General features: G+C 39.8%; 1 protein-coding gene and 1 long non-coding RNA gene across 2 annotated transcripts; one reads left to right on the forward strand and one right to left on the reverse strand.

Moving 5' to 3' along the window:
* Positions 1-6,614: 6,614 nt before the first annotated feature.
* Positions 6,615-40,091, reverse strand: GDA (guanine deaminase). The gene is made up of 14 exons (XM_027446259.3): positions 39,843-40,091; positions 35,388-35,476; positions 33,516-33,687; positions 29,986-30,073; positions 27,885-27,990; positions 25,051-25,078; positions 23,514-23,621; positions 22,328-22,435; positions 21,330-21,427; positions 20,312-20,379; positions 19,773-19,919; positions 14,993-15,111; positions 14,195-14,222; positions 6,615-13,521 (listed from the first exon to the last, which is right to left on the reverse strand). The coding sequence occupies exons 1-14, from the start codon at positions 39,963-39,965 to the stop codon at positions 13,451-13,453; spliced, it is 1,353 nt and encodes a 450-aa protein (XP_027302060.2). The 5' UTR covers positions 39,966-40,091; the 3' UTR covers positions 6,615-13,450.
* Positions 15,308-27,725, forward strand: LOC119714421 (uncharacterized). Its single transcript, XR_005261628.2, has 3 exons — positions 15,308-15,523; positions 26,652-26,721; positions 27,579-27,725. It is a non-coding gene; the product is annotated as an uncharacterized lncRNA (long non-coding RNA).
* Positions 40,092-71,836: the final 31,745 nt, after the last annotated feature.

Raw genomic sequence — 71,836 nt, forward strand, 5'->3', positions numbered from 1 at the left:
AGCTTCAACTTCACGGAGGTAGACAGCAGCCCATATGTAGCAGGGGACACGTCATCAGTATTTTGGCAGCAAAGGGCACCATAGAGCTCCTGTGAACCTCACAGAGGCAGACAGGGCAGGACCAGAGGCTGGGCAGGTGCCGGGATGGGATGAGGCAGGGAGGGATATGTTGGAGGACATGGGCCCTGGCTGACACACCGCACGGCTCCTCCACACTACTGCACCCAGGAGATGGTCTGGGGACAGACCCCACTGCCTGCAGTCATATTTCCACAGCATTAGTAGCTTGGGTCAAAGTTCACTTGTGGGTTTTTGACAGGGCCTAATTTGGGAGTGAGTTATTTCTGCTGTGGCTCTATAAGGGATTTCCCTGAGCTCTGTGACTAAACAGTCTTTCAAGGGAAAAATAACCCAGAATAAGAGTCTCCGAGGCTGCTGCTAGGAGCGATCTGTGCTTGTGGATATGTGTGGATGAGGAAAGCCAGGGGCAGAAAGTTACAAGTGACTACAACACCCCATCTCCCATTCCTTGGCTGTTACTTGTTTATCTTTCCACCACCTTAAATCACATCTTAATTATTTTTCTTTAGCAGCTTTTGTCTTTGCAGATAAGTATTACCAACCTAGGCATTTAAACCTTACATTTGCACGAAATGCATGGAAAATCATAAAGAGGGTTGGCACCCATCAGAACCACACCTGAGCTTATTGCACAGCATGCCATAGGGCAGCTCAGCCACAAATCATGGCAGTGATCCTGCAGCCACACACGTACAAGCAGTGCTGGTGACAGGCACACTGGGGTCCAGCACCATCGTGGTATTTTGTGCTTTGGCAGGCTGCAGCCTTCAGCATTGCAGCTGGTGTAGCACATGTTCTGTGGGCAATAACCACCAGGGAACTCCCCAGGCTCTAGAGGGTCTGCATTACTGTTGTTGTTGTTATCGCTGTTGTTCTTTAATCTAAATACAGTTTCCCAGGCCTAAATGCCAAGGAACTGAGTGTTCCTTTGGGCAGGTTGTGTCATCTTCTGCAGTGCAGACCTCTATGTTGCAAGAGGACTGTTCAGAGGAGTACTGCAGCTGTCATACACTGAAGGACGTAACATTCTCATTCCTTCTCCCACCCTGGACTTCAGCCATCACCTCAAATACCCACGCAAGTCAAGCTTTTTTTTGTGGAACATTTACACGTTGGGGAAGGAAGTGTGAGATGGCAGTAGCCTTGTGGAGCAATAGCTGTGTGCTCCTTGCAAGCAGTTGCTGCTCTAGGAGGTGCACCGACATTTGGAGGTGTGAAGATGGTCTGCACACCTAGTGACTAGAGGCAGCCCATAACACAGCTGGGGGGTGTTATCGATGGGGAGGCTGGGATGGCTGTGCAGGGAAAAGCAGGGAAAAGGGCTTTGTATTCTCTTGTTCTTGCCCCTCAGTTCCCTTCGTTACTGCGTTTACTCTCGATTTTCTATGTCTTTCTTTGCTCTTTCACTCTTTTTTCTTTTTCTCCCTCCTCCTTCTTCCTCCCTTCCTCCCTTTGTTTCTCCCTCCTTTGTTTCTCCCTCCCTCCTTCCTTCTTCTCCCCGTCCCGCCCTCCCTTCCCCTCTCCCCCCGCTCCCCCGGGCCCAGCCGGGCGCTGCGGGCACGGCGCTGCCTCGCCCCCGTGCGGGCGGCCCCCGACACTGAGGACCTCACAAGGCACGGCACGGCACGGCACGGCCCCGGCCCGCCTCCTTTTTTTGGAGGCTGCAGCCCTTCTCCTTGTTTTGCTTTCAGAGGGGACAGCCTTCTTCCTGTTTACTCGGAAAAAAAAAAAAAAAAAAAAAAATCTGATGAAAAATCCATAATCTGAGTCGAACTGGAATGAACTTCTCATCTGTTTCGCTAGTTTTTTATTCAAGTGCAAAAATGGAAATTATTAACCAGCTCTGCGCCTGGCTCACATGGGAAAACATAGTTTGCAAGCTAAAATGGCATTGAATTAGTACGCGGTGCGGGCCTTCCAAAATAACCAACTTCTTTGCAGCTGAGTTAATATGAAAGTTGATTTTATTTTTCAAACTGTAAAAATTCTTAGACATATATTTATGTTAACACACAAACATGTAATGTATGAAAAACATACTACATTTCTGCCCTTACAGGCTACATCTTGCAAATTTTGTAAAATGGTATGAGACAAGAAATCAATGTCATCTAAACTTTCTGTTCTTAGTTTATGAACCAATTGTGAAGTTTTCCTGAAAGGGGGTATTTCTGCTTCTTTATTTGCTTTCCCTTTATAATCAAGGGATGCTCTGGCTTTCACAGGCTTCTGCCCTGAAGGTGGGGCCACCCCAACCACCCCTCCCTCAGGGCCAGTCTTGAGAAGAGATCAGAGCAGAGGATTGTAACCATTCACCTCTTTAAAGGCTTAGATTTAGCAATCTGTGAATTTCTCTTTCCATAAAGCACCTTCTGTACACAGTTCAGATTCTCCTCTTTTCTCTCAAATGTCTCTTGGAGCACACACACCTTGGTATAAGGATGCTGGAAGGGGCCACAACATGCACAGCCCCTCCATTGGTGTCAGGATCACTCAGCGCCGACTGGCATACACTGCTAGCCAGTGCTGGTCTCCTTTGGCACATCTATTTGCAGTTTCACAAGCTGTACAAACGCCGCAGTGACCATTGCCTTTTCTACACAACTGTGGTCACATCAGATGGGAAAACTGAAGCTCTCAAGCAATGGGTGAACAGATGGGGGTCTGTTTTATATATGTGAGGGACTGCCAGTGGGTCAGCATTGGAAGGACAGAGGTGCATTTATCTTAATAAGCATGAAACTAGTAATGCAACAGGCATTTGAAAAGTGAAGTGGTCCTTTTGCTCTGGGGTCAGGAATCATTTCTGTACTTCAGAAGGAACCCAGCAACAGTTGCGACTCTTTCCACAACAGCAAGAGTTCAAGATATGGTCAAGTTATACTCATAAGAAATTATATGTTCTATTATATATTCTATATAAATGAAAACAAAGGGAAAATGTATGGCAAGGCCTCATGAGATCTGTATGATCTTTTTCATTTGTGAAATGTCTGTCTTCCTTGCTCCTCAGGACCAACAGAGGAGAATCAGTATTTTTTTTAACACATGGAATTTTCACAACTGTGGATGTATATGATGGGCTCTGAAGTAACAGTAAGGGGAGGAGGGGGAAGGAAAAAAAAAAAAAAAGAAAAAAAAAGAAAGAAAAGTACATTTCCTGTGCTTAAAAATTCTTGATACACTCAACTGAGGCAAGAGCGAAGCTCTCACTGGAGGAGCAGAAGATCACAGTTGTAGGATGTGTCATTGGTAGGACACCAAGCTGGACAGTGGCAAGCAGAGCTGGATTTGGAGGGTACTTCCAAAGAATACAAATCTTTTCTTTCATAATCTTTGTATATTTGATGCTAAAAAGTGACCTTGACCCTCTGCAACCTAACGATGTGGTGATGGGGAAAGCCCACCTGACAAGACTGGAAAATGACAGGACCCTTTACAGTGGGCTCACAGGGAAGACAGTGACCTGTAAATCTCTGTCATTGCACTACTGGTATGTGTTTGGTAAAAAGAGACAGAAAAGCAGACTTTTTTTTTCTTTCTAGAAAAAGACATTTCTAGATGTTTCTTAGGGTGAATTTAGTAAAATTGAACAGTCAGAAATGTGATACCTGTAGGATATTTGCACAAGGCTGAATGTGAAAGGAAAACACTGCCTACTCTAAGAACTATTGCTGAAGTAAGAGCAGGGCACAGCTGTGTATTTTTAAGAGAACTAATTTTGTATTTAAACATTTTTGGCATTAGTTAATTTCAAATTCATCGGGACATCTGGTGTAATTAGCATATGAGGTGAAGGGTCTGTGAATCGTATGCCACTGTGCTGTGCTAGGGGATTGCTAAGAACATCCTTGTTTGTGTGTACAAGTGTGAGTAAACCTGGGGAACAGGACTGGCTCTTCAGGGGGTGATGGTACATTCTGGTCTCTGATATTTAGTCCATGGTGATTAAAGCCACTATTCTCATTAAGATTTATTTTCTTTCAGTTTAGGTTAAGATTTAACTCCAATCTTAGAGGTAACCTTCAACCAAATCTCAATAAATCATGTTCTGCCAGTAATTTCTCACTTCATAAGATCATGAAGAACATGATGGTTAGAATAATGTCAAGGAGGAACAAATGTATCTTTTAAGGGAGAAGAAGTCATAAATTGAATTGCACTGATGAACTATAACAAGAGAATTGATTCAAGGGTTAGGCTTTACAACTCAGCAATGGCAAGTATTTATGCCAACTTCAAATTCTGTAACAGAAATGTATTTCATACTCCGCTCCAAGTCATTTAATTTCAGGCTAGCTCTGGTCCAGTCCCATGGGTTGAATGTCCACTGAATGTAGTAGGTGCACTTCTAAGTACATCTTCTATTTCATTACAAAGCAATGCAGTTCAAAACCACTCTGTGAGGCAAAGCAAACACAGAAATGAAGGTGACTGGAAGACTCTCTTTGAATGCTCACTTGTGCTCTGAACTAAAATGCTAACGTAGATGCACACACTAACTTTCAAAGACAGCTTTGCATGTACACAGGTAGACCTGTCTGGAGATTCTCTTTGTAGTAATCCTTTTATAAACAATATGAAAATAAGTCATGAATAATGTCACAGTATTTTTACAGGGTTGCTTATGCAAATACCTGTGCACACATTCTTTTTTTTTTTTTTTTTTTTTACTTCAGAGTCATAAATTAAGTTCCTAAGCAACCGTTACATTTTCACACATAAAGGCATTTTTCCAAAGATATGGTAATGTATAAAGTTGAAGTATATTTAGCCAAAACCGGAATGCACAGATGATCACATGTAAGGACAATCCATATACCGATCAGAAGTATTACCAAGCAGAACTTGAAGTGAAACAGCAGCAGTAAGTCTAACAGTAAAAATTTTGCAAAGTTCAATCTTTATAATCCCCCTTTGTCCCACAGCTATTTCTGTCCCTTCTCTTCAAAATTAAAAGCTCAGGGAACAGTTTAGTCGGCACTATAGCTAATATAACAAGTGTTAACACTGCCTGCAGTGGAACAGATATTCTTTACGAAGTACCAGAGAAGTTGTGCCTATGGCAGCTATGGGCCTTCACCAGCGCTGCAATTTGTTTTAACTGGGGGTTGGGATTAGACCATTTTATTACTTCCATGTTCTAATAGACGGAGTATCTATTATATTTTGAACGGTACCTTTAGGACAAAATAGGAAAGAAAGAGGCACTGCTCACATTCCATCTGGATTTCATGGCATTTCTGAACATATTTTTAGGTTAATTCCTAAAGGGCATTTTTAATCAGAATTAATGCAAGAATTAAACTCACAAACTTGTTACTTTGGAAAGAAGACAGCTAATTACAGGATATAAGCATAGGGCAAGCAACTTTCCTTTGCATTTTAACTATGTTCTTAACTCATGAACTATAAACCTATTAAGCTTAGTTATAAATGATTCAGCACCTCATCCCAAATGAAGAGTCTTTGTGTTCTTCCTAGTAGCCATGGGAAGAGACTGGTGAAAATTACACTGGTAATCTGCTCATGACTATTCAATGGCTTTTTTTTTTTTTAAACTTGCAAATTCTGCGTTCACATGTGTACACCACATCTGCACAAATTAATTGTAGTGAAACAGGTAATTGTACCTGAGATTTACTGACAACATACCCAAAGGCTCCTACATTTTCAAACTGGCTTACATACCCGCTGTGCTCACGTCTGGGGCTTATACTGCTTTAAATAAAATCTCAGATAAAAACTTAATATAGTACTCTAGCAAAATGTCATGAAGGCATTTCTCACTGCTATTTTCCAAACTAGAATATTAAGCAATAGAATTCCAATGCTGAAAGCTTCAATAGGCCCTTCTATTAAAAACAGTAGAACAAAGAAGTTTTATTTTGTCTTTCCTCTGTAGTTTGCATGACTTGTGCTAAATTGGTTGATGAAAATACAAAATGACTTTATTTCTTGTGCACATAATTTTGCATTAGTTGGTAACAACTTGCACATAATTCTCAAAACTGTAGCACACAATTCCTCAGCGTTTAATTAGTCGTTCTCCTATGGGAGTTTTTGTTTTAAGGAAATCTGTTTTTGGTGTGATTCAGAGCTGCTTAGATTGGGGACATTTATATGTCTATGCTTTGAAAAGAAAGAAAGTGAAGAAAAACACATTAAAGGAGATGTGACTCTGTGTGCTTGCTGCCAAACACAAGAAAAAAGTATTTCAGGGTAGTCTACTTCCACACAAAATAATAAAAATGCTACTGAGGCACTTGCTTTGATTTATCAAGCCAGCAAATCTGGTAATAAAGCTACATCAAATGCTCTAAGAATTTAGAGTCTGGAAAAAGATCCCTTAAAATAATGTCATACATATGAAGCAGTTTACAACCCCCTACAGTGGGTGCGTCTGCGTTTCCCAGTATTGAGCTTCACTGACACTTTGCCATGTATTATGGTCTTCACTGTAAATCTTCATTAGTCTGCTTGCCACCTTCCTCCTCTCTCCTCCAAAGTCAAACACAGAAACAGATGGGGGCTGGTGTAAACACAAGGCCACTTTATTTTGTTTCAACAGTACATAAGTTCCCATTTAGCATGATCAAAACCAAGCAGAACAGAGGAAATCACATATAGCATTTTTTTCCAAATACATTGTTCTTCCTTGAAGCTACACATAAGCACAACAGGGAAGAGGCATTCAACAACATAACTCCTGGTTGGTATTTCTCATGAAAATGTGTGACAGAGCCTACACACAATAGGTGACAAGCTGACAAAACCAAGGACCAGAATCAGAAAAGCTCACTGCATTGAAATGCCCCTTCTCCCTTGGGGAAAGAAGGCTCATATAGAAGCAAGGGTGACAGTCTGCTATCTTCAACAGCTAATGAATACATGTAATCACTTTTTAAAACCTTCATCAGCAAAAGCTTTTAAGGGAGCACACAAACCATCCCCAAAGCCATGTCAGATACGACACAGAGATCAAAATCTTCAGTTGTAACCAACACTGGTCCCTTCTACTGAAGGCTTAGCTCCAGGGAGTTTTTCTATGTAAAGGAGCCTAGGAGCTAGCCACCAGAAGGCTAAGCAAAGCTTCTTGTGGCTCAAACACAGACCAAGGTAAAATGCTCTTATGTTTATGTCAGCTGCTCACATTTCACATCCTGGTCTTGGCAGTGTTTGCTACCTGCTGACTCAAGTCATGAAGCCAAAACACTGAGTCTAAGAGTTGTGAAAACATAATAATACTTTCCTGATGGGAGAGATCTTTTGAGTTTAAGTTTTAGGTGGGTTGGCATAAGATTGACTTTCAAGCCTTATCCTTCTCCCAGTTGTACTCATTCATACCACTTATTTTCAAATTAAAATGAAGTCTGTGAGAAACCATGAACTAAACACACAAGTCTGAGTCCTGGTCAGGGAGAAAGTATGACTTCAGGCATGCCTATTGCATTCACTTCTGCACAAATAGCTGCTGCTTGCAGAAGCCACAGGGGATCTCATTGGTTGAAGCACACGCTGATTTAGGACATTTTCCAAGAAAAAATTTCCATTGAAATTTCCAGGAAATTGCCCTCCAAAAGCACTGCTCAGCTTTTTGAGGAAAACTAACAGTTTTATTAACTTTACATAGAAGATTGTTGCTGATGTCCTTTTGGCTTCCCAAGAATGTTTTTTGCTGCTGTTGTTTCATTTAAGAGAGCCATGCAGATGTCATTTGCTTGCTTCTCTTTTGAGAGAAGCACAATTTGTTACACATACAGTAGCAGGGCTTAAAACAACAACAACAACAACAAACTTCAGGGCAAAGTTCCCGGTAGCTTTAAGTTCCCTATTAGGTATGTGCAGTATAAAATGTGCTGTGCTCTCTGCAGTGTTCTGGACTTGAAAACAAGCTGATTTTTAAAACAGCTCATTTTCTGGGAGTCTAGCCACACCAGATACTTTTCTTCTTGTGCTGGAGTCTGTTATCATTGCACCATGAGATGCACGATGTGTGGTGCATGCATGAGCAGAGGTTCTTCCCTGAGTTCAGACTGCTTCAGTATCTGACCTGGCCAATGCCAAATGTTTCATAGGAGACATGAAGATAAAGCATAACTTGTATTAGGTTTCTACTGGAGTTATTACAGGTAATTTTGTATAAAATCTTGAAGTAGATTTTGAGAGGTTGAAAAGTGTTATAATTAGCTGTGATAATTTGGGCTCTTCTTTTAAGCACATAAATAACTGTTTTACTTTGGAAATCTGTTCTACTCTTGGGCTTCAATGACTTTCTGAAGGAATGAAGTCTATGATTTAACAGAATATACCCTGAAAAAAATCTCTTATTTTCTGAGCATTTCCTACCTAAAACTTCACTGATACGTCATCGTGATTTTCTGACTTCCCCTAATCCAGCTTCTTTCTACTTTGCATTATATTTCATTCTATTACCAGCCTTTTGAAATCTTTTCAGATTTTTTTTCAGTCTTTTCTCAAATTCCCCATGTCCCTTGTTTTATTTTTTTTCTTTTTTTTTTCTTTTTTTTTCTTTCTTTTTTTCCTGATATTCCTTCTACTTGTGCACCATCTCTTTAGAGATGTGTTGACCACTACTATACACAGGACAGCATGTAATATATTACCATTTATTCACACAAGCCCAGTGTTATTTTAGAAGCTGTCCACTCTGTCATCTGTTAAGAATTGTTTATAGGAAAACATAACTTTTTTTTTTTTTTTTTTGCAAACTCTTTCTCTGAGCAATATTGTTAATATAACTTCAAATTAAAATTGAGATATTCTGTGAAAGAAGTTAGGCTTCTTCTTTTTCAAAGCATGTATATCCTTGTTAAATATACAATCAAAGTTATATTCTTTGCTCAGCAGACTAGCAGGTATTTAGCAAGAATCATTAAATTTTGCTAATCTGCACTGCACAATCATGGTTAGAATAAAAAATCTATTTCTCTGTAAATATATATATTTTTAATTAAAACATTACTATTTGTGTCAGCTTTTATAAAACCATTATACTTTTTTTCATTCATGACTGTATAATCAGGCACAGACTTTTAAACAGGGTCACTTTAACATTTCTTTTTGACAGAAATTCCAGTTACAATAATGAAAATCTCAGTACAATGAACATATATTTTTTTTCCTATAAAGCTTTCTGATTGCACAAAACCACACAATAAATATAAACATTAAGCCAAGCCAACATTTGAAAGTGAATAACTCCACTTGCCACACATGAATAATTCAAATAATGCTGCATAATGCATAAGCAATACTTACTTGCATTTCATTAATAATCAAAAACTAAAGTGACACAATGAGATCAACATATAAAAGTAATTCATATATACTCCATTTATAATAAATAGCTGGTCATCTGAACATAGAACACATTAAACACATTGTCCCAACAAGCAAGCTTTCCACAAACTACCCTTAATTTTAATTTGTCTGAAAAGTTTGTTGATGCTAAACACAAATAAATGTTAAAAATAAAGATCCCATCCACAATCTGAAAAGACAACTAATGAGGACTGACATCTGGAAACAGTTGCATGTACATTTTTCCAGAGGCTTTATCTTAAGTCAGTAGCATGATGTCAATTTATGCTGACTGAAAATTATCTTTTATTCTACTTAGTCATCTCCCCTTAGTGTGTGGCTGGCTTATTTCTACTTTTTTTTTTTTTATTATTATTATTATTTTATATTTTTTGAAAGAGGAGGGAGGAGAAAGGAAGTTGCTTTCATTTGTTGTCTGTGGCAATAAGTATGGAGGGGGAATGGTGTTATGTCCTTGCATCTATCAGCATTTTTGGTTTGAGATAGTAGCGTTGTTTTGAAGTGAATTTTCCAGTCAGCCTCACTGACTGAATATTGGTTCAGTTTGTAGGGCAGTTTTGGTATACCACAAAGGATTATGTTTCTCTTGGAAGAATCTGCACTGGAGGCTCAGTTGCATGCCAAATACACTCCAAACTCTAATAGAGACTTCAAGCATCTGCACCAATTATTTGGCTTGCTTCAGACCATGTAAGCAGTGGGGACATTCATCCAAGGAATCAGACTATATGTAGGCACTGACTGCATACGGTGTAGAGGTATGAGTATCAGCAGTAACCACTTTCATCTACTGATATTCTCCTACTGCACCAAGCATCTTGGCTATCTGCACACAGCCACAGAGTCCCAAGGACTCCACAGAGGGGTCCTCAGTTACTTTCCCAAAATTGCTTCAAAGAAGTCTGGCTAACACATCCTCTGACTCTCCTAAAACATTAAGTTTTCATTGTGTAAGCCTGAAAAGCACTGAAAGAGCTTTTAGGTCTACCTCAAAGGGTCCTACTTCATTTTTTTTTCTTTTTTTCTGGCATGAGAGTGTTGCTTCACTCAATTCTATTTAAGATGCCTCTATTGAAACTACCTTCCAATTTGTTCTTTACGTGGCTATATTAATTTCTCCACTGGCTCCCTCTCACACCAAATTCTGGCTTCTTTTCTTTACCACTAAGCACCTCACATGTGACACTGTTCATCTTGGCCCATGCTCCTCCCCGTCACAGGGAGCGTATGGGGCTGCAGGAAGAGCTCCTTCTTCAGCTGAGATTCTTGAAAAGATGATTCTCCAGTTCCAAGTCTGGACTGTGTCTGGCTACCAGACATCAGTAAAGCTATAATCAAAAAGCTGAGTTCCTGCCTTGTGCCTGAATTTTAACAAGAGTGAAACTGCTCATTACACATCCCATATCCAAATCCAAAGCTCACTGGCAGTACTTTTCCTAGGGAGTCCCTTTGTAAATGGGCCAGCAGGAGCTAGTGTTGAACTTGTTAGATTTTTTTTCTGTATTCCCAATTTGCAAATAAGCAACCTCTCCTCCCCCTGCCAAATCTTTCAAGAAGAAATACTGAATCCTATTCTTAACAACCCCACAGAATAGCAAGGAAGCAATAAAGTCAGGCATGGTTTGGACTACCACTAAATAAAAGTGTTGATATAATTCATAGCTCTGGAAGCAAAGAACTACAGCACAAACATATATAGTACACAAAGCTGCGTAATCTTTCTCTGTCCCAAAATACATTCCTATAGGAAAGCCAAAGCTGTAAACTATGCAACTCCCTAAAAATAGTTTCAGACAGTAACTGGAGAATTAAAACATATGTCTCACAGATCTTTGGTTTTGGAATGTGAAATTTGGTCAATTAATTCATGTCAAAATTCATGAGGAAAAATGCTCCCTGAATCAGGAAACCAAGTTAAAGAATTGCAGATTGTATTTGCCAAGGAAGTGTGCTACTATGTATGTAATTGGGACACATGACGAACAATCTTTTTAAGCAGACGCCTTGATGGAATGTGAAAACTTTAATCTTTAAATCTTAAATCCTAAAGCCTTAGGAATGATTAAACATAATGGAAAAAAAAGAGTGTACTTTAGCAAACATACAGCACAGACCAGTGCAGTGTGAAGATACCTGAGCTAACTCTATATGAGCAAGCAGTGCAGCAGCTTTAGGGTGGCATATGCAAGCCAAAATACCATGCTGTTCAGTAGGGCTACTCTGCGTCAAGGAAAAAAAAAAAAAGATACACACACACACACCACACTGAAAATGACTTTACGTATTTTCAATGCCTAAGCTAGCTTGTATAGTTCCACTTGATGCTAAACTGTCTCATCTAGGTATAGCCTTAAATGTATGTAAGCTCTGAAAATGTTTGTTAAAATCAGAGCAAGTTGTTAGCGATACTAGGCCAAATGTTCCCTCGTACATAGACCCAGAGTGAGACTTTCATGCAGTTACCTTATTTCAGGAGCACAAGGAGGTCTTGCACCCTTGTATCATCAGACAGTGAGATAAAAGTATGAAACTAAGCTCATTGAAATCGAACGAGTTTGAAGCAATCCCCAAAACCATACTCAACACATACATACAGTAATTCAGTGCAATATTGTCTCCACTGGCACTGAAATTAAAGTTTACATTCTTTGCATTAAAAAAAATAACAACAAACAAACAAAAACAACATAATAAAGGAACAAGAAACTCCCTTCTCAAACTAATCCTATCGGGAAAACAAAACAAAACAAAACCTGCAATAATAAGCAGGGAAATACACTTTTTAAAGAAAGGAAATTACATGGACTAATAAAATAAAAAGTGCACTTTTTTTTTTTCTTTTTTTTTTTAGCTGGCATTGTACAGGGCTGGAATTTTTGTTCCAGTGTTGAAAGACACAAAGGAACACATTGAAATTGAGTTGCTTCTTTCCAGAGAGGAATTAACATCTCAAGTCAAAGGTAGTAACAATGAGAGATAGACCATTTCTTGCAGCTTTTGCTTTAAACATACTCACTTCTACTACAGAAAGCAGAAGGGATATTTTATAACTCATAGTCTGAATAATCAGGAGCAAATGAATTTAATAAGGTTCTGCAAGAGGCTGAACTAGAGGAAGCACGCCCTCTAGTCCAGAAAAAAAGTATTTTCAACTGAGAAGCGCACAGACACCTCAGTGCCTGCTTCTGGTTTTATGCGTGTTTCATTCAGCGGTCACTCAACTGAAGGAGATTCAATAAGAGAATGGGTGGAAGATTAGGCAGACTGCTTCTAAACATCAGAGTGAAATTTGAGGAAATGTAGTTTCAGCTCACAGCATCACAGAATGGTGCAGCCCTTCTGCTCTTGTTCTGTTCGACCAATTCTGTATTTTTTACTTGGTTCTTCCACCAGTTCTCTTCTGCCTGACTGTTAATCAGAAATCTGAGCTTGTTGATAATAAGGACCCTTAATTGATTATAAGTACATACTTCTTAATTAATTTCAATTAAAAAATACTTAAAATTAAATTTTGAAAACTAATCACATACATAAACAAAAATGAAAAATGTTCTGAATGCCCTCAAATGACACTAAATTCTCTATGCTTGGTGATAATACAAAGGAAATTACACTTGTTTCTGATATTCATTATTTGCAGAAATTGTTAACCAGCACTGGCATTTTTTTCAATTTAAACATCTTATAGACAGTGAGAATTTGTTTGCTCTCCTTAATACTTCTTACATTATTATTAAAAGGAACACCAGTTGTCCTATTCAAGTAAGATATTTAGCAAATCCCTTGTTGATGCACATATACTATTTTTACAGATAAATTTAAATGCCTGTTTCATCTTAGAACTGTGACAATTTTGGTAACATAATTCTTGAAAGATCTAACAAATTTTCTCACATTTGAAAGTTTTAAAACATTAAACATAAATGAAATGTCATTCCTGATGATCAGGCACTGTGTTTATCCAATCTTTTTTCAAATCATAGGCAGAGAGGTCAGCAGAATATTGTGCAAAAGAAAAATGGATTTATACTGAACTTGAAAAAGGAACCACTTGCTTTCCAGCCACGTACACTTCAGAAATATTCCGATCATCACCTGAAATAACATAGTCAAAAGAGAGAATTGCACATAACTCTATGCACTGATTTTATTAATTAAAATGATGCAATCCACAAAAACTTGTATTCTTATATATCATTTGTATTCTTATGTATCATTTCAAGAGAAATAGTCAGATGCCATAAACACCACAAACATCAATGGGCATTAAACTACTCATGCTTCTTTGAAAAAAAAAACACATAGCGTTCAGCTGCTGCAGTGGTGTCATGTATTTTCTATGTATTTAGCAGATTTAAAATCTGCAAATACACACCAGTACAGAAATAGCTGTTGCATACTATCTGAACTAACTCAGGTACCAGGCAGCAGTACCACTCAGGTACCACAACAGCAACTGGTCTGCAGAAATCAGATTTTGTTCTGAACTGGTGATAGGCTTTGCATAAAAAAAATCAGTATTACTTTTCTGTGAAATATGATTTAGCTTATGCTATAGATAAAGACAGATGAGGCTATGAATCTGGCAATTAAACTTATGCACCTGTTCATGCTAAACTGACTACTTTTTGTTCTTTTGTCCCCCCCCCAAAAAAAAACAAAACTATTTAATTCTTATTTAGCAGTTATAAATGAATGCAAAACAACCTCCACATTGATTTAGAAGATCTGTGACATATACAACAACACGAGAGCTTTATGCACATACCTAGATAAAGGAACTTCTCAAGATTGTCCTGTAAAAAATGGGAGAAAAGCAAATTCAGAAAGCAGTATCTGCAAACCCAGATGATAATTATTAAAAACTGATGAAAACAACTGATGAAAAGAGTTTTTCTATATATTCCTATATACTGCCTGCAGAGAGTAAAATTAAAACTTAATATACATGTTTTGTCATAATTAATTTTCAGTAGGGAGGATGTATGTCTCCGGAAGAAAATACTGCACAAATTTGACAGTATAAACAAGTATATGGCTAAAACAGTGCTTTCCTCTTTTTAGAGCTCTCTTATTTTTGGAAAAACAAGGCAAAATTGTAAACATTTTTATAGTCCCAGGAATTTAGCTTCAGTTTTCACTAGTGAAGCCAAGGTAATTCAGCTTTCACTTAGGAACGGATTGCCATTATTGAGTTTGAACTCCAAAAGTTAACTAAAAGTAATTATTCTTCCTTGGCTGCGGTGCTGTGGTACTGCAATTAGCTAACTGTAATTATCAGCTAGAGCTACTGCATTTAAATGCTACATGCTTTATTTTTTTCTGTGTTTTTTTTTTTTTTTTTTTTTTTTTTTTTTCATGGTGATATATATGCCCGTCATTGAGATAGTGAGATTCTGATAAAATCCCTGTACCTCTTGGTTTGAGATACATACAGCAGTAGGGCACTATACCCAAGTTACTGTTACAGGAAAGACCCTGAAGAGACTTACATTCTGCCTGTATCACAGACCTTCCCCACATTATTTCCAGTAATTTTCTGGATCATTAGTCCTGTTCAGATTACCTCAAAAGTATCGGCAGAGAACAAGTCAAAAGGGCTGTCTGAAGCCTTGGTGTTGATGAGCAGTGCATCAAATTCTTTGCCAACCTCAAAGTTTCCAATCACATCATCTAGTCCTAGAGCTGAAAGAGAAAATAAGCTCACAAACAGATCCTCCATGCAAGACTCTTTCCATTATACGGAAGCATCTAGCAACCTATTTGTGATGTTCATGAAAAAAAAAATATTTAGACGACTGCAAAGAAAAACATAAAAGTAAATAGAATGTGTAGGTTAGCATCTGAGTTTTTAAGCAACTCTTCATAAAAAGCATGTGTATTTTGGTGAATTTTTGAAGGGCATCTGTTAAGCATAAAGGAAATCTATGAAAGAATTTGAACCCCTCTTAATGTTTGTTCTTTGAATATACTCTTTTGATTTTATGTCATTGCAGATCTGATGTGTAGACCACCAACTGTTTAAAGGGGAATAATAATTGCTTACGTTGCAAAAACTGTATTCCAACAGGGGCGTCAAGAGGAAGTCAAAGAAATTGTAAGTTAGATAATAATATTCATGTTGCAAAGGCAGTGTAAGATTAAATTGTTTATGTTTATAAAACACTTAAGCAATGTTGACAGGTTGTATGGACATATTACAATGGTAATATATAATTTGATAATAAAAGGTTTGTTGAGAGCTCAACGAAGGGTAATTAGTAATAATAAAGAACAATATGGTAGGAAAAAAAGTCATAGCCAGATATGCAGGTCCTATACCCAGCTGTAAGACTTGTCTTATGCTCTGTTATACAGCTTTATTATTTCATGCTTCATTGCAGCCTCTGTTTTTTGGGTACACAAGCACTGAAAAACTACAATTTTATCTTAAGTGAAAGGGTTTATTGAATACCTAAGTAGAGGCCTTTGAGGTTGCTTGAAAATAATTTAGGATAACTTGAAGTTTTTAAATTATCTGCATATTATATCATAACATCATAGAATGGCTTGGGTAGGAAGGGACCTTGAAGATCATCGAGTTCCAACTCCCCTGCCATGGGCAGAGATACCTCCCACCAGACCAGGTTGCTCAAAGACCCATCCAGCCTGCCCTTGAACACCTCCAGGGAAGGGGCATCAACAGCTTCTCTGGTCAGCCTGTTCCCATGCTTCTCCACCCTCACAGTGAAGAATTTCCTCCTAACATCTGATATAAATCTCCCGTTGTTTAGTTTAACACTATTTCTCCTTGTCCTATCATTTATCTGCCTGAGTAAAAAGTTGCCCTCCTTTTTTATAAGCCCCCTTTATAAACTGAGAGGCTGTGATGAGGTCTCCCTGGTGCCTCCTCTTCTGTTGGCTGAACATCCCCAGCTCTCTCAGCATTTCTTCACAGGGCTCCAGCCTTCTGATCACTTTCATGGTCCCTCCTCTGGACCCACTCTAACAGCCCCACAACCTTCTTGCGGTGGGGGCCCAGACCTGGATGCAGCACTCCAGGTGGGGCCTCACAAGGGCAGAGCAGAGGGGCACAATCACCTCCCTCCACCTGCTGCCCACCCCTCTGCTGATGCACCCCAGGACGCAGTTGGACTTCTGGGCTGCAAGCAGACACTGCTGGCTCTTGTCAAGTTTTTTGTGCAACAGAACCCCCAGGTCCTTCTCTGCCGGATTGCTCTCTGTGAGTTCTTCTCCCAGCCTGTGCACATGTCTGGGACTGCCCTGACCCAGGTGCAGCACCTTCCACTTGGCCTTGTTAAACCTCATGCAGTTCATGTGGGCCCACTTCTCCAGCTTGTCCAGGGCCCATTGGATTGCATCCTGTATTGGGTTTACATGGCAAGGTTTTGGTAGCAGGGGACTGCAGGGGTGGCCTCTGTGAGAAGAATCCAGAAGCTGCCCCATGTTAGATAAGGAATAGTCCCAGCCAGCTCCAAAAGGACCCACTGCTGGCCAGAGCCAATCAAGGGAACGATGTTGGTTGTGTCTCTGGGAGAGCAGATTGAAGAAAAGGGGAAAAAAACCTGCTGAACAACAGCAGCTGGGAAAGTGAAGGGTGAAAAGCAGCCATGTAGACCCCCAGGTGACTGCAGCAGGAGGGCAGGAGGTGCTGCAGGCAGGCAGCAGCAGTTCCCCTGCGGGCTGTGCAGGGAGAGGCCCCTGGTGGAGCAGGCTGTCCCCCTGCAGCCCATGGGTCCCCCATGGAGCAGATCTCCACGCTGCAGCCCCCCCATGGGTGGAGGAGCCCCCGTGGAGCAGGTGGATGTGGCCTGGAGGAGGCTGCGGCCCATGGAGAGCCCCCGCAGGAGCAGGGGACCTGGGGGGAGCTGCCACCCACCTGTGGGGGACCCGTGCTAGAGCAGTTTGCTCCTGGGGGATGGATGGACCCCGTGGTACAGAGCCGTGTGGGAGCAGTGCTTGAAGAGCTGCTGCCTGTGGGCAGCCCCCGCAGGCTCAGCTCAGGAAGGATGGCATCCATGGGAGGGACCCCACAGGGAGCAGGGGCAGAGAGGGACCCTGAGGGCACAGCAGAGATGAAGCATCAGGGACTGACCACAGCCCCATTCCCCTGCACTGCTTTGTGGGAGGAGGTGTAGAAGGTGGATGAGGGAAAGGTGCTTTTATTATTTTGTTTTGTTTTGTTTTAGTTTAGTTTAGTTTCTCACTGCTCTATTTTGTTAGTAATAGGTAATAAATTTTTATTAATCTCCCTATGCTGAGTCTTTTTTTGCCCATGACAGTAACTGTTGAGCAATCTCCCTGTCCTTATCTCAACCCCTGAGCCCTTTCATTCTATTTTCTCCCCCCTTCCCTTTGAGGAAGGTAAGTGAAAGAGTGGTTGTGGTTAGCTCAGCTGCCCAGGTGTGTAAAAGCACCACACACCCCTTCCTTCTGTTGTATCAATTGCACAACTCAGCTCAGTGTCATCTGCAAACTTGCTGAGGGTGCGCTTGATTCCACTGGGGTGCGCTTGATTCCACTGTCTATATCATTGATAAAAGATATTAAACAGCACAGGTCCCAGGATGGACCCCCGAGGAAGACCACTCATCACCAGTATCCATTTGGACATAGAGGCATTGGCCACAACTCTGGGTGCAGCCATCCAGTCAATTCCTTATCTAATGAATGGTGTACACTTATATATATAGCAATAATCTATAATATGTATGTATAATATAATACATAATATACATACATATTATACATACAGTACATTAAAAATGTTGAAACTCCTCAAAATGGTGAAATGTTTTGGCTGTCTACCAATTTCAACTACAATTTTGTCATATTCTTTTAGGTTTGTGAACAGAATGCAGTTTTTAAAATAAACACAAGAGGGTGATAAGTGTTTAGGGTCCCAGCAAAGTATGACAAGAAAAAAAATCTCTTAAATTTGCCCAAACTACTTGTCTGGAGTACTGGAAGGCTGAACGAGTAAATTATATTCTTTCTACCCTTACAAATGATAGAACTTGTTGAAATCAATACATAAACAATCTTACTATATTATTGTAAGCTTAAGAACCCAGATAAAACAAGCTCAAGAGTAGCTGGGAGGGGAAACCATATACAAGTCCGGGATTTTATTTTTCCATTCTGTATATGAACTAACTTACTCTCAACCAAGATGAGTACAGTATATATTCTGGGAAAACAAACAAACAAACAAACAAACAAACAAAAAACTCTCTTTTTTGTCCTCTGACCATTTTCTTTCTTACCTACTTCCCTACATTACATTACATTCCCTACATTACATTTCTTTCCCTACATTACATTTCTTACCTACATTACACCCTACAGTCCTTGTCCACAGTCCAGACAGTGGACAAGGCATTTTCACTACATCTTTCAAGCTTCCACTAATATAGAGCTTAGGGATATGGTTTAGTGGGGACTGTTAGTGTTAGGTCAGAGGTTGGACTCGATGATCTTGAGGTCTCTTCCAACCTAGAAATTCTGTGATTCTGTGTAATAGTTTCCAATTAATTGGTATTTTTTCACAACAACAAAAATGTTACATTGAAAGACTTGGGACCAGTTCTTTATGAGGAGGAGGGTGCTTTTCTTTTGACTAAAACTCTAACAAATTTTTGGGAGCAAATATGTGGATTTGCTCTCTGTGAAATGATACAAGTTATGCTAAAACTTTACTAATTGTATAAGTCCATATGTGCATACTAATTGTGGCAAAACATTTCAGTGAGACAGAATAACATATATACTATATGACTATATTCTGCAGATGCAATTTTGTCATAAATAACTCTGATACATATCGTGCTTAAACTTTGTGCTGTACTCTCACCATGGGGAAATTTGCATAATGTTTTGATTTGCTAAAAAGACAGTCAAAAGCTGCCTCATTGAGATCTCAACAAGAAGAAACAAAATTAGAAACTGATGACAAACAGGATGCGTGATTTTACAGTAATTGCACAGCTTTTTCTTACATTTTGGTTGCTGAGAAAACAAAGTCTTTCCAATTGGTGTGACAAATTTACAAGCACCAATGATTAAGAAGTCTGAGGATCTTTTCAAATAAAATGTACAGCCCTGAAAAATCATTAGGATGCCTTTATTAAACTCTCAATACTAGTACAAATGCTTTTCTATAGTGAGAGTGGTATTGTTATGAGGGAGCGAAAGAAATCTGTGCCAAGCAAATATAATTTTAGACTTCACTCTGGAATCAGAAAATCTTTAAGTTCAGCCATCCTTTATAGACAAGAAGACATTATATCAAAAAAAAAAAAAAAGCAAAAGTTATCTCTATATATTATAAAGAAATTTCTTCTTACCTTGGCTTCCTCCTAAAGTTGCAAGTCGAAAAACTTCTTTAAGAGTAAGTCCTCTTTCATTTACTTTATTAATTTGAAGGGTGGTAGATGCCATCATTGCTTTCCTGATAGCATCAAGCATAGAAGCTGAATATCCCCCAGCAACATCTAGAAGGGATAAGAGTCTTAGAAACAAACTTTGGGAATATTTCTGGATTAAATTATTATGAGCTTGATTAAAGTGTTACAAAGTGCAAGAGGTAGTAAACATGAAAAGGTTTACTGCTAAGCATTGTCTTTGAATGGGTGATTCCTGACATGAGTTCTACAAGGTCAGGTAAATAAAATACAATGCAGAACAGAAACTTAATCTGGAAAAGTTGTTGTTGAGGCAGTTTACTGTTAAGACAGGAACAAAACTGCTCAAACATCTTTTGACCACCTCTACATATTAAGCCACAAATTGGTGGCATGATGGCTTTCCAATACAAACATGAGGGTATGTTTTTGTATCTTCCAGCAATTTCTAAAATAGACTCTTTTCTAAGAAAGCTACCAACCTGTGCCGAGGCCAAGCTTCACATTGTGTTTGAGAACCTTTTGTACATTTAAGATGCCACTGCTCAACCTGGATTGGAAAAAGAGATGTCTTCTGTATTATACACAAAGGAAAGTTATTTCTGCAGTTCAGTAAGAGGACTTCGGGCAGTTTCAGGACAAGGGTTCTTAGACTGCATGTAATAGATCATGTTTATTAAACAGGGATGAACCATTTACATTCATAAATCTGGATGATGGGTCTTAATCACTAAAATACTTTTCCTAATGGAAACTTTTAGTTTTCTAATAAAACAGTTTCAGAGTTATCTTTTGAAAATAAGCTCTTAGTACGTTTGTGAAAAAAATCCAAATATGATGTAAAGTGTACTCCCAGGATATGGTAGATCATTTCACAAGCTCCAGTAAGCCATTGCAAACAAGCTACTGATTATGTTATAGGCAAAATGCCCGTAGCAGTCATTTTTAGTACCCCAATAGGATACTGTATAGTATATAATTTCTGAGAATATAAATATATTTCAGCCTTTCCCATTTCCCAATAATATATATGTATTCTGGGTGAGAAGGAATTTGCCATTGATAGGACAGTCATGAGAAACTAAGTTTAAAAAAAGAAATACTCCTAGTGATTATACTCAAAAATAACGTCCGTCCAGAGCATACCACACAGAAGTGGAACATGAACAGCCATGCTTGATCCAGTATGTCACTTCTGGTGAAACGGAATATGATATATGCAGCCTTCCTTCTGTAGGCTGGACTAGTGAGGCTCTGGAACAGGTTGCCCAGAGAGGCTGTGGATGCCCCATTCCTGGAGGTATTCAGGACCAGGTTGGATGAAGCTGTAGGCAACCTGATCTAGTGGGTGGCATCCCTGCCTATGGCAAGGGGGTTGGAAGTAAATGATCTCTAAAGTCCCTTAAAACCTGAGACATTTTATGATTCTATAGTATCTTCATACTATGTGAAAAACAGCTCTTTCCAGTTGAACACCATTAACTTATTTTATTTACTTACGAAAAATTAGAACTGGGGCAATGTGCTACTGCAGATCCACGAAGATTAAAAAGTTCCAGCTCTTCGTCAGAAAGATAACAGGCATGAGCCATCACTGTCTAAAGAAAAACGAAACCAACAATTTTAGAAAAAATAGCATTTTCTTCAGTATCTGTAAGTTTTTTGTTGCACTGCTTTTAACAGCCAAAATGGCACCTGTTACTGTCAAGGGTAAAGGCATGCCATTCTTGAATGAAGCTTTTGAAATCAAGAAGGGAGGAACTCTCATTAACTTCAATAAGCCTGAAATCCCTCTGCTTGTTTTCATTTACTTATATAAAAAGATGGGGTATCTTGTGGTGGTTGTGTTTGTCACTTATGAACTAGCTGCAAGAAACAAAAGAAAGAACTGCCTATCTCGCATAGTACTGTAGTAACTTTATGATGTGTATTTCATAGATATCATAGAGATTAAGCATTGGGGTCAAGAGTGTAACAGATACAATGGAAGATGTATGTACTTAGTGTGTTTCTCATTGTCTCTCTAAAGTTTTGCACTAGATTGCATCTAGAATATTCTTCAATTAAACCTGGTTCATTTGCTGTAAATCCGTAGAAAAAAAAAAATGTACTGGAAAAAGCAGTGTGCAAGAACACTGTAATATGAGGACAACTGGCTACTGCCCCAGAATTACCAGCTCCTACATCACCAGCTTTATCTAGCCTCCTTCCAATCCTACTGTTCCCAGCCCTGTTTAGACTCTTAAAAACAGGCTCAGGGAGTATTAACACCTTTATTGTTCATCTCCCCTAAAATGTCTACATAAAGTATAAGCTTGTCTAAAGTTTCAGTCCCTTCACCAACACCTGTGCAACAAAGAACATAGAAACAGTTTACTCTCTCCCAGATGCCACTGACTTTGACAAAACAGTACAAACTTTTCAGGTAACTACAATTAACCAGAATATTCGATACATGAATAAATCTAAGCTATGCTGTGAAGTTGATATGCAGCTACCTTGCTGGTAAGCAGCTTGTTTTTATCATACAGTTCAGTGTAACTCTGATAAGAAGGAAACATATTCTCCACAAGTTTGAGTTCTTCTTCAGTCTCACTTATGTGACTCTGCAATGAGAAAATAAATAGTGATGAATTCTTTAAATAGCATTATAGCATTTCAAACTTCTGAGCAACCTGCTGCAAGCACATAATGATAGAAAATAGTCTTTCTAAAGCATATAGCTAGATCTTGTCCTTGGGTTTCTGTTTTCATTGGAGAGATCCCCTGTGATCCAAAACAATACCTCAATTTCTTCCTTTAAACTTGATCTGAGGAGATATACCTGGATAGTCTGTCCCTGTAGCATGATGACTTAACAACCAAATTGGTATTTAGCAAATGTTAAATAAATAAAATGATAGATATGACCATGATGTAAAAGAAAGATAGAAGCCTACCACAGAGTGGACCCTGGGATCGGGGTAACATACAGGGTAACTGCTCCATGTATCTTCAGACAGACTGATCAATTTCTGGTCTCAGACACAAACCTGGTTCCTCTTGTGTGAAGGCTGAAGCATGTACTATCTGTATTTTCAAATGCTCACCTTGTAATGACAAACAGTCCTAATGTAGTGTAGCTTTAAAACCACATATACTAGGACTGTTTAACCAAAAAAGAAAAATCTCAAAGGTTCAACACACCTATAAGCTTCAAAATACGCCTTCTTTAAATGCAGAAACCTTATTGTAGAGGAAATTCTACAACAACATTAACAATGTTAAATAAGATAGAAATATGAGTAATTGAGACAGAAAGATGAGCAATTCTCTTCTCTTCTGAAATCTGCCCTGTACAGAAACAGCAGATGGCTGAGAGGCAGACATAACAACCTTGGACAAGGGACAGCAACCTTTAGCAACCCAAGGGTTGCTCTAACTTACAATACTTGATGTCAGTTTCCTAGTAACCATGCACTGGGGCTTGATGAATTGTGCATCCTTCAAGCTATGAGCTTTCTCATTTGCTGTGGAGGTCATAGTACTATTGCAGAGTACCTCTAATAATTTAAGAGGAATTTAAAAGATGGGTTCCAAGTTAAGAATGTGGTTTAAGTGCTTTGTGTAAATTGTGAAAATGGCTTGATCTTCATGCTTTCTATCCAAAATATTTAAGTTGTAAACAGAGCTCTCAGAATTTACCTGCACGTGTAGGTCATGAGCTTGTGCTAAATCACCAAGTGAACGCAGCAAATCTTCTGTGCAGGAAGGGCCAAAGCGGGGGGTTACTATAGGTTGTACCCTTGGATACTGAAAATATTAGAAAGACATGTTTGTGATTCCACATATGTATCAGTAACCATAATTAAGACAATCATTTACACAATTAGATTTTAGCTCTATTGCTTATTCTTTTCTTCAGACTTGCCAATGTGAATAAAGCTCACAGTCATTTTCTTATTTTTATCAGAAACTTCCTCAAAGTAAGAGAATCCTGAAACTTCATCACAGAAGTTCCTCTGAAAACTGGTTTAATGAAACTCAGTGAAGTTCATTTCATTAGAACTCCTTCCTCAAGTCTCTGAGATTTTATCAGACTTCAGCAGATGCACTGGATGCTTCTTCACATTTGCTCACAGTCAAGTATGAATTATAAGAGATAAACCAGACCTTCTTTTGATTTGTACTTCTGTGAGCATCAAAGAGGTAGTGATGTAAAGATGCAGAGATATGTAAAGCCAAAACCTTTTTCATCTTTGATCTTCTCTGCTCGTGATGGAGCAGAGCAAACTGTCCCTATACTCTGCTGTCCATATACTCTACTGTCCCTACACTCAACAGACAGGAAGGCTATTGGTAACACCAGATATGCTGTTCAGTAGGAAGCTGTGGATACCTGGACTAGGGCTACAGGTGTTTACTTTGCACAATGTAATTTGCACATTTGCACATATAGACAATGGCTTTACAACTCTGCCTTCAGATCCAGGGAATACCTACCGTTCATTGTGCACATGGAACCACTAGAAGAAAGTGTGTGATATCTTGTCTTGCAGTTTCTTATATCATCTCCCAGACACAAGTAGCTCAGGACTTCTGAAGATTAGTATACTTACTCTACCAATACATATGATTTAGGCATTAAACTCTAGGCATCTACTCTTGCATGTTTTGAGCTATAAACGTTAACAAATTAAGCTATCAAAATGAAAGGGCTGACAAGAAAAATTATATCCCTGCTTTTAATATTGGAGTGTCAACCTGTACCTACAGAATTTCTTTAGAAATACACTGGAAGATATGTGGTGACCCAAAACACTGACATGGTAATGGATTAGTAACTGTGCTGTAAAGACACCAATCTGTGTTGGTGAAAACTTCTTTTATTTGTCTATTTATATACCATAGAGTGATGGACTGACTTCCATCTGCCTTTAATAGAAAATTTTCCTCTGCAGGAAGCTGAACACTTTTAAGTGAATAAAGAATGTTCACAGAACATTACTCTGCTGTGTTCAGACCACACAAATCTGAATTTGTGCTGCTAGAAGTCAATTTCACAGCAACACAACTAGAAGAACACTTTGCAGACTGATGATTTCTGTCTGCTGTACAGAAAGATCTATATTTATTGACTTGTCACTAAGTCAGTAGAATTTGTCAATGAGATTAACTATTTCATGTATTCACATAACATCTTCTGTATACAGAAGTGAACAGAAAGGAGAAGTCTACTTACTTGCCTTTCCGTTAGCTCTCTAACAAACCTGAAAAAGCATAGGGAAAAATCTGTTATAAATTTGTCACCTGTGATCTGTGCTATAAATTATGAAAATAGAGAAAATATTTACTTAAATGTTCTGTTAAGCATTTCAGGCATCTATCAACTTTTTACAGGAAGTTGTGCCAGATTCTCAGATGAAATAAGAAGATGCAACACAATCAGGCCAGGACAGTTACAAAAAAATATGCTAGTTGGGAATTTGACCTTGAATATGCAGAATCTTTTTCATTTTCAATAATTAACTTTAGACACATGGTAATTACTTTGTGTTCTCACCGGAAACCAAATAAATATAAACATTAAATTAATTTTAAACATAATTACATCCTACTGTTGCAACTTTAGAAGAAAAAAAAAACACACACACACACAAAAAAACACTCTTATATGCCCATGAATTTAAACCACAACATTAAACATATTATGATTTTAAAATCCCATTTGTACATTGCTTACAGTAGTTACAGATGTCCTCATGCACTTAAAGGACCCTTAATTTTCTAGATATATTTATATTAATGTTAGTGTATAAACTATCGACTTTACAGAAAACACACTGTAGATTTACCTCATAGAAGGTAAATCTACATAAGCTACCTCACAGAACTCTTTGAAAAGCTCCCAGCAGCCAATATGGACAGTCATTACTGTTCATGGAGCAATATGGAGCAAATAAAGCTCCCTCTGACTTTGAAGAGAAGAAATACCTTAAACACATGTATGCATAATGTATACATAGAATTTCAAAAAGCCTTTACATTATATTCTGATCAGGGTCTCTGAAATTTTATGTCATAGTTTACAGTGCAAAAACTCCATAGTTTTAGTCACAATAAACATTGGATCAAATCTGTCAAATATCTTTAGGTGGAAAAGAAAATAAATGCTGGAGACTAGATTCACAACACTGTGGCTAGTGCCATATCACTGGTTGAAAGTGAGAGATGTAAGCTAAATTTCTGCAATGAACAAAGGACTTTTAACACACCATTGCTAAACTTTGCAAGGTGAATTAGGTTTTTGTCTGTCCACCTCTCCTCCTACTGATTCACCAGATATAATAAATAAATATACACCAGATCAGAAATTGTAATGCAAATACCATTCTCAAGAGATAATATAAAACCTCAGGATGGCTGTTTTCATTTTTTCACGTGAATTACAGAGAATCAGCATGGTTTTAAAGCCTAAAGAACTAGCTTTAAATAAACTGTGCTTTGTTGATTTATAACTTCTCTATAAGGAAATAAGCTCAGGTTCAAACAACCAACTTCTTCAGAACAGGTCTGAACATAGGTGTTCCACTTCCAGATGACTGCTAGTGGCATATAACATATTCTGCTTTTCATTTCATGAAATTTTTATTCAATCCTGTTCACATGAGAAGGGCAGATTGAAACAAAACACTTTGAACTGAATCTTGTCTCTGTGCCTACAGTACAAACATTTCTGTAGGTTAACTGCAAAGATTTGAAATCAGTGTAATAAATTTTTGACAGTGTGACAGATCACATTTCTCTCTCTCTCTCTTTTTTTTTTTTTTTTAAATAAAAAAGTCACCCTCTTAAAGGGAGAGCTTCTTCATCCTCTGAAATTGTACCGGTGAGGAGATTCAGGCCTGATGAGGTGAGTACTCCTGATCTATGCTGACAAGCACAGATCTCTTCTCTAGACAGCTGTCGAGTACCTGTGGCACACTCTCATCCAAAGCTGAAGAACATTTGTTATTAATATAATTGCACAAGAAGGGAGTAGAGGCACAAGATGGGAAATGAAGGAAAGCTATTTAGATCATTTTGAAGCTTTAAAAAATGGCAGAACTGGAAGTGCTACCACACTCAGGCCCATTCAATGGGATTCACTGTATTACGAAAACCAGGGATTTAGGTGAACAAAAGCAAATGTTAGTACAGTGCAGGTGACTAATACTATATGTTTCAAAATGTCTCTAAATACAAACACTATTTGAAACCCATGACTATTTCTAACTTTTAAGAGCATTGTTCTAGCATGACTTGCAAAAATAAGATGGCAATTTCACTCAAGTGATGTAAGAGGTTTACAATACTGTTAGGTATTTACTCTTTCAGCATGATATTTGAAACATTTACACATTTGTATAAATAACCTCGTGAGCAAAGTCCTACATCTACCTAAGCATCTTCAGAAGGTGGACACAGAAGACAGGGGAAGCCTGAGACAGCTGGCTCCCATGCTTCAGCCCTGGATTCCCCTCCAACGTACAACAAATCCACCATGCACATTATCTTCACTTGATTATCCTTCATTCACTCATTTGCAAGTTAGAGTAGTTTCATTGGTGTTATACTGGAGAAGAAGAGAACCAGAGCACATTTAGAAGTGGGTATATGAAAGCCAAGTCCTACCACTGGAGTAAAGCTTTATCCTAAATGGGGAAAGGAGATAGCTCAGAAGTTAATGGGGGCAAAGGAACTGATTCTCTACCTCTCCACCCCTGTCAGGTCACGTAACCTCTACCCAGAGAGCTGTGAAGGGAAAAGAAGAGGTAGAAGCCAGACCATAACACACAGGTCTTCTCCAAAATGTGATGCTGCAGCTTCTCACTTCCTTAGGCAAAGCCACAGAGAAAATGAACATGCTGTGCAGCAGCTGGGTAAGCATGTATTGCCAGAACTGTAGAAAATAATACTGTAAGAAAAATAGGATAGTTCCTACACCTGTAAATCCTTGATCATGGCTTCACCCTCACTTTCAAGACTATTAAAGTCTTATTTCTAAAGGTTGTACCAATAAATTAATAGTCTTACCTTTCTGTCTCTTGAACAGAATCAGCTGTAGTCTCTTTGTAGTGTGGTACAGTGTCATTTATATCCATACAGACTTTGCCAACAAATGCTCGTTGTCCAAATTTATCTGTTGAGATAAATAAAGAAAATAAAGAAAATAAAACTCAAAATCACTTGTTCTTTACAAAAACTGCTAGCAAAACCTGAATTTAAAAGAAAATAGTAAATTTCACATCCTCCAGTTTTATTTAAGATGAACAGAATTTATGTTGTTTTCTTGTCTTTAAGTTGGGGCCATACTTGTGATCTTTAAAGCCAAAAAGGAAAGAGAAAAACTGCATTTAAGTAAGAGTTACAGAATATCACAGAATATCACAGAATTTCTAGGTTGGAAGAGACCTCAAGATCATCGAGTCCAACCTCTAACCTAACACTAACAGTCCCCACTAAACCATATCCCTAAGCTCTACATCTAAACGTCTTTTGAAGACTTCCAGGGATGGTGACTCCACCACCTCCCTGGGCAGCCTGTTCCAATGCCTCACAACCCTTTCAGTAAAGAAGTTCTTCCTAACATCTAACCTAAAACTCCCCTGGTGCAACTTTAGCCCATTCCCCCTCGTCCTGTCACCAGGCACGTGGGAGAACAGGCCAACCCCCACCTCTCTACAGCTTCCTTTAAGGTATCTGTAGAGAGCAATAAGGTCACCCCTGAGCCTCCTCTTCTCCAGGCTGAACAAGCCCAGCTCCTTCAGCCGCTCCTCGTAGGACTTGTTCTCCAGGCCCCTCACCAGCTTCGTCGCCCTTCTTTGGACCCGCTCAAGCACCTCGATGTCCTTCTTGTAGCGAGGGGCCCAGAACTGAACACAGTACTCGAGGTGCGGCCTCACCAGAGCCGAGTACAGGGGGACGATCACCTCCCTAGCCCTGCTGGTCACACTGTTTCTGATACAAGCCAGGATGCCGTTGGCCTTCTTGGCCACCTGAGCACACTGCTGGCTCATATTCAGCCGACTGTCCACCATCACTCCCAGGTCCTCCTCTTCCAGAGTTCTCCTCTTCCACATTAGTACCCAACTTTGTGTTATAATTGAGGACTGAATTACCAGTAGTTTAACCACAACCAGAATTCATAATGGTAGTGAATGAAGATGAGCACTGTGAAGCAGAGGATGAGAAACGTCCCCCAGCAGGGAGAAACGCATCAAAGTACAGTAGCTGCAGTAGGTGGTCACTCTGAGCTAAGAAAATGCATGAAGATGTTAGCAAACCGTGTTTCCTTAAGAGAAGGTAATGAGAGAAGTCCTAAAATGACTCCCATTTGCAGCTAGAGCTACTTCTGGCCTACTTATTGAGATTTATCAATGCTGTGACTCAGAACTTAGGTGTAACACGACAGAAATACATGTAACATTAAATTCTAAGCTTGTAACTGTTTTCCTAAATCTTTTTGCCCATTGTTTAACATCTGAGATGTTGAGTACACCACTTTCAAAGTTCTAGGGTTTCCTTAAAAATCAGAAAGACTATGAAATTTTTGGTGGAAGCTGATTCTTATTGTCTCACTCTCCTATGGGAGCTGAGCTTTGAGAATTCTTGCAAGAAGCACAAAACTTGAAAAGAAATGACAGGGATTTGCAACAGTGAGCAGAAAGAAGGGATAAGATCCTGATGCAACTCCCATTGTTCTGGTTTCAAAGGGGGTGTGGAAATTTTTGATGTTGATTCTAAACTGAAACATCAGAGTATCAGGAAGTTAAAGCACTGACTGCACCTCTTGCCATTCAGCCCTTTAATCCTCAAACAGCAAAAGGCTAGAAATAGCAGAGGACTGCCCTGTAGAAAAACTCCAGCAGACCTCGCTCAAGCTCAGACAGCAGCTGATTTGGGAATGAAGTCCAGCAGAGGCAGAGGAAGCAAACAACAGTAGAGGAGAGGTTGTTAAGCAAAGGGTAACTAGGCAGGATTTGGGGGATGTGGTATGACAGAGAAAATGAATAAAAAAAAGTAAAATTAACAAAATTGAAAGACAGATCCTTAGCTACTCTAAAACTCCCAAGCTCTGTTTCCTTCAACTAACAGTCTGCATAACATCCTTGAGAACTCACTCGTACCATCTTACCTATAATTTCAGCCAGAAGAAGAGACGTATCTGTGTGAATTGAAGCAAAGTAGCAAGCTGTAGTGGTGCCATTCTTTAGAGTTCGTCTCTATAAAAAGAAATCAGTTTTAACAGTTTGGAAAAATATAGTCTAGCTGCCAAAATGCAGAATAGGCTGTCTGATTTCAAGCTGCAAGAACATTTGGTTATTGTGAAATTCCATGGGAGTTACAGTGAAGTTGGAAGGTAAAATACAGATTTTTAATTTCATAATAGCTTTTTAAAGTCTGAATGTTAATAAACACAAAAATTCCTCTTCCAAAGCTATACAGGTTTTTAACAATGGTTTAATAAACCCATAGAAACCAGTCTGTATTTCCTTCACTCAAAGTAGAAATAAAATTCTGATTTATGTCTAACTTGATTTTTACTTAGAAATACAAACAACCAGTTATATATGTTATTTCCTAGTTTGGAAAAGCTCTCCAGTTTTCACAGTGAAGCACTGTAAGTAACTGCAAAGCAATACCTTTGGGAGAAAGTAGTGGTTTTTATTTGGCTATCTGATGTGGCTGGGGAAAATAACCAGGCTTTCAGGTACACAAATTCTTCATTATCCCTGAGGCCAAAGTAACAAACTCCAGAATAGAAGGAAGCTGAGAACCACTGCTCAGAGTGTAGTTTAATTATTTATCTAATTATATAGTTTGAAAGGAATGGGTGCATTGCTATCTGTTCATATTACTTTTGGAGGACATACCAGTAGATGAAGAGTCATGTAAAGTTACATTAAGTCATCAAATCATTTATACTTTCACTCGATCTTGAGACTAACGCATACTATATTGATGTCCTATCTACCAGAAGGGCTTAAAATGGATTCTGGCTAGAATGTAATGTGAGAATATATATTTTTTTAACAGGCGAGAAGGTGAGACATACAATGCAACTTTTAAGAATGGCTACAGCAAGCTATTTAACAAACATGAAGTTAAGCTCTGTCTTTTTCATAAAATATTCAAATTAAAATCTTAATTAAACTCAAAATATGTCTACGGGTGTGCCTAAAATGAGTCACAAAAATAATGTCACTGCTGAGACAAACTACCTTCGTCTTTTTTTTTTTAGTTTTTAAGACCCCCAAATATGTGGGGTTTTTTATTCCTTTTTTTTTTTTTGTTATTCCTAAATATTAAATATTCCTAAATATTATTTTTTTATTCCTAGAATTGTTGTTTAATGAAATCCAAAAACTTTTTTTTTTTCCAAAAACATCCGCATGAAAAATCAGCTTTTCTAAAATTTGAGGGACCAGAGGTGGTTCAAGATACAAAATGGCAAATTTCACTTAATTCATTTGTTTTAGCAACTACAGAAAGTATTTATTGGAAACAGAATATTGGCTTGAAACATTTCACTATGTTTTAAGTACAAGTCCAAAAATATAGATACATATCTGCTTCCTACGGGTTTAGTCCCATTTCTAACAGTGGAAGGTTATTATAAGCCCCAAAGCATGATAAGTGCTCTTTAAAAAAAAAAAAAAAAAAGTGACTATCCTTAAATTGTTAAAAGCTAGTACATTTTTCAAACCCATTCTTTGTTTAGTTGCTGTTAACTCGTTTTTGGCCTTAACTCATGCAAAAGAACACTACATATTGCACAAAAGATTACTTCTGCTTATCATTTTTAAATTTAGCACCCATTTCCTTGTTTCTACATCACCAATTAGTATAAATTTTGGTCTATTTCACCTAGGCCAGTTGTTTTTTATATACTTTTATTTTACTCCTTATTTGTCACTTTTATAAGATAAACAAACCAACTATTTTTAGTCTCCCTTTCTATTTTCCCATGTCTTTGATTTTCCTGCTGTTCCATCTCCACTGCACTCTGCACTCCTCTTGCCCCTCTGAGCTCTGCAAGAGATATTCAATATAAAGCTGTGGCACTGATTTATAGAAAAAAAAAAAATAAAAAATCTTTACTCATTCAAATGCCTTTCCCTGAATCACCGCTGAAGATTCAGAGAGGCTTTTACTGAGCTAAGGCAATTACGTCCAAGTTACTTGCAAAGCAGTACATTCATTTTGTCTTCCAACTCGATTAAGACTGTAGTGAAACTGAGAAGGTGGCTCTCAGAACACCTATATTCCTCAAGCCACTTTATACTTTCCAGTTTGGACAGGAAACTATTGGTTCCATAAGAAAGACTGTTTTAGCAACAAGAAAACAACAAATAGCAATGCAGAAAATATTAGTTATTTAGATGGCTGGATTCTGTTCTGACACATCTGTCCACGAAGCATTGCAGAGCTACTGGTATTCTGCAGCATTATGGGTGAAAACATCTTTCTGATCTCGTCCTGTTTTATATCTACAGGGAGAGATGAACCATTGTGTTGAAACTTCTCCAAATAACTGAGTTCTCACTGGCAATTTTTTTCCAGGTAATGTTATTAAACATGCTGCAAAGTGAGCGCTTGTTCTGGGCTAATCTCACCACATCTGAACCAATGGAGACAGTATGTTGAAATGAGGTGAGATCACCTGTAAATTATACGTAGCTGAAGGCGTGTGCCTGTGACTACGTTTTATGACCAAGCTGCTCCTACTGCTGTGATTGTGCTAGATGGCAGAAGGCTGTTTTTTTGTTTTTTTTTTTAAGATTTGTGTTGCAAGGACAGTATTTATTACGGGTTCATTACATTATTATTTTGACAACACGTTGTCACAGTATTAGACAAACGCAGAACAGTTTATAATGGTCATTAAGACTTAAGAAAGACCAAAGGTCTTAAGAAAATACTTCAGTGTATGTATTAAGAGGTACATTTCAGTTATAGCACAGAATCTACTCTGCAACGTGACCTTGCTGTTTATTGTTCAAGTGGAATTTGACCTCAAAACCTTTATATTGCTCAAAATCAGACTGGCTCAAATACAGCCTCTCTCTTTAACTCACAATACCATCAACAGACTTCTATCAGCAATGAAAGGTATTCCTGCTACAGGGTCCTCAGCAACAGAATCTTCTCACTCAATTGCTCCAAAACACCTCAGATTTTTTGTTGGTGAGAAATGTCTCCTACTTCACAAAATCATTGCAGAAAATACATTCGTAATACAGACGTTTTGTGCAGAAAAGGAAATAACCTCTGAAATGTTTTCTGTTTGTTTGTTTTTGTTTTGTTTTTTATCATGTTTGATCATTTCTGAATTAAGGTTGTCAGCACCTACCGGCAATCCTACCTCTGAAAGTACTCTTAAATGCTTGTCAGTGTACTCAGATATGAGAAAAGATGATTAATGAGATGGTTCTTAATCAATCACATGATTAAATTAACTGTCTTACCAGCAACAACAGAACAAGAATGGAAGTAGCAGGCAATGATCTTGGCTATCAACTAGAACAGTGGATGTGTTGTCAGTTTTATCTGGTTTTAATGACATTAAGACACATTCTCCTATTTCTGCTGACCTGAAAATTTATGTATATTTTACAAATGGTAATGTTGTCAAGCAGGTAAATGAAATTTGGAAAAACTTACAACAACTCTTGTGTACACTTCTTCTGCAAAATCACTGTCTTTGAATTTGGCTTCCGTTGGGAATGTGTAAGTAGTTAACCACTGCAAAAGAGGTAGATCTACTCTTGTTCCAGCAAATGAATACTGAGGAGCATGAATATGTGTGTCAACCAATCCTGGCATGAAGAATTCACTAGGGAAAGAAAAGAAAACAGCAATAGTCCAAAACATCCAAAACTTTTTCCAAGAAAAGTAGTTTTTAATTAAGCAGTATGTTTGAGCAAAAGCCATCAGAGTAAATGACAAGTACAGATCAACCTTACTATTTCGGCACCAGCATATCCATTCCTACTACACCCCTACCCATACTCCTTTACTATATGAATAACTTGTCTAACTTTTATACAGATTTATATAGGTACCTGCAAGGAAAAAATCTGTGGCTAGAAACTTATGTAAGTGCACGATGAATCCAATTGTCTGTAATGTTTACCCAGACTGAATACCAGTAAGTAAAGCTGAACTGATTTCACAATAATTAAAGTTATTTCACAGAAGAATCCACCTGAGCAAGAGAAGATTCACTCTAGATCCCTAGCATAGATATATTTGTAATGACTGTAGATGTGAGATGTTCACAGCTACAAAACTAGAACTTTCTGCATCCCAGTTTTCTACTACCATATAAATGTATCTGTATATATTACTCATTCAGTGAATTTCAAGGTTTAATGAAAGAACAGCGTGTCTATGAGTGCATATACAGATGCTGGACAGAAAAGGAAAAAAAAGAGCTCTGTTCAGTGTCTTGACAGGAAAGGTGTCTTTACAATGAAAGTGCAATAAGGTTCGTTGCCATGCAGTACTCATATAATAACAGGGATGAGTACCTCAACATCACCATGAGGTTGCTATAATTATTTTGTTTTGTGCTGGAACTCCATATAGGATCAAATTTCCCTCAGCCTTCCCCCCTTCTCCCTGGATAATGAAAAAACAGTGATTTTGTCTCTGTAATTTCCCTTCTTCATGTTTTCCTGTATGCTAGAAATGCTGAAAGATCTTTCTCAATCTTACCCTTACTCACAGCAACTTCCATTTTCCCCAGGCTATTTCAAGTGGAGAAAACATCTGATGACTCATGTACGCTGTACGATAAGTAATCCAACAAAGCATACAAATTTTTTAACAGCTGAACACTAGAACTATGCTGCAAATCTAGACTCAACTACAAGTTGCTTACGGTTGTGCTATTGTGTATAAAGCATTGTAGGTACAATCCAAAACTTCACTAGAAAGGTGGGGGATTTCGTTGGCTGAACAGAAAAGAAACACTCACCCAGAAATACATGGCTCTGTGTTTAGAGGGTTTAACACTCTAATTTTATTAGTTTTTATTAGGGAATGTGTCAAAGCCCAAGCACTTTAATTTTATATCTGCAGTATCAAGGCTACCTACATTTATTAAGTCTAGAGTTTTGAGCAGGCACAGCCTGCTGCTAAGAATATGCAATCTAAAATGAAGAAGACCATGTACGTAAATGATTTTCTCAAGGAAGATCGTGGTCTTACACTTTGTATGAACTGAAGAAGTTATGCATGGAAACTAAATACAGCATTTTGGTGTGCACAGTACATGTCAGCCAGCAGAATTCAGTGATGGCTGCAGTCCCAAACCAAGGAATGCAAAAAGTACACAGATGGCTTCTTGCACTGCAGGCCTCACCCAGAATGCAGGCAGCCCTTGGATTAAGAGCTCTTGCAGAACTGAAAGGGAGTTTTGCCCATAAGATGGGATTTAATATATTCCCTGCCTCAAGTTATTCACACCTGTACTGCTTTGCTTAGAGAGTAAAATGCATTTGCTGAAGTTAATCTGAATACAACACTTACTGATGACTCAGTTCTCTTATGTCAGATGTTTTGAAGCCCCACTTCTTAGACAGCTGCTCTTGCTGATCAGCTTGCTCCAAAAACACAATCTAAAAGAAAGGAAAAGATAGTTATATACTTTAAGTATATATCCTACTTTACATGAAGGCAACAGAAGTCATGTCTTAAAACAGATTTTACACACTTACTACAAAGTGATAGGTTTGCATTGAAATACTTGTTATTCTTGACTGTTGGGTTTGATTTTGAAATACCTACTCACAACCTAGTGAATAGTACCACACCATTTGTAACTCGAAAGAAAAGAATTAATTCACTAAACGTAATAATTCACTAAAAGTATTTAGGCCCTTCAGCCAGCTGAATTAGACGTCTATCTGCATGGGGCTTCAAACACAGACCTGCTGAAATTTCTGATGAGCAATAGAGAAAATGTCACTCAGACACTGAAGTCAAAATGAATGCAGAATGACTAATGTTAGAGCTGCTAAACCAGGAAAAAAAAAAAAAAAAAAAAGGAAAAAAAAAGGAGAAGGGGAGAGAGAGAGAGAGAGAGAGAAAAAAACATGCAATACCAGATGGCAAATGCTGGAAACGGGTGTTGCCATGGAAAAGAAGTGACTATTATATACTTTTAGAGTGCAGATAAATAAAACACTTAAGTTATGGAAGAATGAAAAAAATATTTTTCAAAGGAACTGAACGCATGAAATAAACCTAACCCTGACACCTGGGCCATTACTGCCAAATGCAGATGTAGATGAATCAGAAACACATGTATATTATTTTCAAACAAATTTCCCAGCAGGACTGCTTGTTTTTCCAAGAGATATTCCTCAATCCTTTAGTAGGCCTTTGTTCTTGACATCCTTCTAACACTCTAAGGTTCTTGAGGTCCCATGTTTGGGCATTTTCCTGAGTATTTGCTTGTACATTCCAGGTAACTGCCCTGGTGACCTGGGAACCAAACCTTTAAATTGGTGCTGCACCTTAACACTATAAAGGCAAGAAGAAACCCTGTGCCAAAGTCACTACTGAATCAGAGAAATGCACGGATAAGAAGACTGGCTATCTGCTTGCAATGAAGCACTTTAAGAAAGTTATCACAAAAAGCAACAGCTGCTAGGACCAGTGCTCAAACATTTCAATCAGTTCTGATGTGTCATCCATGTGATGGGGCTAAAGAATCCAAAAATGAGGAGCTGGGTGGTCCCTGTCCTAGTGCCTAGCTCATCCCCTTTTTTTATTCCAAGTCATTTCTAAAGCACTGCCATCAACACATAGCTGGTCCAGCCAACTATGTATTAACCCTGACATAGTAAACACTGACTGCCTCCAAGCATCACAGTGCAAATAATTCTGCTAACATAAGAGTGGAAAGTAAATTATATTGCCCCTAGAAATATGCCCTTTTCTTTTTCTTTTTTTCTTTTTTTTTTTTTTTAATTCAGCAGTGCCTGTGTGTAACTTTGTTTCTGGCTCTGACACTCATAGATGAACATGAGTAACAAGTCATTTCTTCTCTTCCATGTCACATCCTTTGATGCTCAGAGGAAGAAAGGCTGAGAGAGCTGTGGGTGTTCAGCCTGAAGAAAAGAAGGCTCCAGGCAGACCCCACTGTGGCCTTTCAATACTTAAAGGTCTTATAAAAAGGATGGAGAAGGACTCTTAACTCAGGTAGGTAATGACAGGACAAGGTAGAATGTTCTTAAACTATAAGAGGGAAAATTTAGATTAGACATTAGGAGGAAATTCTTCACTGTGAGGGCAGTGTGGCACTGGCACAGGCTGCCCATAGAAGCTGTGGATGCTCCACCCTTGGAGATGTTCAAAACCAGTCTGGATGGGTTTTTGGACAACCTGGTCTGGCGGGAGGTGCCCCTGCTCATGGCGGGGGGGGGTGGAACTTGATGATCTTTAAGGTCCCTTCCTATCCAACCCATTCTCTAATTCTATGGTTCTATGATCCTTCTCATCCTTCCCTGTCTCCACAATGATTAGCTACCAGCATTAACACGTATCTCTTTCCTGACACTGACCATCATGTTGTCTTATTTTCAGCCTCAGTGAGCTGCTGCCAGCACTGTTTAATGTGGCTACCATATTCAGCACTTTTACAATTAGAGATGCAATGCCTATTGTTTGTCATGTTCTCAGAACTGGAACAGGAGGCTCATGAGAGACAGGAGCACTTATTAGACCCAGCTCCTGAGCAAATAGGCCAAACTGCAGGGAAGGACCAAGCAATGAACCCCAAATGGTTGATGTTGACTTGGTACCTTCCTCCCTGTACACATGCCACTTGCTATCCCAACTGGCTTAAGCTAAACACTCATGTTTGGCAATACTTGACAACACTGACTCATTCCACAGCTCTTGCTCTTTCCATGCCTTCAGCAGGAGCTTTTATCTTTGTTCTATTTTCTTAATATTTTACTCAACTATGTTATTTACACCAATGTTTCACTGGCAGCTCACATTTTGCAGCTGACTCTATTTTCTTTGCCTCAGGGAATACCATTCTTTCTATTGGCAGTTCCTCAAGAGCAGCACCACACTGCCCTACAAACCACTCAATTAAACATAGGCTTATTTTGTTAACTTGTGGTAACTTGGGTCATCAAACCTGACAGCAATGTTTTCTCTGCTAAAGTTCCTTTTTCATCTACAGGCAAAGCATGCAGAGCTAACACTTCATCTCCTGCCTTTACCAGAGAACTGTCCCTACTTGCTGTGGGGTCTGGGCAGTGTTTCTATGGCATCAGATGTATGCGCCTGTTGCTTTGAGGACAGACTGGGACTCATACTGAAGAACAGCACCTGGCTGCACAAAAAAGCTGGTCTGCTCACCTCTTCTGAGATCACGCACAATTTTTCTATGGTGGAATCAGCAACATGAGGCAAAAGAATGATAGCTGCATAGTTAAGCTTAATTATTTGGGAGTAACACTGACAAAGTATTGGTGTATATTTCAACAACAAAGGTAAAAAAAATTCTAACCATCTTTGTGAAGCACCTCTTCAGTGATTCCATTGGAAGTGCTGCATGAGGCAAAATTATGAAAAAAAAAAAAAAAAAAAAAAAAAAAAAAAAAAAAAAAGCTAGAGGGTACCAAAACTCACTGTATTTGATCCTGGAATAGTAAAATGACAGGAATTCTCAAAAAGATAAAAATATGAAAGTCCCTGCTACACTATTCTGGTGGAAATTTCCTTTTTGGATAACAGTGTTTTCTGGAATTTTTTTAAAGAACTGTGTGGGAATGTGCCAATTAATGCATGAAAAACACTACCCAGCGAATCCTCGTTCACTAGGAGAAAGGGAGAGAGTGACTCTGCCTGAGAGCAGAAATTACTAGATACAACCTACTAAGTTGTCTGGTTTCCAAGAAAATCCCTTATAGGTCTTGATTTCCTAAGAGCATGGAGTAGTCACTTTTTAGCAGACGTTACCATTAAAGAGAGCAAGACAAGATGCAAGTTTCTGCCTCCTGCACCTGAGTAACACAAACCAAACTACTCATTCAGGTCTATTGCTTTTAGTTGACACCACCCAATAGAGAGCTTTGAAAGTTTGTATTCACCTCCTGTACGCCAACATACAGCTTCTCAGAGGCCTTGCTATTGCTTGTACCAGACTCCCCAAGAGCAGCTATAAGAGAACTGTCTTGAAAGAGGCCCTCGAGAACCCGTGTGGATGGTGAGAGCAAGCTGTAAGAGCCCAGAGTGTGCTTTGTGTGTATTTCAAATACTGCTGAATCCTGACAGAGTAGTTTAGTCACCAGAAGGAAAGAAAACGTCTTTTTTTATTACACACAGGGTGGCTATGTACACTGCTGAGCCTAGAAGAAATTACCAGCCCACCTAGGCAGCGTGTGCTGTGAAACCCAGTGTCACCGGTGACCCCGTCAGGGGAAGGGTGCAGCTTCCCTGCCGGGATCAGTCCTGCACTACCTGTGAGTGAGTGTTATGCTCCTTCTTAAACTTACCATTGACACTCCCAACCTTACCATTTTCCTAACTTTCTACGGGTACGTGCCACGTTTTTGTTGTTTCTTTTCCCTGAGACGAGCAGTACAAAGCTTCGCTCGGATGTGCACGAGTACCGAAGGGGGGGGGGGGGGGGGGGGAGGGGGGGGGGCGGGGGGGCGGGGGCAGAGAGACGACAGCGCCATTCCTCCTATTTCGGCACTCGCCACCGGCACAACCTCCCCAAAACACAGCCGAGGAGCCGAGGAGCCCTCTCCGCGCCGCGGGGACGGGACGGGGCACCCAGGGGAGGCTCCGGGCTGCCTCGACGGGGGGCGCTTCCCCCGGCGGCTCCCTCACGGGCTCCGGATCGCGGCCGGAGCCTAAGGGGGGGGACATCGGCGCCCGAGGGGCACCGGGAAGCCCGGGACATCTCCCCCCGTCCCTCCGCATCTCCCTCCCGTCCCGTCGCCGTCCGCTCCTCACCGTGCCGCCGTCGTCCACCCCCAGCAGGTGTCCGTGCAGGATCTCCATGGGGGTCGAGAGCCGGGAGTGCACGAAGGTGCCCCTGAAGACGTGGGCGAGCGGCGGGCGCTGCGGGGAGCCCATGGTGGGGGCGGCGGGGACGGTTTGGCGGGGGCCGGAGCAAGCGGGCAGCTGGCACCCGCGGTCTGCCGCTGCCGACGGCGGCTTCCCGGACCTGTCATCATCTCCCCACCCCCCGGTGACTTTCTCCTCCGCGGGGAGGGGTTTGGGCTGCGGGAGGCCCGCCCGGTGGGGCGGGAGGCTCAGACTCGCACCCGCCTCCGCCGCGGGGAAAGAGCTTTCGGGGGGCGGAAGGACACGGGAGGCACCCGCGGGGCTGCGAGATGGCGGCGGAGCCTCGACGAGCCGGGCTCGGCCACGACCGACCGACGGACGGACGGACCGACGGACGGACCGGCGGCGGGCTTCGAGTCCCCGCCGAGGTGCCCGTGAGAGGGTCGCTCTCGGCAGTCCGTGAGAGCACCTGTGGCGCCGTGCCCCGTGCAACTGGTGGTTTGTCGGGTGTTTTTGGAGCAGACCCGCCTGTAAATGCCGTGGTCGGTACATGCGTGTCGTGAGGTGGCTCCTGACTGCCGCGGTGAGCCCGCTCGGCTGTACGCGGTGCTCAAAGATGGGTATCCCACGGGCTGTACCCCCTCAGTGCTAAGCTCCCACGCTGTTCTAGTGGGCACGGGGGCAGGATGCCGGCAGAGGCACCTGGAATACCCGAAAAAAAGCTCATTCAGTGGAGATGGTCAACAGGGTAGGAGAAAAAGCCTGCAGAAAAGCAAAAGGCAGAGAAAAATGGATTTTGTTAAACCAGAGAACTGCAATTCCATGACCACTTCCTTCACTTCAGTTTGTGCCCACTGCCTCTCACCCTGTCACTCTGCACAACCGAAGAGAGCTGCTCCATCCTCTCAACACCCTCCTGTCAGATATTTATACACATTGATGAAGTCTCCCCTCAGTCTTCTCTTTTCTAGGCTAAACAGACCCAACTTTCTCAGCCTGTCCTCGTACAACAGGTGCTCCATTCCCCTCATCATCTTCACAGCCCTCTTTGAACTCGCGCTCCAGTAGCTCCATGTCCCTCTTGTACTGGGGAGCCCAGACCTGGACACAACACTCCAGCCATGGCCTCACCAGGGCTGAGCAGAGGGGAAGGATCACCTCCTTCAGCCTGCTGGCAACACTCTTCCGAATGCAGCCCAGGATACCGCTGGCCTTCTTGGCCAGAAAGGCACATTGCTGAGCCATGGTCAGCCTTCCAGGATTCCCAGGTCTCCCTCTGCAGAGCTGCTCTCCAGCAGGTCAGCCCCCAGATAAGGGCCCCAGCCTGTACTGGTGCTTGGGTTTGTTCCTCCCTAGGTGCAGGACCCTGCACTTGCCCTTGCTCATGAGGTTCCTCTTGGTCCAGCTGTTGAGGTCCCTCTGAATGGCAGTACAGCCCTTTGGGTTATCAGCCACTCCTCCCAGCTTTGTGTTGTCAGCAAACTTGCTGAGGGTGCACTCAGTTCAGTTCCATGGTCCAGGTCGTTGATCAGTAAGTTTAACACTGGACCCAGTGCTGACCCCTGGGGGACACTGCTAGCTGCAGGGCTCCAGCTAGATTCTGCACCACCAAGCACAACCCTCTGAGCTCTGCCACCCAGCCAACTGCCAATCCACCTCACTGTACACTCATCTGGCTCGCAGTTCCTGCGAAAGAACTTGCCATCAAGGGTGCTGGCACTGTTAGTGTCGAAGCAGGATTGCAAAGTTAGCCGTTAATTAGTTTACCATTAAAAGATCTTTGTCCTTCGCACTGTGTTGACACTACACAGACACGTAGAAGGAGACTCTATTTCCTTCAAGATCTCTGGATCAACGATGGGAGGAGAAAAAGATACAGTCAGAGAGCACAGGATGAGTTTGATTTTAATCTGCTGTGGGCACATCATGAGCCTTTATCTTGCCTTTTTTGAATAGGAATGTTTTAGGTTACTGTGAAGCAAGTTTTAAATAAGTGGACATACTGGTGCCAAATGAAAGATCTTACTATGGCTTTGCTGTAAGCATCTGCAGGCCATAAAGATTGTCCAAAATAAAACAGACATGTGAAAGTGACTCATATGATGGTGTTGTTAATTTCTTGTGAGAGGTCTCACAAGAAATGTCTTTTAATAAAATGCATGGCAATTTTTCACTGTATTTCTGATCCTTTCAACCTGATAAATTCATAAAACTCACAAAATAAAACTCAAAATGGCCTTGCAGTTTAATCTAGTTTAGGAAATAAACTGTCACGTGAATCTTTCGTGCAATTCAATTAGCTTTCAATTCTGTAATATTTCCTGCTTCCTTGAACAGCAGAGTAATAATAAAACAAAACCAAAAACAAACAGAAAGCCTCTTAAATTAGCACTTGCAGAACTCTTCTTGCAAAGATGTTTCTCAGGGTGAAAATCCTGTGTTCATTAAGGCTGCAGCTGAAACCACTTGTATTCCAGGCTGTGACCCCAGGCAAGAAAAATTGTCTTTTGCTGTACGATGGATAAGGAGTGAGCAACAATAGCTACTGTTCCATACAACTCACCTCTTTTCTTGTGGCAGCAGCACACAATTCATCTTCCAAGGCATAGCCAAGCTCCACTACATGCTTACCTCTCCAGTACACTGCCTTAAGGGATATGTATGCTTTACTTAACTTGCATCAGCATATATGTGGGTCTTGGCTTCAAAGCCAGAGCTCTCATGCTGTATGGGTGCACTGCTGTCCAAAGTAACACTTCGCAGAGTTCGACACTCATGCTAATTCAGTGCTCCTGGGAAGCCCTTCAGTTGCCTTTGGTGGGGATTTGTGCCGCTCCTGAGCATTTCAGAATGTTTCAACCAAGGTTTTCTGTTAAATATCTCAGGGATTACCTCCAGCTATCCTGCATAAAGGTGATATTTACTCCCACAGTCACAGTGAGATTGAATCCAGCCTATATTTATGCATGAGAAGAAATTTGAAAATATTGATGGTGTTTTCCTTTAGTACATTTAGGGAGAAACACTAATAACAAAAGCTGTTAATGATCAATTTATTGCCATAAATTGGTTCCAAAACCCTCAAAGTTATATAATTTCACTGTTAAAATAAATATTGATATCTTTTTTTTTATTATTTTATTTTTTTTTTATTTCAAGCTGCAACATCGGAAACTCTTAAGAAGGTTGTAACATTAATGGCTAACAGCCTTCCCAGCTGATTAAAGTCCTTAATCAGACTTTATTTAGTTATTAGTTTGCAACAGTCACACATGTGTGCCCTAAGATACTGACATGGCTCAAGATAAAACCTTTGCCAACTATGAAAAACTGAGCCATTCTTCTAAGATAATATTAAAGGATGACACTGAAGTATGTTTTGTTTCACTGGGGTACACAAAGCTTGGCACTTTACCTCCCAGGACAGTTTAATGCTCTGGGATGATTGCTACTTACTGATTAACTCAGAGTGATTGAAAGAACTTTTTTATCCTTTTTTTTTTTTTTTTTTTCAAAATGGTTAAGGGTCTAGAGTGAGAAATTTAGCTTCCTACAAATTACAGAAAAGTTGTTTAAATAGCACTTGAAAATAATCCTTAGCTTTAAAAAGTGTTAAAATCATCACACTTGGGTTAACACATTCATGTTAAAGTACCTAGTACTGTGTTAAAGTACCTAAAGTACACTGGTACTTTGACCATCTACTGTTAAAAAAAAGACCGTCTCTCAATTCAGAAGTTTTTCAGACTCTCTTTTCTTTTGAGTCATTGACTTCTACTCAATTTTTGAAACTCATCTACATCCTGAAGCTAAGCAACAGTAGAATGTTCAGTCACTGTTCTTCTAGGAGCACAAGGACAGATTTTAACTGGATTAAAATGTGTTTATTCCCATTAACATTTACACTTTCTGATCTTTTGTTTCACCTGGTACAAAGCCAGAATTCAATGCCTTGTTTCAAAGTTTCAGAGCACATAAGGTGATCCTTCAAATTCTGAGAAACAAGAAAAAGGAATTTGTTTTTCCCCCCGATTTAAAAAAAATAGTTGATCAGGTACATGTCACCACACAAAAGCTTCTATCTACAGGACTCTGCTGAGATAAGTGCTTGCAAAGCCTGAGCATCAAGGGTACAATAATTATTGTTCTAATACAGAAGTGCTTGTTCTTATTTCATTTGATTGTCAAAATGTACCCCATGTATAATTTGTAACATAGCAACTAAGTCAATGGCGAAACAAAATATAATTGATTTATCTGCTATTGAGTGATTTTTGTCCGAAAATGAAAGCGCTGAGTATGCAGCAAATACTTGGAGCTGTTCAGAAAAAGGAAGAAGTGAAGCATGACAAGTATCTACTCTCAGATAAGTGCAAAATTAAGTTGGGAGCTAGAGTTAGCCTGGTACAGGCCAATTCAAACACCTCATGTTCCCTTGAAATATCTGTATCATCAACATCAATTTCCAATACCTTACTTCTCCAAGTCCACCTGAAACTGAAAATTACCCCACTCAAGAAGAGTAAGAACAAATGACCTTACAGACAAGGTCCCTTTCATCTACCACTGTGTGCAGAGCTCCCCGCGCGTCCTCAGCCTTGGTTTCTCAAGCCTACAAAGACTCAGGAAGGCAAGGCTCAGACATCTGCAAGGGTTGCCAAAGCTAACTTCTGACACTTTTCACCTCCAAAAGAGGCCAGTGCTGGCACAGTACTGTCATAAAGCATCCCCTTATAAGAATCTAAAGATCATATGTCTTGTTTGTTGATGTATGTTTATCTGAAGAGCAGATTGGCTATGTTTGTCTTAACACTGATAAAGATTTTCTGTTTTATTACAGAAAGGCTTACAAGCCTTACCAAGGCTTGTCCCTAATAGGAGGTGTTGTAACTAAGCCAGAGGAGTTTTTAAGAAAAGCCAGGAAATACTACGTGAATATCAGTAAAACTCACAATTATCAGTAAAGCTCATCCTTTACCAGAATTACAAGCACAAATGGGTGAAGCATGCCAAAAGATTTTGGTTTTAGGTTTCACAAGATGTACAGGATGGATCAATAGACTTGCTGGACTTTACCTCTGATTGTGTTAAGAGGGAATAGAACAAAACCTGTGTGTCTGTTGTTGCAACCAAACCTTGTTGGGAACAAATTGGACTGGGGCTAGGTGTAGCTGCCTGAGCCCTTTCACCTGGAAAATTCAACCTGTAGAATACCATCATCTGATAAATGAAACACACATAATAGAGAGAAAAAGATCAGTTGATTTCTAGTCATGACATCATCATAAACCACTATTAATTGTTTCACTTGTTAGTCTTATTTTCAAGCTCAAAACCCATAAAACCAAATATGCTTCGACATTTTATCGGTGATGAGTGAGACTTATATCTAACATTGTAGAGCTAACAGAAGATAAAACCATTAAGACATGTAAGCAAAAAATAAATTCTCTTAAGGAATTGAAAGGAGCAGTTCTTACTGTTTTTCTCTTTTAACATTGTCCCCACACAAACACCTCTCCTGCTTGAGAGAGGAGCAAATGGCTGCTTCTCTAACCTTGTCTGACAGTGATGACTGATGATCCTGAGGAGCGCAGCTGTCCAATTCCAGTTAAAGCTAGGATTACTTTTCTTCTCAACTGATTTGTGATCTGTGAACCAAAATGAGTCATCTAACTTCCAAATTAATTAATAATAGTAATTAATAATATATGCATCCAAACCTGTAAAATTGCTTAATAATTGTAATATGTTAACCAGTGGTTGTGTTTTAATCTTTAATCCTCTTACAAAGGATCACTTCATGTGTGCTAGTATATAGAGATGTAGTAAAATCATTCTGAAAGATTTTGTGATCAAGTTGGAGAAATTCTACAAGAAATATAAAAATAATATTACAATATGGTGATTTCATCGCTTTGTCTTAGATTAAAATATATAAATCTAAATTAATAAATCTAAAAAATAGAATCTAAAAGTCTAAAAGTCTGTCTAAAATAGAATCTAAAAATAAAAAATAGAAATCAGTTATTGAATTCCAGTGTTGATAATGAAGTATGCAAAATGAAATAACAAATATATGCATTCACATGTACATAGATTAATGAATTACCAGCTCTGGCATTGAAAAGGACTTTATTTCTGTGCTCCGTTGTTGAAAAGTTTATTTCTTTCATTCATAGGAGGGGATTTCTCTATGTGTCACTCTCTTATTTGAGGTACATACGATTTCCAACTTCTCGACAGTTCCTCTTACCAAAGTAGAGGGAGAGAGAAGAGGGGAAAGGAGGAAGAGGGGAAAGAGAAGGGAACTTAGTAATGATAACAATTGTATACATAACATGTCCATGGTATTTACCTATGATCAATCTGAGATGATAAGAGCCCTCTTACCCTCCCCCCCTCAAAATAAATAAATAAATAAATAAATAAATAAATAAATAAATAAATAAATAAATAATGCACAATGACAGGGAAAAACTGGAATTTCCATCACTTAAAGGTTAATCAAAAATTGCATTGTCTCACAAATGCTTCACATCCCCATCTCCTTCCTAGCAGGCTTTTATGGGATGCTGCATACTGACTAAGAAGCCCTACAACCTAGAGCACTGGTCAGGGTTCTCCATGGGGTCATGTGGACATGTCAAAAAGCATGATTTCCTAAGGCTGACAAAGAACAGATGCTGACAGGCCTTAACCTTCTCTGTATCCATTTCCCCAGTTCTAGTTTTTGCCTGTTTTGTTTGTGTTTTGCTCTGTGTTTTCACCGCTATGAGACTTAAAAATTAGTTTGGTCTTACTTGCTGACTCTCAAGCACTCAGTGGTATAACATGAAAAGCAGTGCTACATGTGTATGTTATACATGGCACCTAGTCAATATGTTTGCATTAGCAGTTTACAGTGCTGGACATGCAAGTCTACACTTAGTCATGCAGTGTCTATTCCATGCATCACTTGTGTGCTTGGTATAGTTTCCCTCTTGGTGGGAAGGAACCCATGATGACATTGTATGCATGAGATCTCTGCATACATTTTATGCATACAGAGATCCCCACTTCTAGCATGTCTACAAGGTCCTCCAGCAGTTTAGTATTTAAACATGCACAGAATTCTTTTAGTTATAACTAGACAGCCTGGGATGTTCCTACAGAAATCTGATTTCACTTATCAAATACAGACATATTCAGCTGGGAATCATCTACTAGCTGTGGACATGTGGTGTGTACCTAGGACCAGCAACTGGCCTAAACTCTTGCTGGAAATACTACATGTCTATGCAATCCTAGCACTACAACAGAGAGCATCAAATCAAATTTCCATCCCTTTTAGGCACTCTGGTAAACTGGGATCCCTAAGCCATTAATTATCTGCCTGCTACTGGAGATACCAATCTTTTTCTTTTTTTTTTTTCTTCTCTCCAAAGGGAATAATGGTGTTCAGAGCTTTAGAGTGTACCATTTCCCTTGAATCTCAAGTTCATGTCTGAGTAGCACAGTTGTACACCCCACGCTGTTGTTGACACCTCCAGAAGGGAATCCTGACAGAATTCAGAAAAGCATCACAAGGTTTCTCCCAAAATCAATGCCAAGGCAAAACAGTCCTTCTGGAAATGCACCTGCAAAAGATGGAGATGCCATACTGACTGGAATGTTATATACACAGACATGTACACAGACAGCATACTCTCACACAGCAGAATGACATGACATCGTGACATGGAGATGTGTTGTGGCAGCTGTGTACCTGTGATAGGATTAGAGTTAGGGTTAGGGATTGAAGAGAGATAAAGCACAGACTCCACTCGTGACTGCTTAGGGTTAGGGCTCCTTTTTAGCAAAGTCTTGTTTTGTTATGCCTGACATTATTTTTTCATCATTTTACCAATGAACATGGTAAAAAAAATGTATTTTCCAATTCTGTTTTTATATGGCTCCTGTTTATGATGCAGTCTTTCTGCTGCTTATGGATACTATAAGATTAGGGTTTATTTTCAAATTTGTTGTCTTGCAGTAGTCAAGGATTTCTGTGGTTTCTATAATGTTTTCTTTAGACCTTTTTAAAACTTAAAGTAACATTCCCATTAAAAAAAAAATGCCTTTTTTTTTTTCATATTAGAGATACTAAGAGATTCTTTCTGTAATTGAGACTATAAGATGAAGCTCACTATACTGTATTATATATATAAGACAATTCCATGCTTTCTCTTCAATGATACATGCAGATACAATTACAGGGTTAAAGGAGAAAGGATAATTGCAATTACGTAGTTTGATCATCTACGTAATATGTACCATGAGCTTATGCATGTTTGGATATATCTCTAGGAAGATCTTCATAAATAACTTGCCAGTAATTGAAAATTAATTACGACCCTTAATAAGATATGCCAAATTGTTATTATTGCCAATTAGCCTTCATAGAATAAATAAATAAATAAATAAATAAAAGCCTCTTATTTGCAGTTTGAATTTTTTTTTCCTTGAATTTCAGGACACGCAATATTTTTATACTGCTTGGAAGAACCCATTATGAAAGCGGTGCTTTTAGGTTGTGATGAAGCATATCCCTTCACTCTCTCTTTGACAAGCTAAATGGATTGCACTTCTTGTCTCTCACTGTATAGTTTGTTTTCCTATCCTTAAATGTTCCTAATGGCTCTTTTCTGGATCATCTCTGATTTCAGTGTCTTTCATGGACATTGAGAACTGGACACAGTATGCCAGAAGCAATCATGCTAACGCCAAATGCAGAGGTTATGTAATGTTCCTATTTATACATCTGAAACAAGCATATTTGCAATTTTGCTTGTGCTACTGCACTGAGAAGTCATATTCACTTGATTATTGATCACTATCAATCCTAGGGCATGATTAGCAGCAGAATAAATACACTGTGTTCTATATTCCTGAGGTACTCCTAATACCTTAGATTTATATATGTTGAAATGCATATTTTTGGTTTGAGATAAGGCATTTTTATGGTTCAAATCAGGGAACTGTACTCTCTGTCATTTACTGCTCTCCCTACTTTTATGTCTTTTACAAAGTTTACTAATGATGATTTTTTATTTTCTTCCAAATGGCTGGTAATAATAGCGTAGAGCAAACCACCAATATCTGCACAATTGTAGAAGAGATGCACCATAATGTACTGCTATATTTAGAGTACAGCTAGAGATCTGTCTGGTTGGTAATACTGGAGCTGGTGGTCAACAGCAGACTGTGTATGGTATCCCATATTGTGTTTTAGCTGATAAAATACATTTGCTAAACATTCAGTGTGAAGCTTTTTTTTTTTTCCTGAATTTTTAGTATTTTGAAATCAGAGATTGCTTTCTTTCTTGCTTTTTATTACTTCACTGTAGCAGAAATTACTTAATCAAATAATAATAATAATAATAATAACAATAATAATAATAATAATAAAACAATAACAAACACAGGGGATATTGTTTTGGGTTTGTTTTTGTTTTTGTTTTTTTTTTCATCATTTTTTTAATATTTGTGTAAAAGAGCAGTGGGATCTCCTCTCCAAAGCATCTGTGTGTATCAGCAGGCACATATTTATAAATGTCAGCTCAGAAATGCTTTCAGAATCAGCCAAAAAAATCTATGGAGCAACCTGTCAAGCTGTCACAAATGAGGCAAATTAAATGGTAATCCATAGTGGAGCTGAGTACCAGATATTTTTAAGACCCAGAGGAAGTAAGGCTTCCTCACACAACTCACTCCCTCACTTCCTGCAGCACTCCCAAGGTCCACTAGAGATGTTACTGGTGATCCAGTATGGTTGGGCAGAAAGTCATGTCAGCACTGCTGCTGTCTTGGGTGCAAATGACTAAGGATGCTGGGCACCCCTGGGATTTGTCTCTGTGCAGATTTGATGTCTGTCCCAGATATTCAGGCTTTTTCCCCCACCTGGATCCACAGATCCAGGATCTTCAGCTGTTCCTTTCCGGGGCTGAATGGTATGTGTGGAGCAGCTGGACATATGATTAGCCTCTTAATCGGTGGTTCTGGCTTGTGTTCCTCTATCAATGGGAGGATTCAGGAAGTACCACTTTTGTTTAGACCAGGTGTTAACGACATTTACAACTGTTTCCCACACCAGTTGCAATTAGCAAAAGGCAGGCTTCTCACTGGGAATGAAGTTCACCCTCAGACATCCACCTGCATACTCATATACACCTAATTATATGCTGCCTTCTAGCATTCACAGGTAAGCTATTTTTTCATCCATGACACAAGCAAGTTTTTTTTTGTTTTTTTTTTTTTTTTTTTTTTTTGTGATTCAGAATGATTTTTCATGACTCATAGGCCCTTTTGATATGTAAGTACGGTGCCTGAAATAGTAAGCTGTGACAGAAAGACGGAGCAGGCAAAGTGGCTTTTTTCCTTCGAGAATCTTGGTCCCTGGTAAGTCACACTCATTCACACAGACAACTGTTAAAGTGCTGTATTTTTGTAGATTTTAGGATTAGATTCAACAGATAAAAAAATATAAGACTTCATATGGGCTCCTGTTCCTCAGTCCTCCACACACTCAGCATTGCAGGCACTGACAGGATTATTTGTGAATGCTTCATTGTTCAGGGGAAGAATTTAACCTATCACCTTGTCAGTGCAAGAGAAATGGATCACTAGGATAACGAGCAAGTACCAACCAACAGAACCATTTCTGGTTTGGCTGTGTCATCTGAGGGGGATTTCTACTCTTTGACCCTAAAGCCAAACTAGTCTTGATGTATCCCTATCCTACAGCTCTCAAGGCTGGCAGAAAGACCTGCTGTGCTGAGGGAGAAAAAAAGAAACTCCCATACATTCCCAAGGGGATTTCAGTATCTCTCACAGCATCAGTAAAAACCTCTAGTTTTCTTCTCAACATGGTAGAGATAGTAGAGAAAATGCTCAGCTTTCCTTTTTGCTTTTAACTGGTTAATTTTCAAATTATTTAGGTTTAAAAAATTCTTGCTAAAAAGCTGGAGAGCAAGACAAGGAGCTCACAGTATAGCAGCTATATACCTCCCAAGGACCAAGGTGGCAGATCAGGTGTCACATACATTCCTCAATCTTCAGTGGAGTCCCTGTGTAGATGGATTCCAGGATAAAGCTGCAGGGATTTTGAAGCTGTAATATGCCTGGACTCCAGCACTGCAGCAGTTATTTACAAAAAGGAGGACAATCTTCATGCAGAATTGCACTGACAATATCCAGTGGGAGGCTATAACAAGTTGGGGATCAGTCTCTTCTCCCAAGAACCAAGTGACAAGACAAGAGGAAATGGCCTCAAGTTGCACCAGGGGAGATTTAGTTTGGATATTAGGAAAAAATTCTTCACTGAATGAGTTGTGAGGAATTGGAACAGGCTTCCCAGGAAAGTGGTTGAGTCACCATCCCTGGAGGTCTTCAAAACACGTGTGGATGTAGAACTTAGTAGCATGGTTTAGTGGTGGACTTTAGTACTAGGTTAAAGGTTGGACGAGGCGATTTTAGAGGTCTTTTCCAACCTGAATGAATAATTCCATGAAACAACCATCACAAGTAGCTACCAACTGTCTGGTTGTCTGGTGAAAAGTGCTAAATTCTAGTCTTCTAGGCAATGTGTTGTATATTTCAGAGACTTTCATTCAGCACAGCCAGTGTGCCAAGGTACACTGAGAAACTGAAATGTCAGGAGTGTTTGGGATATTCCAGAGCCACATGCAAGCAAATTCTTAAGTGCTTTCAGCGTAGGAATTGCCATGTTCCAGTAATGTCAGACTTGGTGGGCCACACCAAAGGAACAGTGCAGAGAAGTAAAATATCCAAGCGAGTAAAATACCCAAGTTTCTAACCAAAAAGTTTCATGTACTTCTCAAGCTGCTCCTACAGATCATTTGAGGTGAGTCTTCTCCAGACTGTGATCTGAAAGTATGCCCTGTTGTTGCAAAATATATGATCCAGGTACATTTGGAATTCTTGAGGCATGCCAGAGATGACCAACCTAATTAAATGGTAGTAATTTGAAATAATTGTGTTTACATGTATATCTTTTATTTTACCCTTACCTATATAACTACAAAAGTGAGTTTAACGAATATAGCTGGGGGGAGTGAGCAAACAGCTGTGTGGTGCTTTGTTGCCTGCTGGGTTAAACCACAACTGCACACCTGAACAGTCAAACTTCAATTGAAAAAGCCAGTACGTTGCTGCTAGCAAGCTACAAAAGAAGAGGAAATGGTCAGCTGAGGATGTTTTCAGTCACTAAATGAAACTGGGGAAGGTTACATGCATCTATACTTTTGGGGTGAATGACAGTAGAAGAGAGGTACAAGATTCTATGTGTGTTCAATTAAAAAAAAAAAATAATATATATATATATAATTTTATGGATAGACACCAGCTTATTTCTCCAAGGAAAAGACTCGTACAGAATGTTTATACTGTCAAATGATTTTGTAGAGTGAAGGACCTAACAAGAAAAGTCAGCTTGTATTTCATATTCCAAGAAACTTAATTGAAATAGTTTTGAGGTTGAGCAGAGACCTTTTCTAACAATCTGCAGTAGTTAAAGATTAAGCAATTGACCATTTGAGGATTATATTAATACTAACACAAGCCTCAGTCCACATCCCTTAAACAAAAATAACAATACACAAATATTCTTTAACTTCTCACCCCCAAATACTTTCATTCACTTCCCACATGCAGCCTCCCACTCTGTTCTTAACTCATTCCTTGAAATCATGCTCAGATGCACCAGCTTAAATAGCCTTAAGGTTTTCTATTTTATAGATATTTTATATCTATTTTATTCTAAGAGTTATAATGCATTATACATTTTTACAGTAGAAGTCTGTTTGCTAACAAAATTTCTAATTTCACAAAGGGCATAGCCAAGCTTGAACATGCAAACCTAATTTATGTTTTCTGGGATTCTCATTATTTCTCTTTTTTTTTCTTTTTTTTTTCTTTTTTTTTTTCCTTATATATATTCTGATTTAAACTCCTCAAATTACACGTTTCTCATAGCAGTAATTCATTTTGTTGGCTCTGTCCAACATTCATTGGCTGCTAGCTTTCACCAATACATACATATATTTATATATTTTTAATATTTTTTTCTTAGCAATAGACATATAAAAGTTACAGAGAGGTGATTTCAATAAGGAAGATGTAAAACAGTTTACTATACTAGCCCTGTGATTCCTGCCACTGGAGCATTTTGTTAAAGGATTTATGAGGTTTCTGCTTAAGAATTTGAGTTTCAGTTTTGCCTTAGCAAGAGAGTTCAAGGACTGTGTAGGAAGACAAACCAAGGCCACCCTGCCCTGTATAATGGAGTGGTCTCCACAATTAGTTGTTCTTTCAGCTAGTTCTTTCAGCTAATAAGTTGTTCTTTCATAATCATTATGTTCCCTTGGACTCAAAAGCTACAGCAATTTCTGCCATGTCAAGATCTGGCTTCAGATCACATTTGTTCCCTAAGTGATTTCAAGGCCCTAATTACAACAATCTGCCATCGGGTGAACTTTGGCTTAAGATTCTGCTTTTTCACTAACTCAAGATGAGGGGAAGAAAGAAGAGAAAAAGCTATCCTTGTTTTCCACATGCCAAAATGCCTTGTTTCCCATTAAAAGTCCCATATACAAAGGTTGCAATGCAATTCTCTCAAATGTTATGCACCTGTAGCAATGACAGTAAGAGTTGTTTGATTAATACTGTGTTTATAGGGTCTGTGAATAGCACAATGAATACTACAATGAAGAAGGACCAAATAAACAATCTGGCTATATTTTCTGGAAAAATCATCCCTATGTCCTTGAAGAAATGGAAGGCAAGCTTTCTTTATTAAAGTATGTTCTTTCTTTCTTTCTTTCTTTGTCTTCCTTCCTTCCTTCCTTCCTTCCTTCCTTCCTTCCTTCCTTCCTTCCTTCCTTCCTTCCTTTCTTCCTTTCTTCCTTTCTTCCTCAGAAATCCAGATAAAACTATTTCTTTCTTCCCCGTCTAACTTCTGTATATGAAGAGGTAGATATTTGAACAAACAGTACTTGATATGTAAGGTGTTGCTTCCTGCAATAACAAATCACCCTCTAATTACTGAATATGTAATTTCCATTAAAGGATATCTCTGTACCTTTCTTCTGTTTCACAGTATCATCATTTTAGGTGTTTGTTGTTGTTTATTTTATTTTATTTTGATAACTATTTAGAAGCATAAATAGATTTTAATTCAGTTCTTAGTAATGGGGAAAGTTAGTCCTTCTTTATATCAGGTCATAAAAATTGATCATTTTCATAGCTATACTGAACTTCCCTTCAAAAGCCCTCAGAATTGCATATGTTTTTTGCGGATTGACACCTGCAGACTACCTTGCCACATAGATGGGTGCTTAAAGGCAGGGAGCTGACTCCCACTAATTGAAAAACAGGCCTCATGTCCTGTCAGTCATCCTGAAGATTCGCTGAATACTAAAGGATGCGTGTACATTTAAGAATCTAAAATATCATTTTAAGTCTTCCCTTTGGGGTCTTTGTCTTTGTTATAAAAACAATATATTTTATTGAATCATGAGTTTGCAGTTCTTATTCAATAGAAAGAAAGAATGGAAATCCACTTCTCCTCTTACTGTCTGTAAGCAGAAATGAGAATGGTTAGTGCTACTGGGATGGTACATATTGACTATTCCATTGAACGCTCATTCATTGTATCCAGGGAAACTCGGTAGAAAGTAGCAAAAGAGACATTCTGCATAATGTGAACCCTAAGCATTCATACATTATGCAAGTGTTTCAGCAACCCACATAGCACAGTCTGCATACAAAAGAATAAAATGCAGAAAAAAAAATAAACTAGTAATAATAATAAAAAAAATCTGTTGAATACAAAAAAAAAAAAGTCAGAGAGAGGTGATCTAATGTCTAGTCTTGGGAGTTACAAGAAATGGACATTGGTTTATAGCTTCCAGTCATGCAACCTCTAATTAAATAAGTAAATATATAAATAAATAAATAAAGTATTACAGCAGAACTAAACATTATATATCTAACTGTGTGTTTACTTCAGTAGGATACTTTATTTCTGCACAAGATTTATATGTGACTACTTTTGAGTTGTTCAACCACTGACCTATACTGATAGGCAGATCTGACTCTGCTGTGTTTGTATGGCTGGCTTAGACATATTTTGGTAACTGTTCAAACCAGTAGGAGACTTGATATGTGAAAGTCTCCTTTCAATATGACTCTTTTACAGAATCACTTGAGTTGGGAAGGGAGCTTTGGAGGCTAGCTAGTCCAACCCCCCTGCTTAAACAGGGACGCCTCGAGCAGGTTGCCCAGGACCGTGTCCAGGCAGCTTTTGAAGATCTCCAATGAGAGAGACTCCACAGCCTGTCTGGGCAGCCTGTGCCAGTACTCTGTCACTTGCACAGTAAAGAAGTGCTTCCTGATGTTCAGAAGGAACCTCCTGTGTTCCTGTTTGTGACCATTGCCTCGTGCCCTCTCAGTGGACACCACTGAAAAGATTGTGCCTGGCTCCATCATTTCTGCACCCTCCCTATCAACTTATAGACATTGACAAGATCTCTCCTGAGCCTTCTCTTCTGCAGGTTGCACAGTTCCAGCTCTCTCAGATTTTCCTTATAGGAGAGGTGCTCCAGTCCCTCAGTTATGTTTGTGGTCCTTCCTTGGACTCTACAGCAGTTCCTCATCTTTTTTCTGCTGGGGAGCCCAGACCTGGACCCAATACTCCAAGTATGGCCTCACCAGCCCTATGCAGAAAGGTAAACCAAGCAGCATAGGGGAAAGCAGCACAGCTCATGTCATTATTAAGGAATAGGAGGAGGAATTAGCTCAAAAAGTTAAGAGCATCATCATACTTAATCATCAATGAAAAATCTCCGTTAAGTGCTTAATGACAGATACTTCCTGTTGTTTGTTACATCCTTGAATATCTGTGTACTAATTTTTAGGTGGAAACAGTAACCTTCTTTCTAACATATCTAAAACTATTATTGTCTCAGATTTAATTCTATAATCACTTAAAGAAATATTATTTTTATGGTGACATAGCAGTAGGAAGGACCTCCTCAGTCACTGAGATCAGCCACCTGATACCACCTCATGAAGTCCAATAAATCCCTGCAATATCAATTTCCATCTTAAAACTAGGTAGGATTTCTGTCCTGACTCCTGTGAAGTGGCAGATGTCCCAAGACCTTATTTCTCCAAGGGAAAGGATTCTTCTGATTTCTAGCCCAAATGTATTCAAAGACATCTCTTAGGTCAAATGAGCAAAGTCTCTTAGTTTATGAATTAAGTAAAATTCTTCATATACAGAATATATTTCATATACAAGTCTTTCCATGCACTAGCAGGTTTGAAATCTCAATGATTTCTGTTAACATTTAATTAAAATATTTGATTTATATTTCTCTGTTGTGGGTTTGTTTTGTTCTTTTGTTTTGCTTGTCTGTTTTTTTCAATTCATGCAACACTAAAACTGTAGTTAGATGTCCCAGCTATTATTACTGCATTGATACTTGCTTTTTATACATTTCCAAATTTAGACATTTCTATCAAAATTCACACGATTTTATTTTCTTTAGTTATTACAAAGGAAAGAGTAACAGAGATCTAAATGTTCCCAAAACATGGTACCAGGACACAGAGCCTCTGTAACTCAATACTAGGCTCTTAAGAGCACTCACAGAAAAAAGCATAGCACAGGGTCGAATGGGAATTTTAGAGCTCGGTCTCCATGATTACAGATGCTATATAATGTCACCACTCAAGAAGCTGCAGTAAAAGGCTGAGCAGATGAACTTTTACTGCTACTGGTCAAGAAATAGTAGGAGATTTGTGGACTGTGAAAGAACAGTGCCAGTTCGGCTCTGCCTGTATGTACTATATATTTATTCATCTTAGATTTTGTCGGTAAGCCATTGTGTTGGGTCTGTCTGGGATGCAGTCACCTTTCCCCACAGCAGCCCACACAGTGCTGTGCTCTGCACTCGTAGCTGGAACAGCACTGATACTATTCCAGTGTTGTGTCTATTGCTGCATAGTGCTGGCACAGCACCAGGACTCCTTCCAAGCCCTCAAGAGCCAGCAGGCTGGGGGTGGGCAAGTGATGGGGAGGGGATATTGCCAGGGCAGCTGACCTAAACCAACCAAAGGGATATTCCATAACACCTGATGTCACACTCAGCAATAGAAAGCGGGGGCTCTCATGGGGGAGGAGGCTGTTCCTCCTGAACAACCACTACACATTTTGAGGCCCTGCTTCCCAGGATGTGGCTGAACATCGCTCGTTGATGGAAAGTAGAGAATAATTTTTTTCCTTCTCTCTGTGCTTCCATGCGGACTGATTGTTTCTTTTGTTTCTTTTTCTCTCCATTACCTTTCCCTTTTATTAAACCTTTCTCATCTCAAACCTTAAGTTCTCTGTGTTGTATTTTCTCCCCTTTCCTCTTTGAGGAGAGGGGGAGTGAGAGAGTGGTTGTGGTGGAGCTCAGCTGCCCACTTGAGTAAAATCACCACAGCCATACATATTTTCTTAAAATTTTGTGGAGTAGATGAGTTCTACTTGCTGGAAAGAAGGGGGAGAAAACTGTTCACTGTTTTTTTTTTTGTTGTTGTTGTTTGTTTGTTTTTCTTTTTTTTTTTTTCTAAGTTTCTTACATTCTGAAACTTAGAGGCTAGATGAAAACTAGTAAGGCCTGTTAGCATGAAAAGAGCATGCTATCAGATCGTGCCTTCAGAGACTGCACTGTTTTTTGCTGCTGCCCTTAGAAGTACAGTTCTGTGGTTGCAGATATGCGACAGGCTTTCCATCTGTTTTCTCCTTCTGACTTGTATTAAGACTGAAGGCACAAAAACAGGTCTTCTTTTCATTTGTTTAATAGCTAGAAGGACAAATAGTTACAACTGCTAACATAATAAACAAACATAGAAGCTGAATAGACATAGAGGCATTTTGTTTGATCAGCAGTGTGGGTTTCCATGGTGATAAAAAATGAATAAAACCCGAGGTAAACCAGTCAAATTTAAAGAAATAGTTCTCACAAGGACATATCTAAATAATTGTCTAAGGAAAAATTACCAACGTTCCTCAAAGAGTTCCATTTTCTTGATGTGCACAAATCTATCCTCTTGGATACAGGCAATTCAAACACAGTTTGTGGTCTGAAGAGTTGCTCAGGGGTCTGGCTGGGCACTTAATAACCTTCAGGTTCACAACAGTAATTCCCTTTTGTTGATGTATAGTGATGCTTGACAGTCTGTGGCAAACTCTTTCACAGTTTATCATTCTTATTTATCCATCATATTAAAGGGATGCTTGAATGATAAGAAGTGGTTATGGGGCTGAGAAAGGAGATAATGGACAAAATGGAGTTGAAATCATATTTATAAATGGTCGTGCTCATGTTAATCAGTACAGACTGTTTTCTCCCACGATTTCTCCACTGGGATATCTTCCATATTGCCCCAGCTACTAGGATTTCCACAGAAGTCTGAGTCTCATACCTTCTGGAGAACAGTTGTGCACAGTGTGAGCCATCTGCAGCATCAGACCAATGTCAAAATCTGCCCCTGCTGTCACTGCAATGATAGCCCAGTTTTGTTAAATGCCCAGCATGCTATCTAGTTTTTCCTGAAATAAACAGCTCAGCCTGCATTACCGGCCTTGAAATTGCCTGATTGCTCAGATGTAGAACAATGATTTTTCGCACTTCTCTCTGCTTTAGCTGACCCGTGCCTGTGCACATTGTGATCCAGGTGTCCACCAGGCCCTGGCAAGGTCCTACCCAAACAAGTACTCCCAAGTTTCTTCTCAAGGATTTTTAGCTATTGTACTGGTTGTTTGAAACTGAACATGCTGAAAGCACTGTGTGACAGAACGCATATGAAAGAATGGCAAAAAAAAAAAAAAAAAAAAAAAAGGAAAATAGGCAAGTTTTCCTTGCAGGACTATGTGCTTTTGCTTTTGTGGGAAGGACTGCAGACTCATGTTTGGGGCTTTTGTGTTAACACAGCAGTTAAAATATTAACCATGGGAGGGGGCATTTCTCCAAACACAGATCCTGCACACAACACAGGATGACAGGATCTTGGGAGATTCAAATGGAAGACGCCTCAGGAGTTCTTGTGTCCAACCTCCTGTTCAAAGCAGGGACAGGAACAAGATCAGACTTTATCAGGGCTTCATCCAGCCAGGACACGAAACCCCCAGGCCACATAGGCCTGACCTGTCTGGGCGCCATCTCCATGGCTGGGCTGTCCCGGTGGGGAAAAAGCTACTCCTTGTCTCCATCCTGAGCTCGAGCCTCATCCCATGCTCTGCCTTCCTCCTTCCTGCCAGGCATCGCTAGGCAGAGCCCAGCTGTGTCTCCTCCGTCCCCCCCAGCTGCCCCTTCTCCTGGGTGAACCGGCCCCACTCTGCAGTCTCACCACGCAGGGCAAGGCCTCCAGCACCACCGCCTTGGTGCTTCCCCTCCCTCCTGCCTGTTTGTGGGTGTCCTCCCCTTGGACTGCAGCATCCCAGCCCAGACACAAGGTACTGGGGAGCTGTGCCTGGTGCCCAGCTGGAGTGATGTAAATGGCATCCCTGGCTCTCCTCTCATCCCCAGGGTTTAACCCACAGAGGGCAGTCAGGTGGGACAGGCATGATTTATCCTTGGTGAGCTCTCACTGACTGCTCCTGATCACTGCCTTCTCGCTCATGTGCCCAGACATGGGCTCCAGGAGGTATCGCTCCACGATCTCACCCAGGACTGAAGGGAGGCCAGCCGGCCTGCAGTTCCAGCTATCTCCACGATCCTTTCAGAGGTGATGGAGAGCAGCTGTACAAGGGCATCAGCCATCTCCGTCAGCACCCTGGGGTGCAGCCCAATGGGTCCCAGGGACATGTGTGTGGATTCAGTGGTCTAAAGCAATCCCTGGCTTGACCACCAACTGCAAGCTCCTCTCTTCCTTGAGCTTGTCACCAAGTACTGAAGCCTGGCAGACTTTGCTGGTGATGTCAAAGAAGATATCTGTGCCTTATCTGTCTTCTCACATTAAATTACACCCTGCAATGCACCCCATTTTTTTGTTTGTTTGTTTGTTTTTGGTCAGCTTTTTATGACTAATGTAGCAGCAAAAGTTCATTTCTGCAGATCCTGCTGAATTTTGGGTTCCCTGACACTGTCCCTATATGCCTGTATTTGCTTGCTGCGTTTCTTGACTTCACTTTTGTAGCCTCTCCTTGCTTCCCATCTTGTATGCTGCCTTTTTGCATTGGAACTGTACTGTGACTTCCTTTCTTAGCCAAGCTGGCCTGCTGAGACATCTTGTTCTCTTGAGGATGGAACATTCTTGCACTTGGAGTATGCAGTCCGGAAGGGCCAACCAGCATTTCTGGGCTCCTTTACCCTTCAAAGCTGTCTCCTATAGAATCCTACATACAAGTTTCCTAAATAAAGCAAAGTTTTTGTGCTTGATGCCCAAGGTCTGTGCCTGGCTGTTTACCTTCATGCATATGGGAAAAAAAGTGCTATTAATGTCAGACAGGCATTTGAGCACTATTTAAGAGCTCGGCCAGTTATAATAATGCCAAAATGCCAAAAGAATGCTGTCTTCAAAGTACTTAGCTTTGCAATTTTCAGTTCCTGGAAAAAAAAAAGGAGAACACACTTTGTTTCTTAAGAATTATTTTGTTTGTTCTTTCTGCCCTCTCCCTCCTCCCCTCCTCCTCCCCCCTTATAAAATCTGTCCAATTTGCAGTGTGAAAAAGGGTTATACAGAGCATTAAGCACAATCACTACCTAAAATCAAACTGGAAAATATAAGCACATGCATTTTTCCTCCACAATAAATTTCTGTGAAACAGCCAACCAACTAATTTTCTACTATTATCTCAACTAAGTTTGTCTAGGAAATAAATCTGTGCTTCACGCTTTCTAGAAGGTTTGAAGTGATATAGCCACTGCTTAGATAATACTAATTTACCAGAACTGAATAAGACACATTGAACACACACAATTTGTCAGCTTGACATTTTCCTCCCTCGTTTTATTTTAACACAATAGAGGGTTGTGTTTTCTATTTTAATCCTGAACATATAAATGTAAAGCAAAATCACTGAGCCACTTGCTATTTCTATTTGTTCATTTGTATGTACATGACAGGAGTTGAACAGCCATGTAGAGTTCACTAGATCTATAGTATTGGAAAAAGACACTCATCTTAAAAATATTGTTTTCCTGTTTTTCCTATTTCTTTACTGAGCATGACTTAATGTAAAACAGGAACACTCCTTTATCACATGAACATTTTCTAAAGTTAATTTGAAATCACACTGAAAACTTTATACAGGACAAGGCTGAGGATTATAATATATATATATATATACATATATATTTTTTTTTTCTTCCCCAAAAGAAAATGTTGCATAGCCATTCACAGTGCTTGTTTTATACTTGTAATCATGAAGTTGTATGTGCCAAAGATCAATTCTATTATCTCAGGTTCTGTTTCTTTTCCTTGATGCAGACCTGGCATGTATATAGATATATACCATTGTTGCTTCTTGAGACTAAGCTAAATATCTTCACTTCAAAAGTTGTGATTTTGTCCCTTTTTTGTCTGTACTTGATTGTCATCTGGGGACTGTCAAGCAGCTTCAGCTGTCACCTGTCCAGAAGATGTCTTAAAAGTCAGCATTAGCACAGTGTCCAGGAGAGAGCAAACAGAGACATCTGACATGGTCACAGGAGTTGTCAGACCATGCAGCCCTATGATGCAGCCTTGATTTTGCTGGTCACAGGCCTCACACTTTGTACTGACCTTGGAAGCCTCATGGCTGAGGCTTGTCAGGCTTACATTGTCTGATATTTTCATGACCTGCAGCTTTGTTTTACCTGACCGCAAAAGCAATTTCTTTAACTGACCAACTGTCAATAATTAATTTGTTTTACTTTTGCACAGTACAACCATAGCTTCGTACAGTTAGCAGTAACAAGCTGTTTTTCCATGCAGAATGAGATATTTTCACCTCTAACACTATGGCACAGCAAAGAGAAAATCAGGCCTGGCATGTCAGCAGAAGCTTTGAGAAGTGAGGCACAGGATGTAGTTCAGAGGAGTACAGGCATGGGGTGATAAGTGATAGGGCACAGGCTTGGCACTGGAGACCCTAAAGCTATGAAAAGCTCACCCATGATCAGTTAAAGAAGTGCAGACAAGAGACTGCCAGAAGTGGCTTTAGGGATAAAAAAGAGAACAAAGAAATAGTAAAAGCATAAGCAAAAAGCACCATAAGTGATAAATTTGGATGTAGCATGGTGCTACAGACCACTGGAGATAGATGTAAAAACACATTAGTAAATACGCAAATGACCTCAAGTGGAGAGAAAGAAGCAATGAGCAACATAGACATCATTTTCTTCCCAAAAGGACTCTGGAGGCTAACAGCTGCTGGTATTGTTCTCTCCAGGGCTCAAAGGCTCACAGGTTGAGATAATTTGATTAAAGGGAAAAGGAAGAGGGAAAAAACAACCAAACGCTGCACAGAAGCATAGAAAGAGAAAAACGTAATTATTCTCTAGTTCCCATTAACAAGTAATGTTCAGCCACGTCCTGGGAAGCTGGGTCTTAATACACATGGCAGTTATATAGGAGGACAGACATCTTCATAACATGACCTCCCCTTCTCCTTCTTTCCCACCTTTTATTGCTGAGTGTCACACCACATGGTATGGAATATCCCTTTGGTAGGTTTGGGTCAGCTGTTCTGATGATGTCCCCTCCCCACCTCTCACCTACCCCCAGCTTACTGGCTTTGGGGAGGTTGGAGGTGATCTTGATGTTGTGCTAGCAGTGCTCAGCAAAAGACAAAACTCTGGTGTGATACCAGTGGTGTTCTAGCTACAAGTGCAGAGCACAGCACTATATGGGCCACTGCAGGGAACGTTAACTCAATCCCCACCACACCCAGTATAATAGTAGCTACAAAGTGTGTGTTAAAATTTCAATTGTATTATTACTGAGAATGTTCAATGCAGAAGTTTCTAACTGTGATATTATCATTTCCTTTTCTGTAATAACTAGATCTAGAAGACTAACAACTTTGAATTAGACTGCTAAGATTTTCATCAGCATAACAAGTATATGTAGGCTTTACCTGTATATGAGATAAGATTCCTCTTTGCCCACAAATGAGGCTGAGCATAATGTCCCACTGGTTCCAAGGCCACATCTCAAAGGGCCACGAGGTTGGTCACAGCAGGAGTGCAGCAGGATGCAGGGTCTTTGTTAAGAGCTGTGCCATGATGATGATGATGTGGTGTATGGTGAGGTCTCTAGCATATGGGCTGGGATGGCAGGTCATCCCACATCAGCAGCCTGCAGGCTCCATAAGGTAACTTTTGACTTATTTTTTGGTTTTTGGAAACACAGTAAGAGAAATGTGGTCCCAATAAATCAGAAGATTTGTAGTCTTGCTGTACAAGAGTGAACTGTAAGCATAGTTTTATTATTTAGAAAAAGCTACAGTTAGACCACTTGGGCTGATTAACAGCACTTCTGATGCCAACATTTTCAAAAGCCATCTGCAAGGTTAAATTGTAATAATAATGTAACCATAGTAATCATGATAATGTTTATATTCTGTTAATTCTATGAAAGATTTGAATATTAGTGTGCATAATACTGGAAAATAAATATGCGAGGATTGATAAAATCAACTGTAAAAGACATTATTTGTGGGAGGAGAGTTTGTTCCTCAGATATTCCCTGTCGTAATATTTATCTTAGGTTCCTGCTGTATTAAAGTATAAAGAACATTGTAGGGACATAAACAACAGGCAGATAGAGTGGTTAACCACTATACAGTAACCACTGTACAGTGTGTATTTTGGTGGTGTTGCAACGTGGTGGTTTTACCCTGCTACACAGCTGAACTCCACCACAACTGCTCTCACTCCTCCTCCTCCAAGAAAAAAAAGTGAGAAAATGCAACGGGAAGGGCTCAAGGATTGAGATAAGGACAGGGAGATCACTCAACAATTATTGTCTAGGGTAAAACAGCATAGGGAGATTAATATAATTTAATACCTATCACTAGCTGAGCAGCACACTGAGAAACTAAAAGCAAACTAAAAACACCTTTCCCCTATCCACCCTCTTCTACCTCCTCCCCCTGGTTTGTGAAGGGGAACAGGGAAATGGGGACTGTGGTCAGTCCCTGATGCTTCATCTTTGCTGCTCCTTCACGGTCACTCTGCTCCACGCAGGTTCCCTCCCACAGGATGCCGTCCTTTCCAATTTGATCCTGCGGGGGCTGCCCACAGGCAGCAGCTCTTCAAGCACTGCTCCCACGCGGCTCCGTACCACGGGGTCCATCCATCCCCCAGGAGCAAACTGCTCCAGCACAGGTCCCCCACGGCTGGGCGGCAGCTCCCCCCAGACCCCCTGCTCCTGCGGGGGCTCTCCATGGGCCGCAGCCTCCTCCAGGCCACATCCACCTGCTCCAACGGGGGCTCCTCCACCCATGGGGGGGCTGCAGCGTGGAGATCTGCTCCATGTGGGACCCATGGGCTGCAGGGGGACAGCCTGCTCCACCAGGGGCCTCTCCCTGCACAGCCCGCAGGGGAACTGCTGCTGCCTGCCTGGAGCACCTCCTGCCCTCCTGCTGCACTCACCTTGGGGGTTGCCTGGCGGCTTTTCACCCCTCACTTTCCCAGCTGCTGTTGTGCAGCAGGTTTTTGGCTCATCTCTGGCCAGCAGCAGGTCCACTGGGAGCCAGCTGGAGCTGTCTCTGACCTGACATGGGGCAACTGCTGGGCTCTGCTTACAGAGGCTGTCCCTGCAGTTCCTGCACTACTAAAACCTTGCCACCTAAACCCAGTACATGCAACTGATAATATTAGGTGGAGTGGATTGACATGATGGGATCAGACAAACCTCAAAACTTCTTCTATGCTTTTGCTAATGTTCAGCTATTAAGAGAGCTGTTAACAGAGGAAAATGAAGCACTAATCAAATATGCTAGTCAATTCTTACAAATGCCACGCCACGTGCTTCTTTTCTGGCTTTGATGTTCACAGTCTTTGCTTGCTTTATGTCTCTTGAGATCAAGATGGCCCAGCTCAAGACCTCTTTGATGAAAGAAAAGAAGGAAATTTGGTTGTTTTGATCTGAAAAGAAATCCTCCCTCTCTCTCACCCCTCCCCCCCTTTATTTATTTGTTTATTTATTTATCTATTTATTTATAGAGATGAAAAGCAGTCCATTGTATCTCTTCCACCATGTGGAATGTGTGTGTTATTGGTTTGCCAGAAGGACAAATTAGGCATCAGTTTTCTGAATTCCTCTAACAGTCATGCAATGAATGTCCTTGTCTTAGTTCTACTGTTTTTATGCAACTAACAAACAAATATTACAAAATCCATCACTGCTTGCCTTACATCACTCAGTCTTGTGGTATGTCTGCCTGCAAGGCAAACAGAACAAAGTCACTAACAAGTCCAGATACTACAAGTGAGAGTAGTGTTTCATTTCATTAATAAAGCATGTTGAGCCATGTAGCTGCTTCTGCTGTGCTGAAGTAAGACAGACTAGAAATAATTTCAAATCAGTCCAGATCCAACCTGAGAAAAAGTAAGGCTCTAATCTGAAGCTTACTTGATGATCAATATTCCACAGAAAAGGAAAGAATAAAAGCCCTCCCTCCCACAAAAACACTTCCCTCCAGAAATCTTCCACACCCTAATTTCAGAAGAGCTAGATGAAGTGGTAAGTGGAACAGGAACATACAGAGTACACTCAGAATTTAGCACAGATTTTCTGTGTTCACATCTTTTTTTCTCTGACTCCTCCTTTTAAGTCTCTGCATCAACCAGCCACGCATGTTTTGTGGAGAATAAAATACCATCATTAATTCTAAGACTGGTACATTTTCCCTTCCTTCCTTCCTTCCTTCCTTCCTTCCTTCCTTCCTTCCTTCCTTCCTTCCTTCCTTCCTTCCTTCCTTCCTTCTTTTTAAGATACCATTTTTCTTCTTTGTTACTCAGGAAGTGTAGTAAAAAATAAAGTTTTCACATCTTTGAACTTTTTTTTCTACTTCTCAAAAATTACTTCAGTATACTTGAATCAAACACATATTTGTTTTCTACACTAAATGACTGGTACACATACCGGCTAGGGGATTTAAAATGTCAAGCACTTTAACATCTTTCTAAATTAAAAAAATGGTTTAGATGTTTTTGACAGAGAGCATACAACAGAAATGCTCAATGACATGTATGTTTTCTATTACAGTGTGCTTGTGAAATGCTGTACTGGGTTTACGTGGCAAGGTTTTGGTACCAGGGGGCCATAGGGGTGGTTTCTGTGAGAAGGACCTAGAAGCTGCCCCATGTTTGGTAAAGGCCGCATTGTTTTCCAGAGCTGAGCCAAAAAGCGATGTTGTTTTGCGCCTCTGTGAGAGCATATTTAAGATGGGGAAAAAAACGCTGCGACACACAGCAGCTGGGAGAGCGAGAGGAGTGAGGAACGGCCTTGCAGGCGCCAAGGTCAGTGCTGAAGGAGGGGGAGAGGTGCTCCAGGCGCCAGAGCAGAAGTCCCCTGTGGCCTGTGGTGAGGACCATGGTGAAGCAGGATGTCCCCCTGCAGCCCATGGAGTACCACGGTGGAGCAGGGTTCCACGCTGCAGCCCGTGGAGGACACCACGCAGGAGCAGGTGGCCCTGCACCAATGGAGGCTGCCGCCTGTGGAAGACCCCTGCCGGAGCAGATTCCGGGCCGGACCTGTAGCCCGTGGAGAGGAGCCCATGCAGGAACAGGTGACCTGGCAGGAGCTGCTGCCCGTGGGGGAGCCAGGTTGGAGCAGTTTGCTCCTGAGGGATGGCCCCCGTGGTACGGACCCCTATCTGGAGCAGTTCTAGAAGAGCTGCTGCCTGTGGGAAGCCCACACCGGATCAGTTCATCAAGGACTGCATCCCGTGGGTGGGACCCCACAGCGCAGGGGATGAGAGTGACTGAGAAGGAGCGGCAGAGAAGAAGCGCTACAGACTGACCATAACCCCGATTCCCACGTTCCCCTGCGCCACTCGGGGGGAGGAGGTGGAAGAGGGTGGATGGGGGAGAAGGTGCTTTTGGTTTCTTTCCTTTGTTTCTCACTTCTCTAGCTTGTTAGTAATGAGCAATAAATCTTACTATCTCCTTATGCTGAGTCTGTTTTGCCCATTACAATAATTACTGCGTGATTTTCTCATCCTTATCTCAACCCTTGAGCCCTTTTCACATATTTTCTCCCCATTCCTCTTTGAGGAGGGGGAGTGAGAAAGCGCCTGTGGTGGAGCTTGGCTGCCCACTCGAGCAGAATCACGACAAATGCAAGATATAAAACAACATTGTCATCTCCATAGCAGTCCTTGCATTAGAAACTAAACAAGGAACTGGCTTTCCAGACAGATGGCCTTTCTCACCTGGTAATTTAAATTGTGTTAAAGCTCAGTGACAAGTGCTGCAGGAGAAGGCTTAGCTGAAGTTAAGAAATGAACCATCAGGCAGCAGAAAGTATTTGGAGAGATTATCTTCAGCTGGTAGGGTTTGGCATACTCCCAAAAGAATGAGAGCTCAATTTATATCCCCTATTTTTATCATCACACATGCATCTCCAGTTTTACTCCACAGTGGTTTTGGGCATAGGCAAAGGGAAGTGATCACCTAGTCTGACCTCTTCCTGCTCCCTGCCCACACTCCTGCTCAGCTGTCCCCAGCCCAGCCAGCACTGTGTTCACAGCACACATGGGGAAGCAGGGAGAATCTTCCTCTTTATCCAGACAGGACCCCAAAAAGCCTTAGGCTCCCAAAGCCACACTGACCTTTCTTCCACAGCCACAAAACGTGATTTCCAGTAATGAAGGAAGGATAATATACTGTGTTCCTGTTACTTAGAAAAATAAAATACAATTTTATCAATGCTCCAGATAATCCCTATAACTCTGCATGCACTGTGTGGGGTTTATAGCTGCTTCAGGAAAAACTATTGTAGCTATCAGAATCCTTTGTTCATTTGTCATCTTGCACCAAAATCTAGCAATGTGGCACTCTGCTGCTGGTGTTAATGCAGTCACATCCCTACAGAGATGAACTCCCATCAAAAGTGAATTGGCAACCTGAAGGGTCATACCAGTGAACTTCATACGTGGAGGCACCAGCACCACCTGGGAAAGTATGGACTCACCAGTCATTTAAGTGTTTTCAACATCTTATCTTGCCTGTGGAGAATGTTCTTTGGACTTGTTTGGTCAGCTTTTTTCAGTTTACCAGAAGAATTGCCATGTAGATATGAGATTAGAGATAATCTGCTGCATGGTACAATAGCTGCAGTTTAAGAATAAATTATAACAATGATAAATTATAACAAGCTTTACAGTCAGCATCAGGTTACAAAGTAATGGAATTATTTAAGCAAGGTGGTTGTTTAGAGGTGGTGTTAAGATGGGAGCAAAGCTGTGAATGATGACAATCACAGGGTATGTGCCGAAGTTAAGCTTTTGCTGTCACCATGGTTACTTACCTCTAAACCAGAAACAGGATGGGAACATACTTTTTTTTTTTTCATTTGTTTTGCTGTTTTTTTCTTTTTTTTCTTTTTTTCCTGAAAGTGGCCCACCCTATTGAAACTATGTTATATTTGGGGTTAGCCCCAGCTCGGTAAAATTGTTCAAATAAATTCAACTGCTTTAGATGTGAAAAAACATAGAAATTAATCAGAGTGCTCCTGAAGTCTGGAAAACAACAAATGCCAAAGGAAGGAACTGATAATGTAAGCAAAAAAAAAAATGAAACAACCAGGTTAAGGTTTTTTTTTTTTTTTTTAAGTTGACAATGGATTTATAAGATTTCTTTTTCATAAGGTGAAATGATTCCATCAGACTTTCTACACAAGGCCAAGAGGATTATTTAAGCTTTAAAAGTGAGTAGCTTATTCTGCATGGGATGTTTTCTAGGCCTTCTGCATTGATATTGAGGCAGCTTCTTCTTGTAGCTGCCTTCCATGTCAGAAAAAATATTCTAGGAGAGAAGTTAAGGTCTGAAAATTATGATTAAGAGAGTGTCCATGAAAACAATATTTCTTTTTATTTATATCTACCAGCCAAAGGAAGTACTATTTTTATTTTATTTTTATTTTTATTTTTATTTTTATTATTATTATTATTATTATTATTATTTATTTTTATTATTTATTTATTTATTTATTTTCTGTCACTTGCTCAAATTCATCAACACACTCCTAATTAGGATGAAAAAGAGCTGGTGATTCTTGGAAAGGAACTTTCTTCCATCTTTATTCTGCTTGAATTTAAGAAATTCCTTGACTTCAATTCATTAATAGGTGCTTAATGACTGAGAAATACTTGTCCAAAAATTAACTCTTCACGGAAAGTTTGAACCAACTAATGCAAGTAGCAATAACTCCATATTGCAATTGCATCATTAGTTTATTTGCATGCTTTTGCAATACCTTGCTGTTATAAACTTCTGAAATATAGTACTAAATAACATTATCGCCTTGCTATATTTTTTCTTACTTAATAAAGAAACAATTGACAAAGGAGAACACAGTTTTCTTTTATTATTTCCTGCCTGATCAGTTATATCAGATAAACCATTTCCTGTGAGACTACATTGGAAATATGTAGGCAATACATTTTGCACTAGTTGCAACAGGATTCAAGGCTAAAATATGTCTAGGTCTATAGAGGGATATATTATCTTTTATTTAAAAAATTTAGAAATTGACAAATACAAATGTTTGTTATTTGAAAAGCAAAAGGAGTCTTCTTGTGATGTGTTATTTTATGTAAACCAGGAAGAACTTCCTGAGAGAAATGATTTTAAAAAGCACAAAGAATATACACAAAGAATATAATCATCAGATTTATTCTGTGATAACAGATGTTAATTTTACTTAATTGTAATATATATATTAAAATGTATATTTGATATTAATATCAGCACTAAAAGAAAACTGTATTGTGAATGTTTTAGGTTTCACACACACTTTCATTTCATGCTTTTAGTTTGTTCCTTAATTATAAATGTTTGCTTGCGTCATAATTCATGGCACAAACATGATGACATCATCAGTTATGATTTTGACCAGACATTTGATTGTCATACTTTTATGCTTTTGACTATATAAAGGAAGAGTTTTTGACAGCTAAATCATTGCTGGTGTAGCTAACCCAGTCACTACATTAATTACAGTTAAGGCAAGTGATTCATGAGTGAAACTGTGAACAAAAATTATTATTTTTTGTCTCCTGCATCTTCTCTGGAAAACAAAAACAAAACAAAACAAAACAAACAAAAAAGCCTATCTTTTGTTTTAAGCAAGTCTTAGACTATAACTATAAATGTTCAATTTAAAACACCTTTCAACAGAGAAGAGCACTGATGCCCACCCCCAGTGTGATGTTACAAATATAGAAATACTGTTCTGCAGTTACCATAGAGATGGTTTAAGTTCACAACAACAAAAAAAAAATATTGGGGAATTAAGAGGAAATTTAACTGATGCTGTTAAATTTAATCTAAATTGCTTTCAGTGTATGAGATACTCTCAGCAGGAAAATAGTCAAGCCTCCTTGTATTAAAACCACACAAAAAGGGGAGGTAGAGATTGTCAGGACAATGGGAAATTGTACAGACTTTGGCCGCTGGACAGCATGCAGGGGTGGGGTGGAAGTCCAGTCAGCAACGGGAGAGACATCCTCCGTCTTGGAAATCTTTGTGGCTGCCACACCCTGAGAAACTGATAGAAGGAAAAAAAAATGTCTAAAAAAGCAGAAACACCCAACTCCACTCTGCTCCCAGGTCTTTCACAATCAGAAGACATGTCCTTCAGCTCCTGTGATTTGGCTCAGAGAATTTGTTTCAGAAGTGAGTAGCAGTTATATCAATTTGTTGGGTGGGAAAGAGATTTACACAAAAATCTACTCTGAGTGTTCAGACTTCTGCAGCAATAATCACTAGCACAATACAAATTTGAAAATGCAAGCTCCACAGGCCATTAGATTTAGTAGGCAAACTCATGTTGATTTTTACATAGTCTGGACATGCCCAAAGGTAAACGAATGATTATGTCATTCTCAGAAAACACATCAGTACTTCCCAGAACAAAAAATATGCTGTGCTTCTCTATGAAGTACCATACAGATCTTTAATACTAATTAAAACAACACATAAGTATGGATGTGGATGCTGTTACACATATGGCTATCTTTTAGAGATTACTGATCAGAGTACAAAATTAATTGTGAAAGGAATATAAAAAGAGCTTAGTTTTCAGGAATGGCTGATGAATAGTTTCTATTCATCATAGATTCATAGATTTCTAGCCCCAAAGATTTATGGTTCTAACTTGTCCTGCTCATGACCATTGTTGTGTTCAGATTTCTCTAGAAGACAGATTTCCATGAAATGAAGAAAATACAAACCACCTCTCCTCTGCAAACTCAAATGTCATCCTTTGATTTCAAATATTAAAATCATAAGCATGCAGCACTTTATGGATAATTATTTTTTCCAGAGCCTTCAAACACCTAACTAATGTGTGATTTTTTTGTTGTTGTTGTTCTTGTTGCTGTTTTTAAGATCTTTCTTTCAAGAAAGGATTTGCTTATCATGCATTTTACCTTTTAATGAATATATCAACTAACTTATACTGAAAGAAAAACATTTCACCTGTTTGATATATGTGGATACTCTAAAAATTACATATTAACAATGTTATAAATATTTATATTTTTGGTACTCAGAACTGAGATTGGTGTAACTTAGAGACAATTCAGAAAGGAAATGGCATATAAATATACTGAGCCTGGGTGGGATGGCATTAATTGTCTTCATAGCAGCCCATATATTGCTGTGCTTTGGATATGTGACCACACAGTATTGATA

Source organism: Anas platyrhynchos, chromosome Z (genome assembly GCF_047663525.1).
Source record: "Anas platyrhynchos isolate ZD024472 breed Pekin duck chromosome Z, IASCAAS_PekinDuck_T2T, whole genome shotgun sequence".
Lineage (NCBI taxonomy): Eukaryota > Metazoa > Chordata > Aves > Anseriformes > Anatidae > Anas > Anas platyrhynchos.

Coding starts and splice junctions, on each gene's coding strand:
- GDA (XM_027446259.3), bottom strand. CDS start 39,965: ATGGGCTCCCCGCAGCGCCCGCCGCTCGCCCACGTCTTCAGGGGCACC. Junction 27,991..29,985: donor TCTTCTGGCTGAAATTATAG/GTAAGATGGTAC, acceptor TTATCTCAACAG/ATAAATTTGGACAACGAGCA. Junction 22,436..23,513: donor CTCATGACCTACACGTGCAG/GTAAATTCTGAG, acceptor TTCTCATTGCAG/AGTCACATAAGTGAGACTGA.